This window comes from Solanum lycopersicum, chromosome 11, assembly GCF_036512215.1.
Source record: "Solanum lycopersicum chromosome 11, SLM_r2.1".
Taxonomy (NCBI): domain Eukaryota; kingdom Viridiplantae; phylum Streptophyta; class Magnoliopsida; order Solanales; family Solanaceae; genus Solanum; species Solanum lycopersicum.
In genome coordinates, this window is record NC_090810.1 from 29,457,134 (window position 1) to 29,529,222 (window position 72,089).

The window sequence follows — 72,089 nt, forward strand, 5'->3', positions numbered from 1 at the left end:
GAATTTGAACAAATTATGGAGAGACCCTTCGTAGCTATGGAGAAATTAAGGCCTCATGTGGTTAGATAGTGTGAATCTATGAGTTTTCCTTAAGTAATAGACTTAGATGAATAATGGTGCTAGAGTGGTATTATTTTTTATTATGGGTGAGTAAGATCTTTTTATAAGAGTAGGAGTGAAATCCTCAATGGTGTAGAATCATAGTGTGAGAGGAGCACGGAGGTTTAGTATTTGATTTCTTTGGCATTGGAGTTTTAGGGAATGTTGTGAGGATTATTTTATTAGGCTTACCCAAAGTAAGGGATAATGTGCCTAGATGGTAAGGTTATGAATGCCCTTAATGTTTCTATGTGGAGTTTCCTTGAAATTCTATGTTGAGAATCACTTTGAGGGATGGATATGAAGTGGAGTAAATTAGATAATCATTTGTGATATCATTGAATCCTCACCTAATGAAGCGTGAGTGAAAATTTAGAAAGGAAATGGTTCCTTCTTTAAGAAGGAATGAGGTGATGTTAAGAAGGGTCTGCTTAAGCTTAGATCCTAACAGGGGGATTATGTGCTTGGTTATTATGTTTATTAATATAAATTTCTCTTAGTTGAGATATATTGCTCTTAAATGGGTTTAACCTAAGTGGGGGATGATGAATGAATAGTAATGATGTTGATATCCCTATCTTTTCCTTCCATTCTTACTTAAGCTTGAAACCAAAGAGTTCCTACTAGCTTGTTCATGTAAGTATTCTTGCATATGAGTAAATTTGCATGTTCTCCATATGTTATGAATGTCTTACATGACACTATGCCATGCATGTTTTGAAAGGATTCCTATTGCATGAATATAGATTTTTTATCAAATTTATTTTTCGCATGTTGTTTGCATCTTGGTATGTTAAATGTGCATTTGACTTCATGAGATGGATTAATGAACATGCTTGATGTCACTTTTAATATGTGTGTGTTTTGGCCCCACAATGATAAGTTGAGTTTTCCTTAAACATGAAATTATGAATCCCTTTAAAAATGTGTGACTTTTGTGATTTTGGAAGTGTTAATGTAGGCTCACTCTTTAGAAGTGATAATATGTCTAGACAATGTCATTAGTGTGTGCCTATGAATTGTAATAATTTACCTAAATGATGCATGTTTATGAAATCTAGTGTCATGCTAGAAATTTTACATTTGAGAAATGCTTGTATATGAACTTTATGATAAAATGTGAGTATGTTAAGGAGAATGACATTCCTCCTTAAACATAACAAAACATGATGATATTATGAATGGCCTTGATGGTATTATGTCAAAATGATAAAGGTTTTTTTGATCTACATTACTCATAATCTATGTGCATTCACTTATTTGTCTCTCGAGTGATAATGATGATGATGCCTATGTGTGATTTAAAGGTTAATGCATATTTATATTTTTGATGAAATTAAAAGTGAAGGTCGTGTAATAATTAGGAGAAGGATTTTCTACTTGTGAACATGAGAATGACCTATGTGTTTGATGCATTACGAGTGAGTGAATGAAGTTTCAAATTACTTGTGTTGCTTTGAGTGCATAATGGTATGAAGCTGGTGTTCCTTGTTAGTTTGGTGCATTGACTTTTGTGTTATACTATGTTGAATGTTGAGAGGTGCTATATGGGTCATTAAGTCTTGGAAAGTGTTAAAAATGTTCCATATGTGATTCAAGGACGAATGTTCCCAACTAAGGGATATTGTAAGGACCCTAAAAAAGAACTAAGATTTTCTAGAGCCTCAAATCTTCCTTATGATTTTATAACTTGTTTATGATGTGTGTCATAGCTTGTAATGTTTGATTTGATAAGATTTGAGGTTGAACTTCAAGGGAAGACCATGATGTCCGGAGACTAGTCTAATGAGTCTATGTGTTTGATAATGTGTTGATTGGTCCTAGCCTTGTTTGAATGATCTTTATGAGTCAACGTCAAGGAACGTGTTAGACTCAAGTCTATAGGACCCTTGTTAATTTGGTTGAAGGATCTTGACATGAGCAAAGCCAAAAAGGGAAAATCCTTCGCCAAAAAGCCAAGGATATACAAAGTTGGAAACTCAGTTCCTCAACTTTCATGGACCACTTCATGGCCAGTGATCTTGACAATGGTTCGTGAATGTGGTCGTGGAAAGACCTTAGTGGCATGTGCGGCAAGTAACTTTTGGCAAGCCACTACCCCAATTTTCACGAACTATTTCACGGCGAATGGTCTTGACCATGACTTGTGAAGAAGGTCATGAAAGTCCTTAGCCATGTGGGTCTTGTCAAGGCAAAGTTGGGGACTTTCTAGAGGACCACGGGCTGTCCACTTGGTCGTGGAACACCTTCAGGGACCGTGAAAGTGGACATGGTCCCAGGTGGGGCTTCCTTAAATGAGGAATTTTAAAGAAATTGATTTTGATTGTTTATTAATTGGGGTTTATTTTCAATGTTTTATACATTAAATATTAATAACTTTAGTCCTTTAACATGTCATTGTACCCTTATTTTTCAAAACCCCAAAATCAAAACGCCAAGTTCTTCTCTCTAACTCAAGGAACAAGAAAGAAGCAATTGAAGTTTGAGTTGAATGTTTTTCAAGAGTTTTCTCTGAACTTCCGTGGGCTTCTCCTCAATTAAGGTATGCTAATCCTTGATTCTTAGTTAACCTTTAATCTAAGGAGTTCTATCAACGATTTTCAAAAGTGATTCTAAGATCAAATTTCCCAATTTGTAATCTAAAAATGGATTCATTGTCAAACTATTTTCAAAAACATTCTAATGATGAAATGATAATTATTCACTTATGATGATTTCTTAAGGAATTTTTCAAAGAACTTATGATCCTCATATTTCTCAATTTGGCCTATAATGTTGGCCTTGCGATCTTTATTGCATATTAATTGAATTTTTATTAGATTGTATTGAATTGCTCATTTTTATTGATATCTATATCAATTGAACATGAATTTTGAAGCAATGATACAAGGTTATCATGCCTTTCAAGTATTGATGAGTTGACACAATTCCTAGTCTTTAGTAATAAATATGATGATTCTGTGGTATGCTCCACTTATGGTGGCGGTGTTTACATTCTTTATATATATATATATATATATATATATATATATATATATATATATATGTTGTGATCATGGCCTTCAACACAATTGTGGTGATGATGATCACAAGTATGAAGGTCCTATGTAGTCTTTAATTCTAGTATCATGACTGGGGTGCATGGGTAATTATATGTATGTGTGAATGATGTTGTTGAGGTTAGGTATGGTCTTCATGTTGGGTTGTGATGAGTGCAATTGTAGAAAGACCCCATACCTATGTAACCCTATATGATTGTATGATCTTATTAATATAAGGAGTCTTTTTATCAAATGTTAAATATGCTCTCGTCTCCAATGATCTAATGTGGGTGTTCATGACTTGAGGTATATTGTATATGTGTTGTGATTCTTTGGAAGGTGGTTTCCTCAATAATTAGGTTGTTTATCTTATGTGATCATGATGACCAATATGTGTGTGTACACCCATGTATAACTACTGAGTATAAATTTTCATGTGTATATTGAAAGGATAATTCTCATATGTACCTTTATCTATTATTATGAATGAAAATTATATGAATAATAAAGTATGAACATGTTATATATATGTACACATACACACACCTGAATGTATGAATGAAACATGTAAATGATGATCTAGTAAATGAGAGCTCTTGGATGGATTCCTTAATTTTACTCTATACAAGACTATGTTATGATTAGGTCAAAGGATATTCTTATATGATGTAGGTTTTGATAAAAGGATATTCTTATCATGAACCTGTGAGCTATATATATGTATATAAGGGGTTAATCTCCTAAAGCCTATCTTGTACTTCAAATGTTAATAAAGACTTCCAGGCTTTACAAAAAGGGAAAGTTAGCTTAGCATCGAGAGAACTTGATAATAAGTGGTGTCCCTTCCCAAAAAGGAAGGTAGGTTCACCAATGTTGTCATGAGGTTGAAACTATAATGCTTGGTATCATAAAGAGGGTTTCTAGTAAAGGCCTCCTAGTTTCTTAACTATATGCCCTCATAGGAACATTATATAGTGGATCCATGTAGATGCGATATGAAGATTAATGTCTTACCTAGGCAAGTAAGATGTCCTCCTTTCGGTTTAAGGGGATAGGACCGTATTCTATGTTTATCTTACATGGTCTAATGTCGGATAAGGAAAAGTTACCCTTATGTAAAATATACAATGGAATTAAGATGATAAACCCTAACAAGGACTAGATAGTGGATGTTTCTTAGTGTATGTAAGGGAATGAGACTTTATGTATACATTGCACAAGTAGCTCTTGAAGTGAATTCAAGGAATGAGTTCTATACGCATGTGTATATGTGTATTATGTATTAAATAATGATGTTAACATACTTGTTGTAATGATATGCATGGTATTGGTCTTATTGTTCCCACATGATGAAGGTCTTACTTAGTATTCATGTTGTTAACTATACTTGTTATGTTGATGTCTGAAGTAAGTGGCAATGATTTAATCTCCTTGATTAGTTCAGTTAGTATGTGTGAGGTTATGGGGTTTCACATGTACATTGAGATAGTAGGCTTAGATTGGAATTATTAGTAAGGTCTTGTGGTGATGTCTTGATTAAATGAACTTTATATATGGAATGTTGTCTATTTATTTATTACGATGATATTGGTAGTATTGACTTGCATGTTGTCTAGATATGTATGTCAAGACTAAACAAATTATAACTATAATGTAATATATGTACACAGCACTAGTAGGATTAGGTTGGAATAATGAGTAAGGTCGTGTGGTGATGTCTTGATGAAATGAAATTTATACATGGAATGTTGTCTATTTATTTATTATGATATTGGTAGTATTGACTTGCATGTTTTCTAGAGATGTGAGTCAAGACTAAACAAATTATAACTATGATATAATAAACGGATGGGTTCCTATATGATAGGTTATGAAGTATGTTGGTCTTATGTATAAGGTTGAATGCATGTACTGTGACTTGTTGAACGTGATGTGCCTAAGTCTAGGGTAAATTCATAGGACCATTTGGTAGAGGTAGTATTATGTGATGCTACTTGTACATTGTACTAGTGTGACTTGGGTTTGTCTTAGATGGTGGTTCTTATATTAAGTATGTGTTTCATGATATGTCATGTCTTATAAATGTATATGCTTAAAATGGTGAAGGTTGTATGGATATTCACCTAGGTAACCTTAAGGTGATACTTGAGTATGGATGGTGGAATGGGACACTATTCATGCATCACACCAAGTATTACTTAAGGGCTGCTTTGGCTAAAGGAGTTAAGGTAAATGAAAGGTAAGGCTATGAAGATGATGAATGTGCCTTAAATGTGATACGTAGCTTTATGAGATGATATGACTATTGTGCATGTCTATGTTTATATGAAGTACGTGAATTATATTGTGCTTATTGTACCAATGTTCATGAAGTTTTACCGAAAGACATAATGAATGATTTCTAAAAATGCATGTTTTTGGCATGGTTATCATACTTATTGCATTCTTTTACTAATACCATTCTTTTTCATAGTTTACAGAAAGTGTAGGTGGTGATGGCTAGGGGATGTTTTTTAAAGTGGAGAGCTTGATAGACGTTTCCCAAGCTCAAAAAGGGATCCTTAAGATTCAAGGATTTCCATGTCAAGATGTTATTTAAAGTTTATGTAGTAGTCTAGAATATCATATTATGTTGTTAAGGGTTGTGTCCCTATTATATTTTGTTGATGTTAACTTAATATGGCAATGGAGACTTAATGTATAACTATGTACTTATGATACTTTATATATATGAAGTGATGTTATAGAATTATGTTATGCTATGAAATTTTTTAAATTTTATCATAAATTTCTATGAAAATGTGATGAATGATGTATATGGGCTTGTATAAGACCTCCGAGAGGTAAAGTACGACATGTTACTTCTAAGGGGTGCTCCCCAGTCGTGACATTCTCACTAATGCTTCTTGATTTGGAACCTAATTAATTTATTTAACTTTAGAATACCATGAGGCACTCTTAAGAAAATCTTAGTTCATCATTAGGTTGAACCCTGTGATACACTTTTTTTAGCATGTCTATGTTTATTATTAAAATGAACCCTATGAGATACTACCTTTACCATGTCTATGTCCATTTGTATTCTTGAACACTACGAGGTACTTCATTAATTAATTCTTAGTTCAACTATGCTTTAGAACACTACGAGATTCTTCTGTAGGCATGTCATAGTTCATTGGATATGGGGATATCTACTAGAAATCATGAATCAACTATGTGAATGATTCTATCTCATGAGACCTAACTTTGGGAAAACCCACACTCTCCTACATTAGAGTTGCCCTTTAACTTTGATAGTCCTCAGATTAACTAGGTGTGGTTCTCCTTTATACTTGGAGCGTAGACTATATTTTATTTGACACTGCATCTTGTTGTCAATATCCAATTGGATCCAAGAATATGCTCTAATGATTACTTACTAAGACTTGATTGACAGTCATCTCTAATGAATGGATAACCTTGACAATCAATCTATTTTTAAGTTATTCTATCACTTTCTACTTTCAGGCGTTTATGAGATAGGTTAGGTGGGTAAAGATCTTCCACCATAACTCTAGCTCTCAAGCTTCTATTTTAATCTAGAATTTACTCTCAAAGCCTTAGAATCAAAAGTTAATCACCAATTTCTTGGAAACATTCAAATTTTCCTTCTTTTAGAAGTCAAGGTGTTACAGTTCATGTATATTTATATCCACATATGTAACACCTCGACTTTGAAAAGAAGTAAAAGCTACATATTTCCTATGTTTGGTGCCAGTACTGATAGAACCACTGACTGTCTGTAGGTAGACTACCAACTGTGGTGGGAACCATTATTAAAAATCATAAATGAATTAGAATGTCAAGTCCTAGTACTCTTTCAGGGTTCAGCGAGAGGATCAGTCGTTCAATGTATGAGTTGTAGGTAGGTTTCGTACGCGAGTCCTAAACTTAGTGAAAGTTAGAGGATCAATGTTAGTACATGCAATTGACACTTAATATTTATAGTGGACCAATGAACCCTACATTGGTATAGTCGTTGGGGTTCGAAAAGTTTAGTCTCTTAAGCCTATTAATTTTTTACTAAGATAGTCCGTAGTTGGACCAATGAACCGTAGGTCCAACCTTCAATTGAGTTCGCTAGTTTTTTAAAAGGACTTATGGGTCTTTTCATGATTCTTTTACCCTATATTGTGTTATTTTAGTGTGTATTATAGGTCTTATATAAGCAATTTAACCCCTAAATAAGGCACTTCAATTCAGTATCTTAAATTCCCAAAAGTTCATCAGCTTTATCATCTCAAATATTTCTCTCTTTAAGAAAGAAGTCTAGGGCTTAAAGATCAAGTCTCCATATTCACCATTTTCTTAAGGCTTCAAACACCAAGATATGATAGTCTTTACCTATGGAGGTCATTCCTCCATAGAGTTCCTAAAATTCCCAATTTTGTAAAGATAGATTTCCCAATCAAAATAGGTTTTTTTTTTCAATTTCACGAAGTCCTTCAATGTTGATCCAATTGGTTAATTTATATCTTTTTATGCATGAATCGGTGTAATTTCTCTCTTGTAAGTTGAATGCCCATGAACAATGCATAACACATATTTTCTAGCCTATGATGATAAAAGTGTGGGTTTGATTTATGAAATAAGAAATCATGAAGATATGAATGCTCCTTAAAAAGTTGATGAAAATGATTTAAGTTTCTTTGGGAGTGAATCATCAATGTTGTTTTGTTGTTGTGAAATGATTTCTCATATACTACTCAATAAAAGAATGTGAATGGGTTTTCTCACCTAAAGAAGTCATGGAGTTGAAAGGATTTCTCAACAAAACATTAAACCAAGATTTATGAACTATTCTAATAAAATTTAGCTTGGATTCACTTTTTGATTTACCTACCATGGATGATAATAAGACAAGCAGAGATGACTCATATATTTTAATGATATGACAACTTCAGAAAAATTAATTTTTCCCGGGTTTCATGCTTAGAACCGAGTGTACAAGTTGCGATTACCCATGTCCCATAAACTCTATGCCACTGTAGGTTTATGTTATATAGAGATTACCTAGTAGATCCACTTAAGCTAGAACTTTATGGTTCATACCTTGTCAAGTAAGAACATCTCATTAAGGTGTGGGATAGAAAAAAAATTCCATATTACAGCTCACATGGTTTATATATCGGTAGATTTCTACTTCCCACAATAATGAACTAAGATTACTTCGAGAAGTATCTCGGATGTGTTTTAAAAATGATTTTTACTTGCAATCACCATGATAATTATTATGTTTTATAACCTTTATCTTATGATTGAATGGTGTCGTTGAGTTCCGTGAAAATTTCATTTAGCACGATTTTACAATGCTTGTGCATTGTTATCATATTTGGTATATTCTATATCTAACACATACTTTTGCCTACATTGTTTCAAAAATGTAGGGTCTGATGCTCCTATTTTGCATCCTCGTGGCTAGTTACCACCTTTTTACCTTCAAAAAGTTGTGAGTTCTCATGTTCCGAGTACCAAACCCGTTATTGCTTGTTCTCATTTACTTTTTGAATATAATATGTGATGTATGGATTATTTCTCAATATTCTTTCATGTAATAGATTACTTTTAGACTACGTTACACTTCCTCCACTTTGTACAAACCCTTTAATATAAAAAAATTCTTTTGTACTCTTTGAATTCTATTATCTTGTATAATGTATGCTACACGGCATTTGTATAGACTGTCGAGCTCTCCATGTGACATCTAGCATATACTTTGGGTCATAACATACTTCGTATTCAGATAATAAGGTCTAGAAAGGTCATAGGAAAGTCTCTGAGCCATATTGTGTTGATATTTTTTCATGAGCTTGAAGTGTGTGACATTCATGAATAAGATGTTCTAATATTACTAGGAAGACTAACTTCTTTCATTACACAAAATTCACATGACAGACTATAAATCTACGTTTCCTTCTTCTAATCCTTATATGATGTTTTTCAGGATATGGAGCCTCAAAGAGCATACATTACGAGGAATGTAGATGAGAATGTGGAACGAGAAACTCCTCTTGAAGTTTTGGTCGAGCAAGTGACTAATAAATATTTTATGGATGTTTTTCAAGTATTTTGCCAAGAAATGATGACTCAAGCCAATAGAGAGGTTGTTGTCCCCGTAAATGCAATTGTGGATATGACTAGATATATAGTGGTTTTCAGGGACACTTCATCCAATTTTAAGTTTCAACATCGCTAGTAAGTATAACCTAACTAAATGATTTGGGGTTGACCCAGAGAGAGTAGCTTCCTTTTGAATTTGAATATGAGATTATGATAGTGACCTTTGAAGCTGAATCAAAACCACACTTAGAATTCTATAAGTTATATTGGCGAATGATATTGCCAACCCAGTTAAACAATCTACACGAAACTATAAAATAACGAGATAACACTTGGGGATTTGACTAGTCAACTACTAAATTCAATACAATGGGTGTACATCATCCCCAACAACTTTAATTCATCGTGGGTAGAATGGACTAATAGTAAACCAATTTTTACTCGAACAACGACTTTATTTATGTTGAATTTTATTAAATTTCAACACTCTCCATTAGATTCCCAACCCACTTTATCAATAAATCTACTCTTGAGAGCTAGATAAAAAGACTAAATCGCAGGTTTAACTTCCTAAATTTTAAATCATCATGGCACACTACGAAGGGTTCCAAATTACAACTTTGGTTTTAAACTTTTCTCTCAAGCAAGCACAAAACTCTGAACTATATTACACTATGTATGCAATACTGAAATTAAACCACAATAATAATTTAAATAGATTTCAACATAAAACCAAAATTTAGTAATTAATAACACTCATTAATTCAAATGCAACAATTTGTCACATTGTCAAACCCCCAAGGTCAGGGTTTAGCCAATCATAGTAAAGAGATGGAATTCAATCCACGCCTTTTTTCCATCGCTTGGTAAATGAAATTTAAAAGTCAAAATTTAATAATATCTTCTCAATTACAAGACAAAAATGAAAAGAGGTGAAGGAATTTTTTTCTTGATATCTTAACACATCATATCCCCATTGTTCAAAAGCTAAGTCTTTTTGCATATGAACATTTGCCTTCAATTCAAGCAAAATGTGATATTGGTCTTTCTTCTTTTACACTTCTGAGACTAATGATAACACGGCTACATTTGTCACAACTATTCCTCCTTCTGTGGAATCCATGAGTTAGACTTTTAAGAGTGCAAGTCTATGCACTTATTTTGCTAGTACTTTCTTATCTACCTCAAGATGGGCAGTACTACGATAGACAATCTGCTTAAGGCATAAGGAAAAAAGTTATCCATGCATGGGTGGTAAAGAATGCTCATGTCAAAATCTTTCAGCTATTCTAACCACCTCCTTTGATTGAGATTAAGCTCTCTCTAAGTGAACACATATTATAGGCTCTTGTGATTAGTGAGGACATCCACATGAACACCATAGAAATAGTGACACCATAATTTCAAGGTGAATACTACAAGAACAAATTTTAACCACCTTCGTTGTCTAAGATTAAGCTATTTCTTCGTAAACACATATTGAAGACTATTGTTGTCAGTGAATACATCAACATAAACACCATACAAATTATAACGCCATTTCTTCAGTGTGAATACTATAGTAGCCAACTCTAAGTCATCTGTTGGGTAATTCTTCTCATGAACCTTTAACATTATGGAGGCATAATCTATAAACTTGCCATTCTTCATTAACATGAAGCCAAAACAAACTCTAGATGCATCAAAATACACCACAAATACTGGAGTACCTTTTGGTAAGGTCAAAACATGGGCAGTAGTCAACCTCTTCTTCAACTCCTAAAAGATTTTCTCACAAGCATTAAACCAATCAAACTTAATTGATTTCTGAGTCAACTTGGTCAAAGGATATGAAATAAATTAAAAACACTCAACAAATCTTCTATAGTAGTCAACAAAACCTAAAGCTCGGTATATTAGTTTAAGACATGCGTCTAGGCCAACTCTGAATTGCTTTCATCTTTTGGGAATCAACTCTAATCCAATTATCAGAGACTATGTGGCCCAAGAATGCCACAGACTTAAGCTAAAACTCACATTTTGAGAACTTAACATATAATTCCTTATCTTTCAAAGCCTGAAGGACTATTCTAACGTGACTAGCGTGATCCTCTTCATTTCTTGAATTGATTAGTATGTCATCAATAAAGACGATAACAAATATATCTAAATAAGGTTGAAAGACACTACTAATAAGATCCATGGATGTTGTAGGTGTTTTAGTCAACCCAAAAGACATAACCAAGAACTTATGAGGCCCATATATATTTCTAAAATCTATCTTTCGAATATTACATTCCCTAACTTTCAGCTGGTTGTAGCCTAATCAGATGTCCATCTTGGGAAAAAAAAGAAACACCTTGAAGTTGATCGAAAAAGATCATCTATCCTTCGAAAATGATGCTTATTCTTTATGGTATCGCTTTTCAATTAACGATAATCTATACACAACCTAAGGAAACCATCCTTCTTTTTATAAGAAAGACCGGAGCACCCCAAGGTGAGACACTTAGACTAATAAAACCATTATCTAACAGATCTTTCAACAGTTCTTCAACTTTGCTAGTGTCGTTCTATATGGCGAAATAGAGATATGATGAGCATCTAGAAGAAGATCGATGATGAAGTCTTTCTCTCTCAGGAGGGACTCTAGAAAGATCATCTTGAAAGACTTGTGGGAACTCTCTTACTAGTGGAGCTGATTGAATAGGAGGTATTACAACACTAGAGTCATTAACTCGGACTAAGTGATAGACCTAACCGTTACAAACCAACTTCGTAGCCTTAAGGTACGAAATAAATCGAGCATTAGGTACTTCTGAACTACTTTTCCTCTCTATGCCTAGCTCATTTAGTAACAGAAACTCGACTACTCATGTTCTATAATCAAAAAGGCATAGCAGGCATTAAGCTAGTCCATACCAAGAATGACATCAAAGTCTACCATGTCTAACTCAACTAAATCAGCCATAGTAATCTTGTGACTGTTGGAAATGGGACAATCACGATAGACTCTTTCGGCTAGAAGAGATTTACCAACAGTGCAACAACCCTAAAATGGATATGCTAAGTAATGCTTAATGTGTCTAGAATTCCTACGATTAGATGGGTTCACACGGATTGATGCACGTAGAAACAAACCTCTAAACCCTCGTGACAACCAAGCTTAGTTGAGCTAGGACAGATTGGTTCCATCCATGTAGGGCTCACGAATATGAAGATTTATCCGGATGAGTATTTATTGGACTTAAAAAGGGAAAATCTAAAGTTTAGAGGGTCTATGGGTAAAATGGTCTTTTTTCAGGCTAATGGTAGTATTGTAATAACCCTAATTATATAATTAATTAATTAATAAGGTGGAGGGGCATTTTGGGGAGAGAGTGCCGAAATTTGGCCTTTGAGTGAAGTCTTGCTCCACCCGGGTTCGAACCTATGTGGAAGCAATGATTTAAAGTGGCTTTATTTAAATTGGTAAATTAACTTAATTAATTAATATTTATTAGCTGATTTAATGAAAAGGAAAATCTGATTTTTTTAAAGGGTTGAATTAGTCCTAGTTTTACTAAGACCTTACCTAAGCCTAAAGTATTTTGCACGTTTCACTCTCTCACGTCAATACTTCACTTTGAGGATCATTATCACTTCTTTTTCACGTTTCTCTGCCAAGGAAAAATTGTAAAACAGAAAAATTACTAAAGTTCTTCACACTTGAAGAACCTACACAAAAACATAAGGAAAACAAGCTAATAAAAAATGTTAGGCAAAAGGGAGGATTATTCCATCGATTTGGTGTTGAAGTCGAGGGGATTTGAACATGATTCTGGAGAATGTTTTGGGTAGAAAGTCAAGGTTTGAACTACATAAAAGGTATGGGTTTCTTACTCAGGGTCCCTTTCCCAAGAGACCCTTAGGAATCAAATGAATCTACTCCAAAAACAAGGGTTGTTCCCCTTTACGTGTTCCCTTTCACTAGCTCCCATCGATTTTTATGTTTGCTGGTAGAAATTAGGGATGTATTGTGTTTTCATGTTAATTATGTTTATGTATGTATGTTCAGAGTTATGTGAATGTTAAGCAAGTTGTCCGAAATTATGTGTTTATGTGTGTGTATTGTGCAGCCTTGACATATACATTTGATTTGAAGTTCGAAAATGACATGTTATGTTTGTATTCTTACATGCACAAACTTGTATAAATCGTGATGTTCATAAGATGTATAATGTGGCTGATTTGAATGGAAATTATTAGCTAAATGAATCCATGAAAATGCAACTAAATATGTTCTAAATGATCAATCAATAACCCTAAACTCTAACATGTAAACGTTGTTGAAAATGTGCTGAAAAACGTAAAAAATTTCCATGATCTCGTTGATGAGTTTCGGCCAAGATAAGTGATACATAAATGCTAATTTCAGTGTAAACTCATAAAAGAATGTGATCTTGAGAATGCACCTAAAGAACTCCCTAAGAATTACTTCGAACGTATACACATATAACGTGAAAGAGGTGAGAAAATATGCAGCAAAAATATGATCACAATTCCGGCATTTTGATGTTAGTTTCGGTCAAGTTAAGCAAATTAACATGTTATGAAAATGAAGAAAAAGAAGTGAGGTCACTGGGGATCGAACTCGTTACCTCACCATGTTAAAAGTCATAGAAATAATGTAAGTTAAAAATAATATGTCAAGGGGGATTCGAACCGGTGACTTTGACCGAAAATGAAATATTACAAATATGAAATGGGAGAAGTGGGTTTGGAACCCACCACCTTTCAGTCAGATTGAAGGAGGGATTAAAATAAACATAAAAGTTGAGGCGTGTGGAAATCTAACCCACGACCTCTAGGCAGAATAAATGGAATTTAAGGAGAAAAATTAAAGTGGGGTTGTGGGGGTCTGAACCCACACACTCTCGACCAAGAAGGAGATAAATAAAGAATAGAAAATATAAGGAAACGAGGTTTTGGGGGTTCGATCCCACATACTATTAGTACCAATAGACGAAAAAGGAAGAGAGAAATTAAGGAAAAAGTAAAATGAAGGCGTTGCGGCTCGATCTTGGGTCCCCAAGCCGTGTGGATCAAAAAAAATAAATAAGAATGTAAGTGTTGTCCAAGGGATTCGAAATTAGGTTCTCTTGAACAAACTCTATATTGATACTTAAGTCATACGTGAAAAAATATCAAAATAATGCTGCCCACATAGATCAAAATCGATATTTTGGCATACATACAAGATGCACAAATCTTGAACTACATAATCTTAGGAAGTTATGAATCACTTAAATGAACTATGAATGAAGCCTCATGGATTGAATGTATAGACCCATAAGTCTAGCACACGTTTAAGAGTAAGTGAACTAAGATATATTCAATGAATGATGAAATCATAAAAGGGTTAAGTAAGAGTGTGAAACACACTAAATGGCCAAGTGCATTGGCATATTATTAACTGAACATTTACGTAATATGGAGTCAGTGATTATGAAGAGAAAATGCTAATGTTAATGAATGTGGTAACAATATGATAATAGGCTAATGTAACAGATGAGAGCAATCTCAAATGAGCCGAAGTAAATGTTATCAAAATGTACTCACCTATGAGAGTGTAAAGTTAATGAAGAGAGTAATCTCTATGATCATTCTAATGAAAGTATTGAAGGTAATGCATACTTAATATTAATGATAAGATGAGAAATCATCTAATGATCTATCATATCCTCATGCTAGAAGACAACTTCCATGATGTATGAGTTAAATGTAATGGAACTTTTTTTTGAGCACCAATAGGATATCTATGAGCGGTGATGCCTTCCTTTGGGAAAGGCAGTACAGGGATCATGCAGGGTTCAATACCATATATACGCTATCATGTTTTGGGTCACTTTCGCTGGTAATTCCACAACTTTTATGTGTGGGGCAGACACTGGATTTCACGATGCTCACATGATCTATGTTGGTTAAAGTTAAAGTTCCCAAAGAATGAATGAGGCAATCCTCAACTAATGCACATAAAGAAATGAATGATATCGAAGGTGTTAGGATAGGATAATAAAGAGGTGATATAGACTTAAGTAATGACACTAGGTCATTCTTGATCATTTCACAACAAACCTGATGAAAGTCTTAAACTACATCTTATGTATAACTGGTGTCTACACTAGCTTATGAATGTATGAAGTCAAATACGTATAAATGAATGAAGCAGACTATGTGTTTACTAAAGAAGGATCCCTATTTGAAGTACCATATGTTGAGCCCTAATATTTTGGAAGTCTTGATGTCAATTCCAAGATTTCAAAGTTTCATGGCATATGAACGAATGATATGAAATATGTTATGTGTTATATGGAATATGTTATCTGCAATGTGTAAGACTTTATGTGTTGTGTGCAACATGATACGTATGATGATGCATGTTACTCTAATGGCATGACTTTCGTAATTCAAATTTGGTAGGTCCACTAACTTTCCTAATCCAAATTTCGCAAGTCTACTGACTTGACTTTCCATAAATCATGTTGTTAGGAAAGAGCTATTATTAATCATGGATGTCCTTGGTGTGTGCTTGCATATACCCATACTTAGTACAAGTGTTTACTAATACCATACAATATTTCGGGCTACGAGATGCTACAATATCTTCCCCTTAGGAACATTCATCCTCAAATGAGATTTCTTTCACAAAGTTAAGAATAGTAACATCAAGTTCAACATTTAACAAACAAAAAGCAAATAACAATCATGCTTACTGATAGTTCATAATCTACTAAGAAAAGAATTAGTACCTTGATCTACATTCTCTTCGAATTTAAAGAGATGTGGATATATCTTCTTCACATCCTATTTAGTTTCCCAAGTCGCTTCATCAACATATTGGTTGCTCTAAAGGATCTTAACTGACGTAACTTCCTTAGTTCTCAACATGCAAACTTGGTGATCTAGAATCTAAGCCAAAATCTCTTAATAAGACAAGCTATCATTAATCCCAATATTCTCATTCAATAATATCAATGAAGGATCACCCATGAACTTCTTCAACATAGAAATATGGAATGCCGGATGAACCGGTTCTAACTCTTGGGGTAGCTCCAACTCATTAGCGACACTGCCAACTCTCTTGGGGATTCTGTAAGGACCAATATACCAAGACTAAGCTTCTCCTTCTTACCACATCTCATAAAACCCTTCATGGGTGAAACATTCATATATACACTATCATCCACCTCGAACTCTAATGGTCTTCTGCTAACATCAGAGTAGGATTTCTGACAACTTTGTGTCATTTTCAGTCTCTCTTTGAGCACGTTCACCTTTTCCGTCGCTTGTGAACATGATATGGTCCTATCAACCCTGCTTCACTGACTATGAACCACCCTATAGAAGATCTTCATCTTCTCACCATAAAGATATTTATATAGAGCCATTTAGATGCTCTAATGGTAACTTATATTGTAAGCAAACTCAATGAGAGTTTGGTGTTCATCCCAATTCCCTTTGAAATAAATCACACAATATCTCAACATGTATTCTATATTATAGATAGTACACTCTGCTTGTCCATCCCTTTAAGGATGAAAAGCAAAGCTTAGGTTGACCTATGAACACAAACCATTCTGGAAAGACTCCTAGAACTCAGTAATAAATTGTCCACCACTATTTGGAATGACAGACACCGTAAATCCATGAAGTATTATCACTTACTTAATGTACAACTTAACATAATCCTTCGCCAAATGAGTGATCTTTACCACAAGAAGTGGGCTGCTTTTGTCATTCTATCGACAATCATCCAAATTGAAACATGTTGTTTGAGAGAGTTTGGCAAGACTGTGATGAAATTCATATTAATCATATCCCACTTCCATTCTGGAATGCCAAACATCCAAGCTTTTGGTGTTCTACTTTCTCTTGTTGGTAATTTGGGCATTTGGCAACAAACTCGGTAATGTTCTTCTTTATGTCTTCCCACCAATGAACTTCTATCAACTCACAGTACACCTTTGTGGAACCCATATAAAAGGAATATCTGGAGCTATGAGCTTCCTTCATGATCCTCTTTTGGAGTTCATCCACCCTAGATACACACAATCTTCCTTGGTAATTCAGCACACCATCTCTCCCTTATTCACAATCCAATACGCTTTGCTTATGAACATTCACCTTCAAATCAAGAAAAAATGGGGTCTTGGTCTTTCTTATCCTTTACCTCTTACACTAATCATGATTCAGCCCAATTAGTCACCACTATCCCTTATTTTGTAGAATCCATAAGTCTTACTCCCAAGAGTGCAAGTTTGTGCACATCTTTAGCTAACTACCTCTTTTTTTACTTAACATGGGTGGTACTTCCCATGGACAACCTACTTAAAACATCAACTACATTAGCCTTACCTGGGTGGTAAAGGCTACTCATGTCCTAATCATTGAGTAGTTCTAACTACCTCTTTATCTGAGATTGAGCTCTTTCTGGGTGAACACATATTGTAGGCTATAGTGGTTAGTGAATATATCCACATGAACACCGTACGAATAGTGACGCCATATTTTAAAGGTGCAAACCACCGCAGCCAACTCAAAGTCATGGGTTGGATGATTCTTCTTATGGACCTTCAATTGTCTGGAGGCATAAGTTATACCTTGTAATTCTCCATTAACACAAAGACAAAAACAAACCCTTGAAGCATCAAAGTACACCACAAAACCTTGAGCACCCTCATGTAAGGTCAAAAGTGGAGTCATAGTCAACCTTTTTATCAATTCCTAAAAGCTTTTCTCACAAGCTTCAGACCATTGAAAAATTTTAGTCTGCTGAGTCAAGTTGGTCAAGAGAGACGAGATAGATCAAAATCCCTCAATAAACCTTTCACAGTAGCCAGCAAACACAAGAAGCTCCTAATATCGGTTGGAAATGTGTGTCTAGTCCAACTTTGAACTGCTTCTATTTTTGAGGTATCGACACTAATCCTTTCACCAGAAACTACGTTGCCCAATAATAGCATAGACTTAAGCCAAAACTCACACTTGGAGAACTTGGCATACATATCCTTTTCTTTCAAAGTCTTAAGTACTATTCTGAGATGACTAGAATGATCTTTTTCATTCCTTGAATAGATTAGTATTTTATCCATGAAGAATATGACAAAGATATCTAAATAAGGCTTGAAGACTTTGTTCATCAGATCCATGAATGTTGCTGGCGCATTGGTTAAACCAAAGGACATAACAAAAAAATCATAATGCCCAGATCAAGTTCTGAAAACTCTCTTTTGAATATCTAATTCCCTAACTTTCAACTAATGATAAGATAATCTGAGATCAAATTTTGAGAAGCAGGAAGCACCCTAAAGATGGTCGAAAAGATCATCCATCCTTAGAAGATTATTCTTATTCTTGATGGTAACCTTATTCAATTTGTGGTAGCCTATACACATCCTAAGGGAAACATCCTTCTCTCTCACAAAAAAGATTAGAGTTCCCCAAGGTGAAACTTTTGGTCGAATAGAACATTTATCGAACAGATCTTTCAACTTTTCTTTCAAATTTTTAAATCTGCTGGTGCCATTCTATATGGGAGAATATATATATAAGAAGAGTATTTGGAATAATATTTATTCCAAATTGTATTTGTTTCTCAAGAGGGACTCCAAGTAGATCATTAGGAAAAACTTTTTGCAACTCTTTTACCGTAAGAACTGACAGAAGGGAAGGTACCTCAGCACATGAGTCATTAAGTCGGACTAAGTTATAGATACATCCCTTTAAAACAAACTTCCTTGCCTTAAAGTATGAAAGAAAATGACCCTTAGGCATTGCTGAACTTCTACCCCACTCTATGACTGGCTCATCAGGAATTTGAAACTTGAGAACTAGAGTTCTACATTTTATTGATGCATAAAAGGCATTGAGCCAGTCCAAAAAGGGCAGATACAAAGAAAGGTTCACAAAGTTTCTCAGGAAGAATCTCAAACTGATTTGCAATATAAGGAGTTACAAAGATAATCTTGTTCCTGGGTCTAACAAAGCATAAACATCAAAAGTAAATAATTTTATCATACTCATGACAACATCTGGCGAGTTCTCTTGATCTTGGTGGCTATCGATTGCATAGAGACAGTTTTCCCCTCCACTAGCACCAGAAGTGCCTCCTCTAGGTGTAGCCCTGTCTAGTAGAGCAACTGATGAAGATTGAGCTCTATTTCATGGATTTTAACAACCTTTGTTATTCTTAGGGAACTCTCTCATGAAGTGACCCTCTTGACCACTCTTGAAACAACCTGTCTGTCCATCACGGCATTTACCTGGGTGGGTTCTACGACACTTAGCGAATGCAGAAGCTCAACTACCCCCCTGTGCGACTCTTTCTTCAGAGTGTGTTGGCCTAGCTCTCTAGTTCAGCAAATTATGGCCATTGCACTCATCTTTGTTTCTTGCCGTAGGTGCACTAGCAGATAATGGTGCACGCCCCTTCTGTTTATGGAATTATGGTCGACTTGAACCACCTTTCTGCTGCCCAGAATCATTCCCAGTCTTGGCTTTCGTGTTTTTTTACTCCTCTCTATCCATCAACTTCTCCTCTTCAAGTTTCTGCAAATAAACCATTAGTCAATATATATTCATGTTCTTGATTAACACTGCTGCTCTAGCCTCTTTACTAGATGCACGACCCAAACCAGTGACAAACAAACTCATTCTGCTCCTCATATCTTCACCATATAAGGAGCATAGCGAGACAAATGGTTTTTTTTAAAACCATACTCATGAACACTCAAGGAGTCGTATTATAGAGTAACGAACTCCCATACCTTTACCTCCTTCAGTTCTCAGGGAAAGAACCGCCTCAAAATAACATCTTTGAAACAAGCCCAGCATGGTTGTGGTGCATCCTCATCTCTGCCCTTTTTCCATTGGTTGAACCAAGTTCTAGCCACATTCTTTAGTTGATATTCAGCTAGTTCAACCCTTTAAGTATCAACCACATGCATTACCTCAAAAACCTTCTTCAACTCTTCCACAAAGTTTTTCGGATTCTTTGTAGTACTTGAACCCTAAAAGCTTGGAGGATTCATTCTCAGAAATTCATGTATCCTCGAGGTGTTACCCCTTTCCAAACGAGCTCCTCTCTATTGCCCGATTTGGTTTCACCACTTGGCTTATATCCGGATAGCCTCAAGGAACTCAATGTTTGTAACTTCCCCTTAAGGTTGAACATTCGGGGCATTATGTATCTCAGGCTCTTCAATATTCCTCCTAGTTAGACAACCTCTTGCTTCTCTTCATAGAGGCATGGTTATTTGAAACACACACAAGCACAACTTAGAGAGAGAATTTTTAGAGATAAACTCTAAAGCACGAAATAAACATAAAAGAAGTGAGAAATTCCCAGAGCCTCCTTATCATAGATGTGGCTCGCTTCACACTGATGACTATGACTCTACAAAAATGGCTTCTTAGACTCCCTAGGACTCTTGAACTCTATGATCTAATACAAAGTTTGTCACGAACTGAGCCTAAACCCTGGACGTGGTCGGAACCCAATGACCATTACTAGCCTTAAATGAACCCTTGTCCTGGATTACTTAACACACAAGAAGACTTACTCAATGATAAAGCAAGAACAATCTCATAAATATCCTAAATTAATTTTCTTTGGAAAAATGATACTTTAAGTCTCAAAATAAAATAACTGTAAATAAAAAGACTCAACTGAACTAAAGGACCGACTATCCATCAATGAAGCCTCTAAACATACTCTTATGAATGTCACAACAAACCCCACAATATTCTATAATGAAAATACTAGAAATAAATAACAAGAATCCTCCAAAATGGAAGGAGGCTCGCCACTAATTCTTAGTGCTCAAATAGGATCAATGAGGCGCGAGATGTTGATCCTTGTTACCTACATCTGTATCATAAGGTGATGCAGGCCAAATGACATCAGTAAATTAAATGTTAGAGTATGTGAGTTGGAATGTTAACAACAACTTAAGCTTTATAAGAATTGGATGAACTTACCTTGACGTGCTAAACTGATGAATAATTAACTCAATGCGTATATATATAACGCAATTAAAAAATGTGATACACATATATGAAACTCAATAGTTCTATGGGAGATTCTCATCTTTAATTATATATGAAAGTAATATAGTTCTGTGGGAGATTCACTAACCGATAACCACAATTTTGAGACTAAATGGTAATACAACGTCTTGCCCTGGATCCACAACTAAGTGGATACACTAGCTTAAGTTACTTAATCATCTAAAAAGTATGATTCTTTAAAAACAATGTTGGATACATGGTTTACATGGGTACGAGTTAATGTGAAATCTTTGTCCATATCGATGCTCAATACTACTTTGAAAAAATACATTAACCCATGCTTTTTAAATAACTTCCTTTACTTGGGTTGAGATAATTGATCAACACATAGATTTCTAAGCTCTTTTGGAATATATGTTCCCTTTTAATGTTCATAACACTTTTGGGAAATATTAGTTTCCTCTTAAGTTAAATGCAAAAACATTTATAAACTTTTCCTCTTAAGTTAAATGCAAAAACATTTATAAACTTTCTAGGGGAATAATTAGTTCCCTTATATCCTTTGAGAAATGAACTCAACTTTTACCCTTCACTTAGATTGAAAATTTAGGATTAAATCAGAGTTAAAATGACTAAATAAGACTCGTGAAAACCTATAAGAAATTTACTTTAACTTACTTCTTAACTTTAGACTTTACTTCTTAACTTCCTTGACTTTGATCTTAACTTTCCTTGAATTGAATTATGGATTAAAGGTTCATGATCTCATGTTTATTTATGACTTTATGATTTCTAATGTACTTTAGAGTGTTGGAATCAACTAAGAAGTTAGGGTACATCACTTGGGAGCTAGTTCGAAAAGAGGGGGAAACGGGGTCTCTAAGCGTCTTTGGTACTCTAAGAGGTGTGGAGCGCCAGAGCTTCAAGGAGAGATCTTATCCTGAGGTGTTCTTGCTGGCGCAGCACGCTAGGACCTCTCAGACTGAGCCTGCTCTGAGGGGCTTTGGTGGGCATGACACCCTAGGGTCTGTCAAATGGAAATTTTTTACTTTTCATCTATGTTTTTCATTGTTAACACTCCTAAACTTCCATGGATCTCAGCCAAAACAATTAGGATCACTAATAACCTCAATACACAATAGAGTAGACTCATAAAACACCCCAAAATCATGAAACAAATCAACTTAAGGTATGATACTATTTAACCAATAACAATTCAACAATAGTTCATCAGGAACTTCAATGTTCATAGTTCAATTTACCTGAAATTTTGCTGAATTAAACACATTGGTGTGTGTGAACTAAACCAACACATAGGGATCACCCCCGAAGAATTCCACTCAAATATCTTGGTGTTCTTGATGAATTCTTAGTCTTGTGTCCTTTCTTCTTCTTCCTTTCTCCGTTCTCCCAAGACTTGAGCGTATTCAAATTTTCTAAACTGACTTAAGGCTTATTTTTACCCCTTATAAACCCTTAAAAAAAATTAGGAAATATTAGGGTGAAAAGACTACTTTACACTTACTAAGTTCCAGATTGGGACCTTCCTCAGTTCAACAACTCAACTTATGATTGGCATAACTCTCTAATACGATATCAAAAATGTGCAAACTCAGCCGCATTGGAAAGATCTCTCTGAGGTATTTCCAACCATATATATAAATTACCCTAATTCATCCTAATTAGAAGTTGTGGCCGTCTAAATATTACCAATAACTCTCTTTTTTACGCTTAGGAAATTTTTCAGATTTTTCCTATTCTTTTAAAAAATAACTATTCTTAGTTTTTTTTCTAATCCTAGATATTTTGGGTGTCGAGATATTAAAACTATGTCTCTAACAGACTTAGGAAAACCATAAAGAAATATTTCTTTCCTCCATGGGAGGTTATCACCTGGTTTCTCATATATTCGGATGAGGAAAGAATCATTTTATTCTCTGAAGTGACACAGAGTTTTAAACTTAATTTTGTTAAGAATATTAGAGGACCGTTCTCTTAAATACCTAGACTCCCTATGAAGGTTTTGATTATGGTATTGATCAGAGTATTTGTGGAATCTAGAATGGTATGGTCATCCTTAAGAATTGGGTTTCCTAAAGGGTCAAGACGGGCACTTTGGAAGATATTTTGTTTATCTTCTTCGGTAAGATGCAAGTACCCGGAAGCAAAACCCTGAAAATAAAGAGGAAGAAACAGAAAGAAGGATAGAAAGCAAAAATTATGATAATTAAGTTGTAATGTGAGTAACTAATTGTAAGTACAATTGTAATTAAACTAGGCAGCAGGGCCGACCTTATAAATTAAAAAGTGTAAGCAAATAACAAAAAGTAGGTAGTGTGCCAACCATAAATAATTAAGGAAATAAGATAATACATTAATATTGAACAAGTTCAGATACTAATTTGTATCACCCAGATACCAATTGGATTTTTTAAAGAACGAAGGAATGAAGTTTTCCTAATTCTTATAGCCTTTCGAAGAAAATTAAAAGTGTCCCTATATCGTTTGCAAGACTCTACTAGACTTGTCCTTGTGTGATAAGATCACCAAACCTAACATTCTGATACAAATTTTGTCACGACCAAATCGAGCCGTGAGTGGCGCCCCTACTTAACCTCCTAGGTGGGCGAACCAATGAATTTAACCCGACTTATATTTGTAATTTAGTTTACAAAATTCTAACCATACTGCGGAAGCTTAAATCTCATTAGTGTAAGAAATATAAATTCATTAAAGTCTATTAATGTCATTACCCAAAACCTGAAATTCATCACATCAAGGACATCTAATCTCCAAATACTAAGTCTAAGAATATAAAATACACTAAAATAAAATAATAAAATGGTATGCGTCCGGAAGAATAGGACAGCATGTCATGACCGAGAGACCCCAACACGGGCTTGAATGAATACCTCATGAAACCTGATATGCTAGAGACTGACTAGAGATGAGGGTAAGTCAAAGTTGATACAACACTCATTGCACCTCATAAAAGGAAAACAAAGAAAACACAATTAGGATTCTGTATGAGGCAACATGTAATAAGTAGCTAGGTATCATCGACCAACCCAAAATAAAAAATAATATGCAATGAATTATAGTATAAAATCGACTATGACACTTAAATGGTGGAAATCAACAAACAACATGAACTAGTGACAACAGTATTAGTGTAAGTACGCAATCAATCCCAATATCAAACACACATATGAGGATTCATGCCTCCACACCGCACTCATTTGGAGAAATGAGTTCTTTGAATTGAGTACATTTAGTTAATTCAAGTATATTTTTTATTTAATTTACCGTGTCAAAATATTAAACTCCAATCCATTTATGTCGTGTCTAAACGTGTTACTCCGATTAAATTATATCCTGGCAAAACGTCACACTCCAATCCGATAATATGATAAATTTATCTTTTATTATCATCACTTTTATTCATAAACAATAATTCATCAAGTCTTCTATATTCAAGGCATCACTTCGAGTGAGAGAGTTTTAGATTATAAATCTCACTGTCTCAGGAATTCAGACCAATCACAAACCACACAACAAAGCTACACCACCACACAATCATGTGTATAGGAAACTTCACAATATCACCCAATGAATATCAATCACTATTAAGTGTTTGTCTATCAAATAGAATAAAGTCATAAACTATATCCACCGAAGAACCGAAGTCAGGCAAGTTACTTCTTCAATACTTTTTCTTTCCTCAACGCCTCCGAACATTTTCAAACTACCAAGTATGTAAAATTTGTAAGTTAACGAGTCTCTAGGCACTCATGATACTATATGTTTAGCCTATACCCCAAAAGTCACCCAATGCTATAACCAATTTCCTAAAGTCCAAGTGTGAGGGTAAGTCTACATTCCTCCATTATCATAACTTTAATGGAATTCAAGTAGTACAATACACCTAAATTATTTAATTACCTATCTCCATTTATAAAAACATAAATCAAAATGTTATACAATAAAACCTCTATAAAGTATTACTCGATAAATTAATAAATTCTATAAAATAATATTTTTCCGGGGTCCCACACTGGGCCAATTGAAAAAATCACCAATTTCGATAAGATTATAAGATAATACATTTTAAAAAGACCCCTATACAAATAAATGGTCCCTTAATATCATAAATTAATAATTCTATAAAAGTACAAACTAAGACAAATTTAGTGAAATATGATTCTATTGTGCTCTGGTTTTTCTTGAAATTTAAATTTTTTTGAATCTCATCTATAACTTTTCTTACTACATCCAAGAGCATCGGTGTTGTCTTTTCGAACTGCTCTATAAAATTTTTGCGAGTCCTAGATGTGATAAGTGTTTCCTTACTCATAATTGGTGCCAAATGTGTAGTATCATCTTCAACTTCATCATCGACATTTCTTTTCCGATGGTATCCACAATTTCTTCTATGTTCTGGACCTCTGAACATATATAACTTTCACCCGGATAATCCAACGGGTTATTGATATCAATTTTATTTGGGTAACCGAGATCATTAATCATGAATTCAGGTTCATGAATGATGCTTTCTTAATTATGTTAATTAAAATTTTCTGAGATTGTATCCAAGAAAGAATTTTACAGTGTCGAAAACAATTTTCTATTGTCTCTTGCTGAACATTTGTTATTCAAACAGGGACTGCAAAATTGATAGCACCCAAAATATTTATATTTGTTGGATCATCTTGTCCACTTCATAGCCTTCTAATATGTTACAACAAAATATGTTCGATAATATATCTTGCAATCTCTTATTAACATATCTTGCAAGCTCTTATTATATAGCGTCACAATCAACTACTTACGGGAAGTAGTAAAACATTCCTAAGAGTAGAAACCATTAATTCTAATCCACTAGTTAATATAGTTGCATCAATACCTATCCCTTTTGTAGCTACTGATAGATACACTGTCCAAATTCCTTCTACACCCCAATATTATATAAATATATATAATACTGCATTCTATCTATTTTTATAATAATAATTGCGGTTCTTAATAATAATTTGCAGCTTTTCAATCAAATGTGTATAACAGAAGAAATTACCCATTCTATTATATTAATATACATTAAGCTAAACAAAACCCTATTAGAAGTCATCATTACTATATGAATTTCCACTCAAAATTTGTCCAATTGTCCACGATAAATGTAACACATTACTGCCATTGACCGATCTCCTAACAAGAAAATATAACAACTATTACTACTCTTTATATACTTTTATCGAAGTAGCAAATTCTTTCAACATTAAAGCATCATTAGTTAACAAAGAAGTGTACCAATTAAAAGACTCTTTCAATGGCTCTTTCTAATAGTCCTTCTCCTAGATTTGTTTTTCTTCTACAATCGTGCGCCTCTCTTTTAATTTTCTTTTTTTTTACAAACCAGTAATTAACCTAATTGTTATGCAAGAGCAATTATAAAAAGTAGTAAAAGAGATTCACTATGTATTTTACTGTTATTTTCTTTAACCACCAACTCTATAAATTATTAAAACTACCCCCATCAATTCTATAGTTATCATTATGAGTAGTCCAAACTACTTATTTAAAATCTATCAAAGACGTATTTTATGCAATAAAAAGATCTAGTATTTAAAACAACCAAATAGGTCGTTGCAATTATCCCTTGAACTTATTTATTTAATGGTCTGTACACCCCCTTAAATATTGATGCGACAACCATAAACAAATAGGCATATTTAGGGGTTATTAAAACTACTACTAGTTTAAAACGGAAAATGAGATAAAAAGATCTAGTATTTAAAACGACCAAATGAGTCGTTGCAATTATCCCTTGAACTTATTCATTTAATGGTCTTTACACCCACTTAAATATTGATGCGACAACCATAAACAAATAGGCATATTTAGGGGTTATTAAAACTACTAATAGTTTAAAACGGAAAATGAGATAAAACGCAAATGAAGTCTATAGATATTGTCATGACCCCACTTCTCGCGTGATGATAAAGCCTATTATAATCAACAATTTGGTAAGCCAACCTTTAACTATATAACAAGTAATGGGTAAAATGGTAGAAAAAATTAGCACTAACAATGAGAAAAGGTGACAAAAGTAAAGCAAACCAAAACTATATATACAATAACATCCTCCTGGAACCTTGAAGACACGGGTCCAAAGTTTACTAGTATGAACAAATACAAGTCCATGAAGTAGATTACAATAAGACATCTCAGATGCAAAAGACTAGCGAACATATGTATAAAACAAGACAGGTTGCTGTTTTAGAGACAATTGGTATTATAATTAATAAATCAAAATAACTAGTGACTAAATAGTTTTATCAGTATTATTAAATTTTTTGTGACAAAATAATACTATCAACTATGAAAGATTAGGCATTTTAGGACAAACAAATTCGTCACAAAAGCTATGCATTTTGGGATGATTTTCTTGTTTACTAGTTAATGGAACTTCGAGCGACTAAGCACTAAGTCATCTTTATATACGTTTAAAGACACATTTACTGTCGACCGAAAGACGGAATGTTTTTCGTGAACACAATTTTACTCACTGTGGTGGTAATATTGATATATGGTGTTAGTTCGACACAATTTTATTACTATGAACATTATGAAGAAGCATGATAATGTTAAAAATTGTAGAAAAGATGAATATGATAAGCCGCAACAACTAGATCTTCTAAATAAATGGACTATTCCTAAAATTCAACCCAAGATTATATACCAAATGGGTACTTTCGAGAAAATGAGATTTAAACAAACTGTTAAAACCACAGAAGAAACTATTATTGTGGATTCTGATCATGCTACTTTTAGGTTATTGTCTGAATGTGATTTTTCTCCTTATAGAGAAAATTAAAGATGAATTTTCCTGCTTAACAATCAATATTTATGATAATTTTTATATTATTTGATGCAGGACCGCTTCGATGTAACTATATTTTCGTTTACAGTTTAAGAAATCTAAGGATGGAAGAACTTTTATGGTTCTAATATGCCCCAAAAAACGCCCCATTCATAGTTAATATAGGCCTAATCAGGAACACTAGACTAAGACAAGATCTTCCAATCCCTAAACTACACTACTTTGACCTTAGAGACATCGGAACAATCCTTTGCTCACCATGTCGTAATAGTTCAAGTTTTTATTAGTCCAACACGAAGTATTTAGCCTATCATTTAGGCTTTTAAAATATTTAAAATGTTTAAATTAATATTAAAAGACACAAATAAATAATACCTTAACTATAGAAGGCTATCAACAAAAATTCTTCAAAGTAGAAGAAACAACAATTTTATTTATATGGTAGTGAAAATACAAGAGTAGTATACAAGAGAGGTTAGCCATAGTCTAGCCCTATCTTGTACAAAGAGATCCTTTTATAGAAAGGACCTAATTTATGACGTAAGGTCTTACATCATGTTACATTATTGAATCGACATTGGGGTCCTAAACTTTATAAAAGCTTAAATTTTTTATAACTTTTATAAAAGTTTGTATCTAGTCTTTTCTAGTCTCTTTTCCCTTTAGAGTGTCTGAACAAGTAGATTCTTCTATCTGATTCTTGAACTGTTGAAAAATATTTCAATGTCCATCTCTTCCGTGCTATGAATGCTTTGGGATTTTCCAGCAATACAGTTGTCTTCTAGTTCAATTGAGGTAGCAATAGAGATATTATCCGGAAATTTCATGCCCATATTTTTTATTAGATCTTTTTTTACTTGTTCCATGTATGGTGCAAAAAAGTTTCAATTTTGAGATGGCCCTTTTCTTCATTTGTAGTCTTATGGTTATCTGTTGAAAGGACTGGTATCATATCGGCTTTTTATAATTTTTGATTGATGCTTGTTAATCTCTATAGAATCTTTAATGGAGTTTATAATATCCTGTCCATGGATTTTTCCTTCACCATCCCTCTAGAGTAATTTACTCCAAAATTTTCAATGAATTTTTTTTCTTATGCAAGGAAATTCTTCTTTATTTATTTGGACTTCGACTTTTTATTGCATTATCCATGGAATTCAATGAGAAATTACATCAACGACATTCCTTTAAAGAATATATCATCTTTTTGTAACTTTATTTATTTGGGTGATACATCAACCCATTCAGCATATGATTTTTTATATCCTTCCGAGAACATATTTATAGATGGACCATATAAAATCCACCACTGGCAAAACCAATTTGGTATATGTTGTTAGTAAGCATGTGAGAATATTTTTATAAGCCATTAATGCTTTCTATTAGAACTTTCATATAACAAGGCTTTATTAAAGCTCTCGATATAATCCCACTAATTAACCTTGATTGCAATTTTTTGCTCTAGATGGATATATTCCCTTTCCCTCATCGTGTTTGTTCCCCATTCTTCTGTGGTAAATATTTTTAAAAAATATAAATTTTGAAATGTTATAAAAAAAATTAGTATTAGTTGGGTAAAAGTGTTGAAATTCAGTTGATCCTAGGGTAGAGAGAATTCTTTGATAATGCATTTTATATTTATAAGTTAGGACGGTAAAAGATGTTGTATCTAAATACCTTGTCATAATTTGCCATAGATCGTCTTTCCATTGTAAATCATGGGCTCAAGAAGAAGTATTACTTAATCTTTCTCATTTTTATTATATACTTCAATATTTTCATTTCCTTCGTCAATAAAAGCTGAAGAATAGGATGGTCGGTTATTACCCTGAGCTTGTTTTGATTGTATAAATTCATGAATTCTGTGTACATCGGAGGTTCAGTGTTAATTTTTGATACGCTTGCATATTCTTGTGTAATGTTTGAATCTGTTAACTTCTTGTTTCCTATTTGGGCCAAAATATTATTTCTTCCCTTGGGTGTTTGTCCTCTTCCCCTTTCTCCATTAGAGGAAGAACTTCCAGATGGCCGCATCACTCCTGTTATTAATAGAAAAAGAGTTATTAACTTAAATATTCTCTAGTAAGAAAATCAGGAAGGCTATTATCTGTTCCCTTTTTATAATGTACTTCATAATCGAATGGTTCTAACAATGTTTTCCATCTTGCAAACATTTTCTTTGAAACATCATATTATACAACTTTATTAAAGATGAATTTTTCTGCTTAACAATCAGCTATTATGATAAGTTTTTTACTATATATATCACCTTGGAATTTTAAAAAACTTTTAACGATAGCCGAAATTTCTTTAGCTACAGTAGCAGAATTTTTCTGACTATTAGTTCATTTTCCAAAATATAATTGTATAAGGTATTCTTTTTTTTTTTTATTAGGAAAAATTTGTTTTAGAATTTCCCCGTGGCAATATCAGAGACATTTGTTTCAACTATTTTCTTGCAATTTGGTTTGGCTAAAGTGAGACATGGTAGGTTATTAATCTTTGTCTGTTTTTTACTACTTTATTATGATTATCAGTCCAAGCTTTAGGATTTTTCCGTAGCCTATCATATAATATAGTTGTGTCCTTAGCCAGATCTTTTACAAAAGGAGAAATATATTTTAAACTACCAAAGAATCATTGGAGCTATGTTTTATCAGTAATAACATCAGGAAATTTGATGCAAACTCAATACTTCTTTTCAATATTTTTTCTTTTTCAATATTATGACCTAAGAACCTAACATTGATTTGGAAAATATGCATTTTTGGTGAATAAAAAACTAAACCATTTTGAATAATAATTTTATTAAATAGATCAAAATGTTTAAAATGTATTTCTAAGGTTTTTAAAAATATCAAAATATCATCTATATATACGATGATAAATTTTTTACAGCGGTTAAAAAAATCATTCATAATTTTTTGAAACTCCAAATGAGCATTTATTAATCCAAAAGGCATAACATTTCATTCATATTGTCCTTTTGCGACATTAAATGCTATCTTATGTTTATCTTCTTCAGAAATTTAAAATTTTCAATAACCTGATTTTAAATAAAATTTTGAAAATATGATAGCTTCATTAACTCTGTCTAATAAATCTTTTTTATTGGAATATGATATCTAATCCACTTTAAAACTTTATTTAATGGTTTATAATTTATGAAAAGTCTGGGTACTTCTCGTTCTTGTTTTGCTTGCTTATTAATATAAAAATTAGTACAGGACCATGGAGATTTTTAGGCCTTATAGACCCCTTTGAAGAAGAGAATCATTATACTTTACATAAATTCATACGTATCAAATTCATTTGGCATGGTCTTTCCTTAGTGAGAATATTATCTTCAAAAATTCTTCTTCATAAGGAAGACTCACCACATGTCTTTTCCCTTCCCAAACCACATTTGGGTGATCTCCAAATTTTTGTAGAGAGAACGAATTCTTTAAAATTTCAATCTTTCCTTGGATTTTAGGATTTTGTAAAGACTCTTCATTGTTAAGACTATAAATCTCATTTTAAAGAAAATGAGTTTGTTTATTGTTTAAAGAGATCATATTTTTAACCTCATTAATGAACTTTGAAAATGGTTAAGATGTAAAATATGTTCTTGTTTTTCTTCATTCGAATGTACCAGTTATTCCCGTCTCATCCCGTAAAGTTATAGGATATATATACCAGGAAAAAAAAGGCATTCCTAGAGTGATTTCATCAGAAATATTATTTTATTAAAACAAAGGTTTTAGGCATACATATATTATTTGTACATATATATACTTTAGGAATTTTTTATTCAATATCCATTATGACCACTAGCATTACAAAGACTATATGTACTCTTCTTAAAATATCTTGACAGAATTAATCCTTCTTGAATGCAATTTAAATTATCTCCACTATCAATAAGAGAAATAAAATCCTTCTTTAGGTTATAATCAATGAACAGAGTAATTTTAGCTAAAGGTTTATGAGTTGTAATTGGCTCTATAGTTTCTAAAAATAAATTGTTATCATTAGTAGATTCATTAGCGATGTCAGGAAGATTACTCTCTGGAACACTAGGAGGATCATCTCCAACTATGACATGTTTCTCATGATGATTTTTGTTCTTGCTTTCTATATAAGTAATTCTCTCGTCAAGAATCATATTATGATTTTTGAGAGAAGATATTTCTTTTTTGAGATTATTAATCTCCCAAGCAAAGTCTTGAATTGTATTGGGAATATAATTCCTTTCATACCTATGTTTTAGTTGTGTCATTATTTCTTCCATGGTATAAGCATTACTATTAGTAGCATTTTCAATAAGAATTCTAGTACTACTAGTAGAGGTACTAGTAATATAAATTTTGTCGGTAATTTGAGACCTTAATGTTGGATCATAAATCATCCTAAGCATTTATACCCAATTATCATTACTTATAAAATTAATAATTAGGTCCTTGAACTGAGAATATAACTGATAGAATTCATTCTTATCTTTGTCACAAGGTTGGTCAATCTGGAAAGACGTAAATTCTTCCTCAGATGAGGACATATAGTCTTCTTCATGATGAAATTTTAGGTCTTCACTAGTGGAGAATTCCTCTCCATCACTGTTATTAGGTCTTGAATATTCCGAAGAGCAATTTGTAACAACCTTAAAAATGGATAAGATAAGAAATGCTTAATGTGTCAAGAATGCTGATAATTAGACCAGGGTTCACACGGATTGATGCGCGTAGAACCATACCTCAGAAACCTTGCTACAGACAAGCCAACTAACTTGGGGAGTTAGTAAATCTTTGAAAGGTTGGGTCTAACAATGTAGGGCTCTCGAATACGAAGATTTACTTGAAGGAGTCTTTACCGGACTTAAAAAGGGAAAATCTTAGGTTTGGAGGGTATAGGGGTAAAATGATCTTTTTCAAGGCTAAGGGTAATATTATAATTACCCAAAATATACAATTAATATTCAATGAATAAGGTGTAGGGGTATTTTGGGGAGAGAGAGCCGAAATTGAGCTCTTGAAGTGAAGTCTTCCTTCACCTTGGTTCGAACCTAAGTGGAAGCAATGAATTAATGTGATTTTTATTTAAGCTATTGAATTAATATAATTAATTAATAATATTAATCATTACCTTATTTAAAATAAAATAAAAAATTCAGATTTTTAATAATTAAGTAAACCTAATGTAACTCCTACTCTCTCACGTCTATCTATAAACTCTCACGCTCAATCTCCCTTATTATTTCACATGAAATTTCTATGCCAAAATAATATACAAAAGCAGAAAAATAAACCAAGTTCTTCTCACTTGAAGAACCCACACGAAATCACAAGAAAACAAACGTTAATCGAACACTAGGCTAAGGGAGGTTGTCATTCGAGTGGAGTTGATATTGAGCAGGTTTAGACGTGTTCTTGGGAGGAGTTTGTGGGCATAAAGTCAAGGATTTAACGTCAAAAAGTTATGAGTTCTATTCTCTCTTGGTCCCTTTCCTAAGAGACCCCTTAAGATTCAGAATATTCATTCTGAAAACTAGGATTGTTCCCTATTTCATGTCCCTATCACTAGCTCCCATTGAATGATAGGTTGGTTATTTTTGCTGGAAAAAACTAGGGATGAAACGTGTTTTCGTGATGATTATGTATTTATATGTATGTCTAGAATTAGGTGACGTATGTTGATGTTTCAAAAAATGTAACGACATGTATATGTGTGTGTTGGTGTGACTATTTTTCATGGTTTAGGAATTGAAATGGCATGATAGTTCTTTATATTTCACGTACACATGTTGATGTAAATTTTATGTTCATATGAGTTGAAATGTGTCTTATTTAAGGAATAATCCCTTGTCCAAATGAATCCATGAAAACGCACCTAAAACGTTCTAAATGCACTATGAAATTCCCTTAAGAACTAAGGTGTAACTTGATGAAAGAATGCTGAAAAATTAAAAGAATATTTTCAGCTTCTAGTGGTAAATTTTGGTCAGCAAAGAGGGTTCAAAATGTACTGAAAAAATGAATTGAATTCATGGAGGATTGAACCCGTGACCTCACCATGTTAAAAACCATGAAAATAAAAAAGTAAAAATAAATGTGGTGAAGGTGTTTTGAACCATGGTATTAGCTTAAAAATATGACTTAAAAGGAAAAAAATAACAAATGAGAGGAGTGGGATTCGAACCCACCACCTCCCAATCAGATTAAAGGAGGAGAATAAAAGAAAAATAAAGGGGGAGGCGTGTGGGAATCAAACCCACGAACTCCTAGTACGATTTAAATAGAAAAATTAAACGAAATTAAAGAGGGGTTGTGGGGATTCGAACCCCCACAACCCCTCGACCAAAAGAGAGAAATTTGAAGGCAATGAAAATAAAAAGTAAATGAAATTGTGGGGGTTTGCTCCCACATCCTCTTGGTTCCATTAAGCGAAAAATGAAGAGAAAAGTTAAGGGGAAAATAAAATGAACGCATTGGGGTTCGAACTTGGGTCCCCAAGCCATATGGATCAAACAAAAATGAATAAGAAAATCTAACTGTTGTTCAAAAGATTTGAAAACCAGGTTCCCTTGCCCAAACACAGTATTGATACGTAAGTCATACGTGAATTAAACGTTCAAGAATAATGATGCATATTTGATCAAAATCGAGATATTGGCATACATACAAGATGCATAAGACTTGTACTACATAAACATAGGAAGATATGAGTCACTTAATCGAACTATGAATGAAGCCTCATGGCTTGTATATATAGACCCATAATTCTAGCATACGTTTAAAAGTAAGTGAACCTAAGATGTATGTAATGAAATGATGAAACCCTAGAAGGGTTAAGTACGAGTGTAAAATACACTAAATGGACAAGTGCATTGGAATATGATAAAATGAACAATGAAATGATGAAATGAACAATGAAATGATGAAACCCTAGAAGGGTTAAGTAAGAGTATGAAACACACCAAATGGCCAAGTGCATTGGCATATGATGAAATGAACATTCACGTAAAAAAAGGTGAGTAACTATGATGAGTAAATGTGCTAATAATAATGAATGTGGTGGCAACATGATATGAGGCTAATGTAAAAGATAAGAGCAATCTTAAATGAGCCAAGTATATGTTACCACTACTTACCTCTGAGAGTGTAAAGTTAATGAAGAGACCAGTCTCTTTGAACACTCTAATGAAAGTATTGAGATTAACACATTGAATACTAATGATAAGATGAGAAATAATCTATTGATCTATGATGTCTTCATACTTAGAGCCAATTTCCATGTTGTATGAGTTGAGTGTAATGGAACTTTATACTGAGCACCGATAGACTAGGTATGAGCGGTGATGCCTTCTTTCGAGAAGGGTGGAGGTTCACCTAACTCTCATGAGATGAGACTGTCTGGCAGGCTGGGTACGGTCTCCTTATATCTCATAGTGTTCGTACCTATACTGCAAATATAGGGATCTGGCAGAGTTTAATTCCCATGTACTCTATCATGTTTTGGGTCACTTTGGCTGGTGATTATACCTCTTTTCGGTGTGGGGTTTCATGACACTGGATTTCATGACACTCACATGATCTATGTCGGTTAAAGTTAAAGTTCCCAATGAATTAATGAGGCTAACCTCAAATGATGATCATAATGAACTGAATGATACTAAAGATGTTAGGAAAGAATAATCAAGAGGTGAGTTAGGTTCAAGTAATGACATTAGGTCATTCTTTGTCATTGCATGACGAACCCAATGAAGTCTTAAACTACATCCGAGGTACAACTGGTGTTTACACTTGTCCATGAATGAAATGAAAAGAAGTACGTATGAATAAATGAAGCAGACTCTGTGTTTGCTAAAGCACACTCTCTAGTTGAGGTCTCATATGTTGAGTCCTCATTTTATGAAGTCTTAATGTCAAGTCCATGATTCTAAGGTCTCATGGCATACGAATGAATGATATGAACAATGTTATGTGTTATATGAATTATGATATGTGCTATGTTAAATATGTTATGTGTTGTTTGCAAAATGATAAGTTTGATGATGCATGTTACACTCATGGCATGACTTTCCAAATCCAAATTTGGCATGTCCATTGACTTTTATAATCAAAATTTGGAAAGCTAACTACATTCCTAATCCAAATTTGGAAAGCTCACTGACTTTTCTAATCCAAATTTGGAAAAGATCACTCACTTTCCTTATCTCAATTGCGCAAGTCCACTAACTTGACCTTCCACAATCATGTTGTTAGGAAAGAGGTGTTCTTACTCATGCATTTGCTTGGTGTGTGCTTGCATATACCCATACTTAGTACAAGTGTGTACTGATTCCATACAAATATTTGCTTTTAGGTGCAGGCACGGGTGGACGTTAGATCGTGCAGTACGACGTTGCAGCTATCAGGACGTGGAGATTTCATCAAGACTTGGTAGGACCTCATGCTATCAAGGTTGTCTACTATTATTATCCAGCTTAGATGTAGGCTTTAGCTAGTGGAGCATGTTCCGCTAGTGTTTAATTTCCCATTTCATTTCAGACTTTGTATTGGTGTTGTTTTGGCAAGTACACATTTAATGCAGCTACGAACTATTTCTTTCATTTGACCATCTCTATATTAGATGGTTGATTTGTGAACGAGTATAATGTTAAGTTCAAAAATGTTTAGCATGAAGTAAGAAGACAAAAATTCCAAATTTTCCACTAAAATTAATCTAGATGAAGTAAGAATGACATTTGTAGGATTGTCTGCGACCTCTGAGAGGTCAACAATGTCGGTCTCGTCTGGAGTCTAGACTCCGGCCGTGACAAAATTGGGCCTTAATATTATCCTATATATTAATACTTTTAATCTAATCTTTTACCCTGAAATCTCTTGCATAATGGACTACTCTTCCACATTTGTAGCATACATTTGATTTATTATTCTTATAAAATTCCTTTTTATCTTTATAATACATTTTCTACTCTATTTTTGACATATGTCTAAGCATTTTTTTATTGCCTTTGAGGTTTTTCTTTATAATCTATTTTCCTTTTATGTCTATTAGACTTCTTATAGGATATATGTAACATCTCATTACATGAAATAACTAAGAATAGCGCTAAGAAACCAAGAATAATCCGTTTTGAAAAATAAATAAGGACATCAGGAAAATTTCATAAATTTAAAACTAAGTTTTGTCATTTTCAAAAGTCCATAACTTCTAGCTCATGAGGATTTAGGGTGATTTATTTATATGTATGGAAAACAATTTGGAAGATCATTCCAATGGCGCCGAGTTTGTGAAATTTCAAAGTGGTATAAGGGAGATATGCCTTTTGAAAGTTGGACTGTTGGATTGAGGAAAGTCCAATCTAGATTTTTAAAGGATGTTTTCGTCTTTTCCTTACCCATTTAATTTATTTAGTTTTTGGTAATATTCTTAGGGTCTAAACTTATAGGATTCAGTTTATACTTTTACCAAAAGAGTTAGGACTTTGAGATAAAAGAGTACAATCGGAGAAAAGAGAAGAGGAAGAAAGAACGCTCGAGATCATCGAAGTTTGGCTTGTGTAATTTGTTGGAGGGTGATCCCCATCAAGGTTGTGGGATATTTCTTGTTGGTCTAATTCACACACACACACCAATTTCATTCAATTCACCGACTTTATGGATTGATTTCATGTTAGAAGTTAAGTTCTTGAAGGAAAGTTTTGATTTATTGTTGATTGGATTGTAGGCTGCAATTGTTAATTATGTTCTTGTTTTCTCAAAGTTATCTCTAGTTGGATTTAGTTTTATTGATATTACCAATAGTCCCAATCATTTGGTTAGAGAACTAGGACAATTTGGAGAGTTTTGAGATGAAAAATGAGTTGAAAAATTTGTTTGACGTACCTGGGTAGGGAAGGCACGGTGAGCCTGCAGTTCCCCAAAAATTGGCTTGAATCAACAAAGGCCTAGCACAGGCTGGCGCGGTGCACTACCAATGCGCTAGGATCAACATTTTTTGCCCACATTTCATAGTTTAGCCTTCGTCGGTCCTTCTAAGGTACAGGCTACGGAGGTGCGAAAGACTGCTTTTCGAACGAGGTATGGGCATTACGAATTTGTAGTGATGTCTTTTGGTCTTACGAATGCCCCTGCTGCGTTCATGAGCTTGATGAATGGGATTTTTAAGCCATATCTGGATCTATTTGTGATCGTATTTATTGATGATATACTGATATACTCTAAAAGTAAGGAGGAACATGAAGAACATTTGAGAATGGTATTGGAAATGTTGAGGGAGAAAAAGCTTTATGCCAAATTCTCCAAGTGTGAGTTTTGGCTAGATGCAGTGTCCTTCTTGGGGCACGTGGTTTCGAAGGATGGGGTGATGGTAGATCCTTCTAAGATTGAGACAGTGAAGAATTGGGTAAGACCTACTAATGTGTCAGAAATAAGGAGCTTTGTTGGGTTAGCTAGCTACTACCGCCGATTTCTCATGGGATTCTCTTCTATTGCTTCCCAACTGACGAACTTGATTAAGCAAAATGTCCCATTTGTATGGTCGGATGAGTGTGAGGAAAGCTTTCAGAAGCTCAAGACTGTATTGACTACTGCACCAATTCTCACCTTGCCAGTGGAAGGTAAGAATTTCATTGTCTATTGTGATGCATCCTATTCGGGTTTGGGTGCAGTGCTAATGCAAGAGAAGAATGTGATTGCTTATGCTTCAAGATAATTAAAAGTATTATGAACGTAACAATCCAAATCATGATTTGGAATTGGCCGCGGTAGTGTTTGCATTAAAGCAATGGAGACACTATTTATATGGGGTTAAGTGTGAGGTCTATACGGATTATCGTAGCCTACAGTATGTCTTTACTCAGAAAGATTTGAAATTGAGACAGAGGAGATGGATGGAACTACTGAAGGACTACGACATCACTATTTTGTATCATCCAGGGAAGGCGAGTGTTGTAGCGGATGCTTTAAGTAGAAAGGCGGGAAGCATGGGAAGTCTAGCTCACTTGCAAGCTTCTACACGCCCATTGGCTAGAGAAGTTCAGATTCTGGCTAACGACCTTATGAGATTAGAAGTAAATGAGAAGGGAGGATTGTTGGCTTGTGTGGAGGCAATATCTTCCTTCCTTGACAAGATTAAGGGAAAGCAGTTTAATGATGAAAAATTGATCCAGATCCGAGACAAAGTGTTGCAAGGAGAGGCTAAAGAAGCGACAATCGATGAGGAAGGTGTTTTGAGGATTAAGGGAAGGGTATGTGTACCCCGCGTCGATGATTTGATCAACACTATTCTGACAGAGGCTCATAGTTCAAGGTATTCGATACATCCGGGTGCAACCAAGATGTACCGTGACCTAAACCAACACTTTTGGTGGAGTAGAATGAAGCGTGATACTGTGGATTTTATTGCCAAATGTCCAAACTGTCAACAAGTAAAGTATGAACACCAAAGGCCCGGAGGAACACTTCAGAGAATGCCCATTCCTGAATGGAAGTGGGAAAGGATTGCAATGGATTTCGTGGTTGGTCTTCCAAAGACATTGGGAAAATTTGATTCTATTTGGGTAATTGTTGATAGGCTAACTAAGTCTGCTCACTTCATTCCGGTCAAGGTGACTTACAATGCAGAGAAGTTAGCCAAACTTTACATCTCGGAAGTGGTGCGATTGCATGGGGTTCCACTCTCCATTATATCAGATAGAGGTACGCAGTTTACTTCTAAGTTTTGGAAAACACTGCATGCGGAATTAGGTACTAGGTTGGACCTTAGTACTGCGTTCCATCCTCAGACCGACGGTCAGTCTGAGAGAACGATTCAAGTGTTGGAGGATATGCTTCGTGCATGTGTGATAGAATTTGGTGGTCATTGGGATAACTTCTTACCCTTAGCAGAGTTCTCCTACAACAATAGCTATCACTCAAGCATTGATATGGCCCCATTTGAGGCACTATATGGGAGAAGATGTAGGTCTCCCATTGGGTGGTTTGATGCATTTGAGATTAGACCTTGGGGTACTGACCTTCTGAGGGAATCGTTAGATAAAGTGAAATCTATTCAAGAAAAGCTTCTAGCGGCGCAAAGTAGACAGAAGGAGTATGCAGATCGGAAGGTTAGAGACTTAGAGTTTATGGAGGGTGAACAAGTCTTGTTGAAGGTTTCGCCAATGAAAGGGGTGATGCGGTTTGGTAAGCGAGGTAAACTAAGTCCAAGGTACATTGGACCATTTGAAGTACTTAAGCGAGTAGGAGAGGTGGCTTATGAGTTAGCCTTTCCACCAGGGCTGTCCGGAGTGCATCCGGTATTCCATGTGTCGATGTTGAAAAGATACCATGGGGATGGAAACTACATCATCCGTTGGGATTCATTTTTGCTTGATGAGAACTTGTCTTATGAGGAGGAGCCTGTTGCCATTCTAAATAGAGAGATTCGCAAGTTGAGATCAAGGGAGATTGCATCCATCAAAGTTCAATAGAAGAATCAACCCATTGAAGAAGCCACTTGGGAGAAGGAGGCGGATATGCGAGAAAGATACCCACATCTGTTTACAGATTCAGGTACTCCTTTTCGCCTTTGTTTTCCTTCTTATGATCGTTCGGGGACGAACGATGGGTAAATTGGTATCTATTGTAACGACTTGGTTAGTCATTTTGAGCAGCAGATTTTATTTCTGGAAAAACAGGCTGAGGCGACGGACCCCACGACAGACCGTCATGGGCACGACGGACCGTTGTAGGGTCTCGTTTCAAAACACTTAGAAAAACTGAAAATAGGGTACTGAAATCGACCCTCTGAACTTCGTAACGGATAGCAAACGGACCATCACAGATTCTTCAGAGAAATTGAGTCTCTGAACTCTGTGACGGGCAGCAGGACGGACCGTCGCAGGCGCGACGGGCCGTCATAGACTGCGAAATCCCAGTCTGGGTCAGATTTGTTGATACGTTTTAAGGGACGTTTCTGACTATTCTTGCCTTAATTATAAAGTTAGTGGGTTAATGTTAATAAGTGTAATTACTTGGGGGTTAAAAGAGGTAACCTTAAGTTAATTAGTGGGGCATTATTGCCATCTTTTATTCTTAATTATATACTAATTAGGGTAAAAGAAAGAGGGTTGGAATAAGAAAAAGAAAAGAACAGAAAGAGAGAGAAGGGAATCGATAGAGAGAGAGACGATCTAGAAGGGGAAACACAAAGCTTTGGAGAAAATTTGCTTGCTTGATCACTAATCTTCGGTGGAGGTAGGTTATGGTTTTCATGCTTTCATAGTAAACTCTTAATAGAGAATGATATGTACTGGTAGCATTGTAAAACCCTGCTATGTGCTTAATTGTATGCATGCATGAACGTGATTATATGAATGTGATTATATTTAAGCATGATGAAGTTATTGAATCCCAAATCTTGATAAAAACCTAATCTCTTTTTAATGATGATGCCTTGGTAAGGGAGAAGGCTTGATGAGTTGATAGAATGAGATTAGGGGATCGGGTGTCACGAATCGACACGTAGAATCCGGGGATCTGGTGTCAGGAACCGACACGTAGATTTAGGCGATCGGGTGTCACGAACTGACACGTAGATTTAGGGGATCGGGTGTCACGAACCGACACCTAGATTAAGGGGATCGGGTGTCACGAACCGACATGTAGATTTAGGGGATCGGGTGTCATGAACCGACACGTAGATTTAGGGGATCGGGTGTCATGAACCGACACGTAGATTTAGGGGATCGGAGTGTCACGTACCGACATAAGAGGATTAATGGATATGAGGGAGCGGAGTGTCACGTACCAACACAAGAGAAATAAAGATAATGAATCTTGAAAGATGTTAATATACTCAATCTAATGAACATGATTCCCAAATGAGTATGGTATTGAGGCTTGAGTCCTCATGTGTGAACTTGACGGTAATTGTTGATGATATAGTGCTTGTTGTTGCTACATGTTAAGTATCATAGTTGATTTTATGATATTACTTGGTATATATTGTTTTCTATTTTGAGTTGGCCGATGATATCTACTCAGTACCCGTGTTTTGTACTGACCCCTACTTTTATGTTTTCTTCTTGTTTATTTGTGGAGTGCAGCAAACGTGCCGTCGTCTCCAACTCAACCGCAAATCTAGCCAGTCTTCGTCACATCGGATCTTCAGGGTGAGCTAATGCTTCTAGCTTGGACTGGATCTTCCTCTTCATGTCTTGATGCCTTGAAGTTCCGGCATGGACTAGCTTTTATGTATTTTTAGCTTCTTAGAAACTCTTAGATTTAGTAACTTGAAGTAGATGTTTTTGTGATGATGACTTCCAGATTTTGGGAAATAATAGTTATTGAATTGGTTTTTATTAATGAGTTTAAGTCTTCCGCATTACTTTATGTTGATATTACATTGAAATGTTAAGCTTTAGATTGGTTGGTTCGCTCACATAGGAGGGTAAGTGTGGGTGCCAGTCGCGACCCGATTTGGGGTCGTGACAGGGTCACTCAACAATATTCTTGATTTACATAGTTATGTGTATGATATACTTTTATTGACTTGAATCTGCTTTGATACCTTTGCACACTTAACAATATTCTTGATCTACATAGTAATGCCTATTAATATACTTTCAGTTCTTTGAACACAAAATCAAAGAGGCAAAAATAAAAATAATGTCAGTTTGTCTACTCCAATGTTGATCCAATATTTTGAAATAGAAACACATACATAGGCATAATAAAAAGACAGAACTAGTTATCAAACATTATTAGTACACAAAATATCGTACTATAGATCATTTTTTAAGAAAAATCTTTTATAGTGACTCAAAATTTAACGAGTGAGAAAAAGAATATAGAGTGTAGCTGAAAGAATAAAAAATAGCACATAAATTTAATCTTGAATAATAATTCTCTTCTGCAAAAGACAACATAAAACTTAAGTGAAGCTACACAATCAAAGTCTCCTTGAGAAAAGCTGAAAATTCTAATGTCTTATTCCCTTTCCATTACAAAAGTTGATCAACATAAAATTATGTACATCATCTCAACATAATATATTTCACATAAAAAAAATAAGTCAACCTTAGAAGCAATATTGATGATAATACGACCTTAGCGCCAAGACAATCTTTGTATGTAAATAAAGTACCATAACCTAACAGGATTATGTTTTTGTTCCATAAATTGAAACTCAACTTACAATGAGGTGCCACCCACAAATACCCTTGATATAAAAAAAATCACATACTATATCAAGCATTCAAATTAATGTGTTTTCAGTGCTAATAGAATTTTAATTCAATCGAATTCTGCTTTACCGTAATCAATCCTTAATTGAGAATATTTGGATATAAAAGGTAAAGTCATTCAAATGACATATAAAACATGCCTCAGAGCTACATGAATTGTTAAAAGTGACAACTCATCCAAAATAAGTAATTATGAATCATTCTCGTAAAGGAGAAAAGAAGCTAATCATATTTTTTAGAATAACCAACACACACTATAATTTATTTATGTATTTTGTTTTCTCAAATGGTGTCCAATATTCACATTCACATCAGTAGGAAGTCCCACATTGGGGGGTAAAGGTCTACCTAACAAAGGCAAGAAAACTTGAACCCGAGATCTCTTGATTAAGCATGAAGGAGTACTTAATCCTCTATAACAATCCTTGTTGGTAACCCATACTATTATTTTTATTATTATTATTAATAACCAATAAATATTTGAAACAATATTTCCATTGTTCTAATCACACTAGACTCCAGTACAACAGATATCATATTTGCTTGTCCATTTATTAAAAGTTTCAAAATATAGTAGAAATTCATTTGTGAAGTATCAACAAAGAGTCATTTTAGTTGTATTTTCAATATGAATGTATGGTTGAGTTATAAGTTTATTCGCCCTTTTCATCTTTATTAGTATTTATTGAAACAAAAGTTAAATTCAATATTCTCAAGAAATATCATTGAAAAGACATTAGATAAATCAATTAAATGTGAACCTTTTGAGCAGTTTCTTTGAACATTATTCCATCATTTTCGTGTATCCTTAATTTTTTTTGACATTGAAAGTGCTCATTTGACATTCAAAAGACAGAGGAATGAGAAATAACACAATAGAGAATTATGACTTACTATAAAAAAAATAGAAGCGGATATTACCATTCAAAATCACTTCAAGAGATGGAACATTAATATGTTGCTTGAGATCTGTACAAGAAATTGACAAAATTAATAAATATTGAACAATAAAATGTAAATCCAAAGACCTTTAATAAACACAAGTAACAAATGGAGAGAATTTCAACATTATTAGACTATCTTGGTGAAGTGTCATTTTCCTTTTCTTCTTTTTAGTTCCATGTTTATGTGCTATATATTTTGTCATGTATATAGTCTAGAAACAAAACTCCCAAATACAATCTTACTATTAGCATTACGGCAACTCCTAATTCAATTACAATTTTCAGCAATGATTAAAATTCGCTTGAAATAACACATTGAGACTTAATTAAGTTATCAAATGTTTTCAACTAAAATTCCGAACAAATGCTTACACATTCAATAAAGCAATACACATATTCAAATGAATACTTGAAATGAAGCTTCTTAAAACTAATGAAATCACCTTGATGTTGAGGCAAATACCCAAAGAATCTATTACATTTCATTTCATAAAGTTACTATCCGTTAGAGTTTTTTTAGTTTTATGGTCCACGTGTGTCAGTTTTTTTGGCTCACATCAATATTGTTTGGTTAATATGTAATTACTAACTAAATTCTAATTCTAATTGGATAAATGAAGAAGTTACTTATATGTGTGGATAAGTAGAAAAGTAGGGAAGTGAATTTGAATGGTATGTATTCTTGACTGAATTATCATAGTAATAGATATATGTCAATATCATATAGTTTTATGATCATAAATAATTGATAGGATTTATGAATGCATAAATTGTTTATGTTTTCACAATTATTAAAATCCTTATATGTGGTATCAGAGTCGGGTTTAAAAACTAGTGATTTTTCATAAATCAATATTTTTCTTATTTAACAACGATAATAGGTAGTACAAGTGAAATAATTATTCACTATCATGATGTATTTTATTTTGAATTTATGTATATGAGATTGGTTAATCACCAATGTGGTCTAATCTTTGAAAAATTAATTCAAAATAATAATGACTAAACATACATTCATATATCCATTATTTTGAGGATTATATTTGATATAACACTTATGGACATATTGAAGTTTTTAGTTGTAAGATATTTACCGATTACCCAAAGGTTGATTATTTAAGTTTATATCCATTGAAGATTAAGCAGATAAATTAGATGTGTCATTATTTTTATTTATTTATCAAAAGATAATAATATTGTTGATTGACACATTAAAAATTATTGAATTCCGTTAAATTCACATCTAAGCATCACTATGTCTAAAGTTGTATTTTGATGTTTCTCCAAAAGGAGGACATCAATATACATTTAACAATTTATAAACCATTTCTGAATTTGATACTACATTTAAAATTCATAACTCAAAGTATTAACAAATGAGCATATTATATTTGCAGCATTTGTTGTTCATTCGCACTCTGACTCTATTACGACCTTTAACGATCTTAACTTCTCAGATTGGTGCGAACAGATCAAATTTCATCTCGGAGTTTTAGATCTTACTGAAACTATCAGTACTGAAGAATGTTCTTATAATAAGCATTGGGATCAATCTAACATATTAGGCATAATATTTATCCGAATGAATATTGCGAGCAATATTAAGACTACTTCCTAAAACTGAAAATGCAAAAGATTTTTTGAAATTTGTGGAAGAATCCTCTCAAACTGCTGATAAGTCTCTTGCTGGGACACTAATGAGTACTTTGACCACCAGGAAGTTTGATGGTTCACGTACCATGCATGAGCATGTCATTGAAATAACAAACGTATCAACAAGACTTAAGTCTTTGGAATGGAACTAGAACAAAATTTCATTGTGCAATTCATCATCATCTCATTATCGTCTGAGTATGACCCTTTCCAAATGAACTACAACACCATGAAAGACAAATGGAATATGCATGAATTGCACGGAATGTTGGTTCAGGAGAAAGTAAGGCTCAAGAATCAAGGAACCCACTCCATCAACTTTGTAAGTCATCAAGGAGTTGGAATGAAAGGAAAGAAACATGATTAGGGAAAACAGAGGCACCATAATGCTAATGAGTCCTTCTCTCAAGTACATAAGAAGGAACACAAGAATGATAAGTATCGTTTTTATGGAAAATCTGAACACTTTAAGAAAGATTGCCTAAAATTTAAGGCATGGCTAGAGAAGAAAGGTTAGCATAGTGCTTTTACAAGTCTCAAATCAAATCTAAATGAAGTTCCTTATAATACTTGGTGGATTGACTCTGGTTTTATTGTTCATGTTCTAATATGATGCACGGATTTCTTACAACAAAAACCATAAACCAGAATGAAAGATACGAGTCAATGGGGAATAGAGTGAACGCTCCTGTTAAACTTATAAGAACTTACTGTTTGATCCTTGATATTGAGCGTCACTTAGATTTACTGTAAACTTGTTATGTACTTTTTTTTCGAGAAATTTATTTTCTTTGTCTAAGTTGGATAAGACAGGATACTTTTTTAATTTTATTAATAGATTTTTTAGTTTGTTTAAACATAATTATCTCATTGATACTAGTACTCTTTGTGATTACTTATACAAACTGAATCTTGATAATCTATTTTCCAAAACACTCTTAACTCTGCATCATTATATTGGAACGATACGAAGTTTGGTAAATGAAGAATCTACTTTCTTGTGGCACAAACGTTTAGCTCACATATCAAAAAAAAAAGATTCAAAATATTAGTTAAGAATGAATTTTTTTCAAATTTGAATTTTACATACCTTAACATTTGTGTGAATTATATTAAAGTAAAACTAACAAGACACACAAAGAAAGGAGCCACCTGAAACACACAACTTCTTGAATTGCACATACTGATATATGTGGTCTTTTTGATATAGCATCGTTCAGTAAAGAAAAATATTTTATCACTTCTATTGACAATTTTTCACATTATGGGTATGTCTATTTGTTGCATGAAAAATCTCAAGCGATAGATGCCTTAGAGGTCGTTATTACTGAGGTTGAAAAACAACTAGACATAAAGGTGAAAATAATCAAGTCAGATAGAGGTGGTGGATATTATGGAAGATATGATGAAAATGGACAACACCCAGATCTATTTACTAATTTCTTCGAAAAGCATATAATATGTGCTCAATACACAATGCCCGAAACACCACAACAAAATGGTGTAGAGAAAGGCGTAATCGTACATTATTGGACATGGTTAAAAGTATGTTAAGTAATTCATCTGTTCCTCTTTCATTGTGGATGTATGCTTTAGGGACTCTCGTTTACTTACTTAATTGGGTTCCTGGTAAAGCAGTCTCAAAGACTCCTTTTGAACTAGGGACTGGTAGAAAACCTAGTTTAAGGCACCTGCCTGTTTTGGATTTTCCGACAGAAGTTAGAGTTTATAACCCACAAGAAAAGAAACTGGATTCAAGAACAATCAACGATTTCTACATTGGTTATCTAGAAAAATCAAAAGGCTATAGATTTTACCGTCCTAATCGCAGTACAAGAATAATTGAAATTGAAAATGCTAGGTTCTTTGAGAATGGTGAAGTTAGTGGACCACGTAAAGTGAAAATTAAAGAAGTTAGGGTGAGTGTTTCACTATATTTTAATACTTTTATATATGTTGTTCCTAAAGTTGTACCACCTAGCAATCAACAAGAACAACAAATTGATGCTCATGTTAATCTCAATTAAGTGATAACTGATGAACCTATAATAGATGTACCACAAGAAGTAGCATAAAGAAAATCTCAAAGACAAAAGAGATATGTTATTTCTAATGACTATTTAATATTTTTACAAGAGTAAAAAATTGACTTAGGAATTGATAATGATTCAGTTTCATTTTCACAAGCTATTGAAAGTAATAATTCTGATAGATGGATAAGTGCTATGAAAGATGAGTTGAAATCTATGGAACAAAATGAAGTATGGACCTTGTTGAATTACCAAAAGTTTGGAAAAGAGTTGGGTGTAAATGGGTCTTTAAGACCAAATGTTACTCAACTGCCAACATCGAATGTTACAATGCCAGACTTGTTGCAAAATGTTTCACTCAAAAATATGGCATCGACTATAAATATACATTTTCACCTGTCTCAAGAAAAGATTCACTCAGAATTATAATGGCTTTAATAGCTCATTATGACTTATATCTACATCAAATGGATGTGAGAAAAACCTTTTTAAATGGAAATTTGGAGGAAGAATTTTATATGAATCAACCTGAAGGGTTTTCTTGTAAAGGAAAGGAACACATGGTGTATAAACTTAAGAAGTTACTCTACAAATTTAAACAAGCTTTCCGAAAATGGTATCTTAATTTTCATGAAACTATTGTAACTTTTGAATTTAAGGAAAACACTATTGATCGGTGTATATATCTGAAGGTTAGTGGAGTAAGTTTATTATGCTAATCATGTAAGTTGATGATATTTTGCTTGCTCCTAATGTTCTTGGTTTGTTGCATGGTACCAAGAGATATCTATCTAACAATTTTAAAATGAAACATATAGGAGAGGCATCCAATGTGATTGACATAGAAATATTTTGAAATAGATCACAAGGATTATTAGGTTTTTCTCAGAAATCCTATATTAATAGTGTTAGAGAGATTTAGAATGGAAAAATGGTTATCAAGTCCCGTTCCAATTCAGATAGGATATAAATTTAGTCTCAATCAATGTCCAAAGAATAAATTGAAACGTAAGCAAATGAATGATAGTCCTTATTCATCAATAGTTGGGAGTTTAATGTATGCCCAAACATGTACAAGACCAGAAATAAGTTTCGCTATTGGAATGTTGGGTCACTTTTTTAGGAAAATTGCGAAATAAGTTTTGCGATAATTGCAAGGAACTAAAAAGATCATATGCTCACTTATAGAAGATCTGACCATCTTGATGTAATTGGCTATTCAAATTCAAATTATGCTAGTTGTGTGGATACAAGAAAATCCACATTTGGTTATTTGTTCCTAATAGCTAGAGGAGCAATATCATGAAAGAGTACGAAGCAGTTTGTTATAGTTGCATCCACTATGGAATCTGAGTTTGTGGCATGCTTTGAGGTCATAGTTCAGGCTAATTGGTTGCGGAACTTTATTTCTGGACTTGCACTAGTAGAGAGTTCTTCTGAACCGCTGAAAATTTATTGTGATAATTTTGCAACAATCTTCTTCTCTAAAAATGATAAGTATTCTAAGGGTGTCAAGCATATCGAATTGAAATACTTTTCAATTAAGGAAGAAGTCCAGAAACATTAAGTGACAATTGAACATATTAGCACCAAACTTGTGATTGTTAATCCTTTGACGAAAGGATTATCGTCCAAAACATTTGTTGAACATGTTGAAAGAATGAGTCTTATTAATAACTACGAATGACTTTATATAAAAACTATATCATATTTATGCAATTGAAACTTTGAGCTCAACTATAGATATGTTTATGTTATTATTTGTTTTCTCTTATATACATTATGTTGAGAATGACGATAAATGATTTCGTTTTAGATAAAGATATTTAAAGCATTGATATTGGATCATTATGTATTTAAAGGTTGTGTTGGGCAATATGCTAATATTGTAGTGCATAAAAGGAATTATGTCGAGAAGTGATGTATGACCGCCATGACTCCTATTAGTTGATTTGTTCAAACAATAAATAATGTTGGATTTACTATATGTGCACATTGTAATTAAAATGATTATTAAACCATTTAGTAAATGATATTATGTATGCCAAGTGGGAGAATGTTAGTCTTATGGCCTACGTGTGTTAGTTTTTATGGCTCACGTTCAATAATATTTTTGTTTAATATTTAATTACTAACTAAATTCTGATTTTAATTGGGTAAGTGGTGAAGTTACAAATATGTGTGGAGAAGTGGAAAACTTATTTAGTAACTTCCAACTACCATTAAGTCTTCCACTTTATCGATTACCTCTTCCAACTATCCATTAAGTGGGGAGTTACTTGATTGTTTATGAATTACCCATTATCTCCATTACTCACCATGATGAAAAGGTGGAAATGATTTTAAACATACTCTTATTTAAAACGTCTTCTCTCTGCCATAAAGTTATAGTTTTATCCATCAAAGTTATTCATAAAGTATAATCCAAGAGAGAAAAATAACTTTTGAAGAATGAAAAGAAAGTAAAGACGTCCACTCAATTCAAGTCATCCTTGAAAATTACTATAAATTATTGAGGTATATATTCTTGGCAAAATTATCATAGTAATAGATTATGTGAAAATCATATAGTTGTACGATTATATATAATTGATATGATTTATGAATGCATGAATTGTTTAGATTCTTACAGTTTTATCAGCTCATTTCTCGATAAGTTAAGCCATCAAAATTAGAACAAATTGTTTGGTAATCAAAATAATTGACACACCCCATTACTAACCTTAGAAAATTTTATTCACATAGCATGTTTGTATTCTCATTAATACCTCTGACATAAAGTAGTAAATGAGTACAAAATCAGTTTTGAAAAGGCCAGCAGAGAGGAGGATCAAAGAGAAAACAATTAAACCCATTTCAATCAAGGGGCAATATCCCCAAATTATCCATCGAATCAAAATCTAAAGATATTGAAAGCGAGAAACAAAAAGAAGAATTAAAGTCCACACCAAATGGTAGAAAATAAAACAAATTACCTAAGGAAGAGGATGGGAATGTAGATGTTGGATTACAACTATTTACAGCAGTACACGTGGCTTGCTTACCAATGAATACAATAATACACATGTTGGCAGAAGTTATGATGAAATATACGGAAACTTCTAAACAATATAAAATTAATAAAGCATGTAGTACAATAGTTATTGCATGCGTTAATTATGATATTCATTACCGTGACAATGTTGTTGGCAACTGAAAATATTTGTAGAGAAATGAACATCCAACAAAAGGAAACTTTATTTGGAAGTTGAACTTCTTCATCGAGATCTTAATATTGGTGTGAAACAGAGAGATTTTATCCAAAAAATGAGGGACACATAATGCCTCTTGTCTTCTTGTAGATTGTAAGGCCTTTTACCATCCAAATAAAAATTTTGATATCGCACTTGCAAGTATTGTTGAATTGTATCTGCAGAAGGCAGCTTCACAATGACCCTGCAACTAAAAATTATAGAGTTATTCATATAGAATGATTATTGTTAGATCAGTTAATATCACATCAAGAGCCAAATGAAAGAACTCAACATAAAATAAACAAAAGACGACCCATATCTCCCATCCTTGGGAAAAAAAACTTACTACATCCAAATTGTTAATTTAAGCATGGATGAAAGAGCTCATTAGCAAAGGCAAGTACATGATTTATAAAAATATATACAAAAGCTTCTTCACTTATTACTGTTTCAACGATAATAGACATAAAATTTATTTCACATTTTATCACTTTATGTATAATTACACAAATTTGACAGTTTAAAAACCATATGATGCACCTTTTAAACTACCTAGTTTATCCTTCATAAAAAGTCGAGTTGGTTTGTCCCCATGTTAATCAGAAAGATAAATGGCCACTCTACTTTATAAATTTTCCTTGAACACTTCCCAAAGTTTATACTTGTAAATAAGCTACCTAAAATATTTGACAAAAGTAATATTTAACCCACACCAATAGCCCCTTATGTAGGAAATAAAACATATGAACAAATATAAAAAAACTTATTGCAAGATGACGATAAAAAACAGAGGATTCCAAAAACTCATAGCTTATGACCAATGTTGCATACATTGGCATATAATCGTGTTCAGATTGATGCAAGTTTTTCGGCATTATAAGAATCACCATAAAAAATAGAGTATTCCTTAACTGCAATTTCATCACCAAGTAAAATACATAATAGATTGAAGAGTCAATTGTTAAGCAGGAAGAGTACGTGGGCCTGTGCAATTTCACTGATCGTTCAGATACCTAATAGATATTAATTGGTTTATCTATGTTTTAATTACACAACCCCGATTGTCCACTACAGATTGGTTGAAACTGAAACCATTTAAGTTGAAAGTCATAGTTCTCTATCATTTTCTACAATGACAACAGAGAAAGCCACACCAAGTTTCATAATTTTTAACAGCAAATGCTACTGGGAAAGTTGAATACGAATAGTTGTAAAAATATTTACTAAGGTCAACTAATATCATGTAGTTAAAAGCTAAAAGTAGGTATTAACTTGCTAGCAAATGTAGGAATGCCAAAGAGCTTGAATAAACAACATACTATCGTTGATAGTTCATTCTTCCTAGTTCCTATTGATCGATATCATTATCGAGCCAGACTGCAACATTCACTTGAGAACCTTCTCCAAAAGATGTTTTTTTTTAGTAAACTAATATCTCCAAAAAGGAAGATATTTCCTGCAATCGGACAACATAAAAACAGTTAAAATTGTGAGGAAAGAAGAAACTTTAAGTCATATTATGTTTCAACCATATCAACTCAAAAGTTCAAGGGTAAGAACCAAATAACGATTGAAGGGCCTTTTGTTCATCACAGTTGTTTCCAAGTTCCAACCAAGTGTGCTGAGGACTCAATTTGTATGATGGACGCAAGAAGACGTTTTATCAATCAACCAAGCATGTTGAAACTAAGAGAAGTGCGAGAGAATTTGTGGTGGAGCAAAAACCTTGATCTTCATGCTGCTGGGAGCCAAGGCAGTGATTTCAATGCTCATACGATCAACAATACCAGGGAACTTGGTTGAGACACCACTGAGCAAGATGTTACCGTAGAGGTCCTTCATCATATGAACATCACACTTCAAGTTTTAGGTAGTCTCATGGATACCTGCAGCTTCCATACAAATCATGTCTGGTTCGAAGATGACATCTGGCAACGAAACTTCACTAATTTTTATGTGGTTATCATCTTCTTTAACATGTTCTTCATATGTTAAATTCCTCAATAACATGCTTTGAGAAATTGAATGAGAGAGTTTCCTAACCAAAACAATAACTGTGGATGACATATGGATAAGGTAACCAAGCCACACCATGCTCGTAGCCTCGACGAAAGAAAGAAAATGCAGCGGCTACTCTTGTTGTACATTTGAAAGTTGAACAATTAGATACCAAAATCTAGAAAGTGTTGGAGTAACCTTGAGTCACATTCATGGGAAAATTACAGTGGGTACTTTCATGGGTGAAAATGTGGAACATTATAGACATACCTCCATTTTTAATTTCAGCATAAAGTTGTCCTCTACAAGTATAGCATAATATATTTGCAGTACACTGCCAGTCAATCGTCATACCTAGGCCCATTAGTTCACCGCCTGAGTTAGCAATAGTAGAAAAAAAGTATCGAAGAAGTGAGGAACTTACCCAAAAGAAAAGATAACACATGTGCACGAAGACTGAAGTATGAAGTGGACAGTGTTAGATAGAAGAAGAGGTCTACCAAATGAAATCAGAAATTCAACATAATTATAGAATTGAAGTAGGTTTTCAATAATTAATCCAACTTGAAAACTCACACTTGTTGATAGGTTTCAATGCTCCATTTTCACTCATAATAGGTGCTTTATCAACACATTCTATTATCAGTACTCTGTTCATTAACCACTACGGTGGGTCAAAAATACATGATTCAAAAACGGCTTGCCTAAACATAAAAATGTCACCCTAAAAGGCTATATATAGAGGTCATTTAAATGTACTAACATTTCATAATGCGAAAGAAAGTGACAGATTGCTTTACCAATAAATGAACGACACTATTCAACATTGACCAGGTTCTCTGCTTTAATCATAATACTAAAGCATACTGAATGGACCTTGAATTAAGAAGTTGGCAGTTAGTAAAATCAAATTACAGGAAAAGTAGAATAAGGTAGTTTCGAAATTCTCAAAAATCTATTGTTACCACGCATAAGCCATTAAATATACAACCTTAGCTTTACCTTCAAAATTGATTTGGTACCATTATTTGACACATTAGGCGAGCATCGTGAGATATACAATTCTTACAAAAACAACTTATATTATCCTAATTTTGTTTAGAAACTGGTCCTCATATTCCACACACCCAAAACAGCAAAATCCTGCCAATGACCTCTTTCCCTTACAAGTGAAAAAGACATCTCTAAAATAATCTATCTTCAGATTTTACATACCGAGTCACGTCGCGGCAACAGGGTCGAAATACAATAAATCATATATCGATAAGAATGAAATTAAGATATACCCATTATACATAATAAATATAAATATTAGAAGACAAGAATAAACAGCAAATATAATAGCAAAACCAAAACAAGAAAATAGTTAAATTTGAACAGGGAGAAATAGGAGAAAATTAAGGAAAAGGTGTCAAATAAGTTCGTTTTTGTTTTTGGTGACAGATTCATGAACTGGTCAAATCGTCTTTAAAATGTAATTTAGTAAATATGGAACCAAATTAATATTTTTAAAACTTTTTAATCTTTTATAAAATACAAAGAAAACACATTTATAATTCAAACAAAATCATTTAAAAAGAAAAAAAAATTCATCTTCCTTCCTCTCTTCTTTTCTTCCTCCCTTGGGGAATTGTTCTTCTTCTTCCTCAGAAATTCGAAAATCCGTCGTTACTCTTTCTCTCCATTCGCTACTCTTCCTCTCCAGTCCTCCATTACTCACTCATCTTTCTGAACTGTAATCATGTTCCACAAGAAATGGGTAAGTTATTTTTTTGAAATATTTTATAATTCTTTAAGTTTTTTTGTTGGATTAATGAACAATAGAAGGTTTTGTAGATGTAAAACTTAAATAATCGACTTAATGGTGAGTTTTAGTTAATATTTTTGAATGAAAATGAGTCAACTAAAAAAATCCTTATTTTGATGAAATGTATATGCATTGTTATCCTTTAGTGAAAAGTCGTTTTTTGTTGCTGTTGTTGTTCTATATGTGGCCATTTTGTTGATATGATTTTAGAAATATAGTGTTGTTCAGGCGTCCAAAATATATTTCATTTGTTGAAATATTAAGCGTATGTTGTAACATTTTAGTGATATGTTGGTGCATATTCAAACAGTTATCATAAGTTGTAACATCTCACTTTATGTCAACAAAATGGTTAGTTGTTGCCACATAAGATTCAAATGTTGCAATAATTTGTACATTTGTGTCAACATATGATTCATCTGTTACTACATAAGATCTATATGATGAGACAGAAATTTTATGTGTTGCAACAGCAAGTACATATGTGGCAACATAATGTTAATATATGGCAACAAACTATCCATCTGTTGCAACACACTGCTATATTATTTTATAATGAATTGTAAAATCTCAATATTTCTTTTATTTACCTTGTAGATGAAATGATACAAGCAGTTTCATCCATGAAAACAACTCAATCTACTTGTACCCCAACAGAAAGAAGATATGTGACAACATATGTCATAGAAAGAAGATATATGGCAACATATGTCACAGAAAGGAGATATGTGTCAATATTTTATTGTTACCAATGTGGTGTCTGTGACAACATATATATATCATTTGTTGTAAAAAATCAATAAAATTATATCCATTTACCCCAACAAAAAGGATATATGTGGCAACAGATGTCACACTATGAGTTATCAAAAAGAATTAAAAAATAAAATAAAAAGGTATAAAAAGATTATTTTGTTTCATATTTCAAATTTAATTTATTTTTTACTAATTTTCTTTTTCTTTTCTCTCTCTCCTTTATCTCATTCCATTATTTCTTTATAATTCAAATTGATGTTATTATTTTCCACAACACCAGTGATAATATGTTGCGATTTTTTTCTACAACAAAGTGTTGTTTTCTCATCATTTCTAGTTTATCGTTGATATCTTCTAATATAAAATAGAATAGTTATTGATATTAAATCAAGACTTTTAGAGATTTTTTTCACTTATTTGTTTGTAGGATGGTTAGGTTGTTATTCCTTTTGAAATATTATCTCAAAAAAATACATTTTAAGATGTACATGTTGCCATATATGACATGTCTGTTGCAATTTATCCAACAAAACGGGCATATGTTGTCACATATGTCACTTCAAGGTTGACCTAATCGATAATTGAACGATTTAGGCATACAAAAATGTAAAATTCAATCAAATTTTAATACTCTGGACCATAATTAATCAATAAAAATATGTTATAACACTTGAAACAACGATTTACAACGATGTTAATAACTATCATATGAAGTAAGTTGATCATTGTATGATGAACTAGTGATATGATAACCTTTGTAAAAATAATTGATAGAATTGAGAAAGGTTGTTACATTATACTATAATTTTGTACTTCAACATGTTGTAGGACTATATATTAGTGTTACATGTTGAATTAGGTGACAATCTAATTGAATTAACACTGCAAAGACCATTTTATGATATACATATGTTGCTACATTGACATTTTTGTTGCAATTTTTTCAATAGAACATGCATATGTTGCCACATATGTCACTTTAAGAATGGGTTAAATGATTAATAGAACAATTTATGAATGGAAAAATATCAAATTGGACTAAATTTTAGTACTTTGGGACATAATTAAGCATTAAAAATATGTTATAACACTCGAAATAACAATTTATAAGGGTGTTATATAACTATCATATGTAGTTACTTGATCATTGTATGATGAACTAGTTGTAAATGATAGTCTTTGTACAAAAATGATATAATTGATTAAGGTTGTTGTATTAGATCATAAATATTATACTTAGACATCTTATAGGAAGATATATTAGTGTTACATGTTGAATTATGTGACAATTTAATTGACTTAACCCAAAAGATCATCTTATAATACACATATGTTGCCACATATGACATTTATGTTGCAATATTCACAATAGAACGTGCATATGTTGCCACATATGTCACTTCAAGGATGACTTAATCGATAAATTGAGAGATTTATGAATGAAAAAATATCAACTTGAACAAAATTTTAGTACTTTAAACTATAATTAAGCAATAAAAATATAATATTACACTTGAAATAATGATTTACAAGGATATTATATAACTATCATATGTAGTTACTTGGTCATTGTATGATGATGGTAAATGATAGTATTTGTAAAAATAATTGATAGAATTGATGAAGGTTGTTGTATTAGACCATAATTTTGTACATAGACATGTTATACGACTATATATTAGTGTTACATGTTGACTCATGTGACAATTTATTTGAATTAACCCCCAAAGGATCATTTTATAATATACATATGTTGCCACATATGACGTTTTTGTTGCAATTTTCTCACTCGAACGTGCATATGTTGCTACATATGACAATTTTGTTGCAATTTTCCCAACAGAACATGCATCTGTTGCCACATATGTCACTTCAATGATGACTTAATCGATAAATTGAGCAATTTAGGGATGAAAAAATGTCAAATTGGATAAAATTTTAGTACTTTAAACCATAATTAAGCAATAAAAATATGATATAACACTTAAAACAATGATTTACAATAGTATTGTATAACTATCATGTCGATTGAGACATGCAAGTCATATGTTACTACATGTCTACCTTATATGTTGCAGCTTGTGTAAGTTATATGTTGCAACATCTGTCAATTCTGTTGCTATTGAAATAACCAATTTGTTGCTACATATGGCTATAATTTGTTTCAATAGTCAATTGTTGCAACATATAACAATCTGTTGGAAACACAAATGAAAATTATTGAAAAAATTGCAGGTGCCCAAATGATGATGAATAATTTCAAAGAACTATTAATTTTACATATTAAAACAATAGTTTGTGACCCTAATCATTTATGAAGTAATTTCAATTGAGAGCAACCAAAATCTAATCCATTGATTAAATTAGTTAAATCTGATTCAAGAAGAAGAAAAGATGAAAAAATAAGAAAAGAAGAAAGCTCAAGCACTAACAAGCAAGACAAATAATGCACGAAAAGAAAAAGAAAAAGATAAAGAGAACGAGAAGAAAGCCAAGCAAGCAAGCAAGAACGACGAAGAAGAAGAGAAAGAAAAAAATATGACGAGAGGTGGGGGGAAATATTTTATTTCCCCTTTTAATACAACTTGCTGGTGGCTTCCCCCAATTTTAATTTCCACCAAAATTGGTTAAATTAGATTTTAGTCAATTTACCTTTTTATCCTTCATTTAATTCAATGAACCAAACTATCAACTTATAAACTTGAGGACAAATCCACAATCCTTAATTATTAATCATATAATTGTCACCTACATCCAATATTCATGACTTATGTCACCACACATTTATTTTGAAACCATATTGTCACTTTATTTTAAAAGTCCCATAGGAGAAATAGAGCAGTGATGTTCAGTTCTTCTTGAGTATTAGGTTTTAAATGTGGAGATACAACCAAGTGTACTATGTAGAGAAAAAAGTTACACGTGGCTTAATATATTACAATACATATGTTGTATGTGAAAGAATAAAGTAGTACAATTTAACTTCCTTTTGGTACAATTGTTTTATATTGCGTTCGTCCCTTTCCTTGTTCACATATATAAATACTAAATAAGGATGGCTCGAGCTCACCACGGGCCCAACATTATAAATCTGCTCACTGTAGATGATAAATTTTAGAGCATTTTATTGCTGAAAAATATATAAACTACAAATTATAAGGAAATAATATTCAAATTATGTGTGTTAATCTAATAAGGAAGGAACAAAATATGCTCGTTGACTGTATTAATTGTACAAAATAACAAATCATTGATAAAGTAGAAGACATGAAATATTGACACAACTCCGAAAAAATGGAAAAGAGAATGAATGTTGTCGGAAACATTCTTTTTTAATGTGTCATTCAAATTCTAGTGCTTTTATTTTTTCCTCTTTTGTTGTTGTAATTTGTTGTATGAAATGAGGGAATGAATATTTAATTCCTATACCCTTTTTCTGAACGTAGTTAATTGTCTTAATGTTATTATTAGTAATAATTCAACCTTTATCTTCTTCCTGCATATGTTGTCTCTCTCAGAGATCACTGGACTTTTTTTTAGTACTCTCTTGTTGGATTGAAAGCTCAATTTACATTGTTCATACAGTTGGCTCATTTCTCGCGAAAAATAAAAAAAAATCAACATATCATCAATTATCATAGGTGCACAGTAGAAGAAAGTGTTTTCAATTATGATCTATACTTTAACTTCTTGGGAAATTATCATCACTGATCAAACAAATCACAAGCAGCAGAATAAACACTAACTAATCTGATTATGAAAATATGAGAGAAAAAAATTCAGTTGCGCAACCAAGTTTGGTAATCACTTGCTGTAAGCATTTGAACAAATTGAAGACCCATAAAAAAATTTATTTTTTCACAACTTTCTTATAAGAAATTAAATTCAAGCACCACTTGTTTACTTGAAAGTGTTCATCTCAAAGTGTTATGCACAAAGCAAAAAAGATCTCTTAAATTGGGGGAAGAAGCAAAGTCAAGAAAATCTTGTTCGAGGGAATCTAATTATGAATGCCGACATTACATGCTCTGCATTAGTCCTTCTACAGTTAGGATGTTGTGATGCTAAAATAACAAAGTATCAGATTTATTTTCTAGATTTTCATCTTAACACTTTCAGAACTCCCTGAAGATGGGCATTCAATATTTAGCTACAAATAATGCAATTCTCTACAATAATATTTCATTGGCAATTTAACACCATGGTGTTGCTATTCAAACTTGTAATACACGAACTCAAGTCTAGCTTTCTTAAACTTGTAATACACTAACACAAAATTTTATGGATCTGGTGCATCAATGAGCATTATCTTGAACTCAAGTCTAGCTTTCTCACATTTTTTAATAAGCCAAATGATTTTCTAATTGTATTAATAAGACGAGGATTGAAATATCAATTATATATATCAATCTAAATACCAATAAGTCACATGTGATTGATTGTTCTTCTTTCCATGGTAAGCACTCCCTCAATTTCACTAAGTACATTTATTTTTCTTTCCGTTCAGAAAGATACACTTACAATGGAAGGCAACATGAGAGTGTTTTAGGCAAAATCCATATATAATCAATACCTTCACAAAATTATCAACAACATCTAAGACCATAGACAATTAGTGATGATTTTCACATCCACAATAGAATCATAAAAGAAAAGAAAAGATACGTAAGGCAAAAAAAAGGGATACCATGTACGTGATCCCTACTAATTCGAACAAAAAAATAAAATGAAAAAGAGCTTACTGACCATTGTGTTTTAAATTGATGTCTGGCTTGGTGAAATTAAAAATTCATCAAAAATAAGAAGGGAGGCTTCAACATACATGATATTTATACAAAGTCCATGAGTATTCAGTGCATCTGACACATCAGCTATTGAAATCACGAAGGTAACTGTGCAGCAAGAAGAAGACATAGAAGGTGAAAAAATCTCTATATAAAAGAGTAAAAAGGAGGCATTAATATTCTTATAAGCAGTTGGAGAAAAGATACCTTGAATCAAGAATTCACAATCATGTTTATATGACATCTTCCTTTTAAGTTTTACGAAATAGTAAAACAGTAACAAAAAACACTCTATTCAAATCTCATGAGTAAGATTTTTCAAATGTATATCTAAGTTAGTTGTTGTTGAATTATGTCATCACCTGATCAAAAGTCTTACAAATGAAAACACGGGGAAACAATCCTAATGACAAGTTTTAATCATCAAATTTCATTGTTCCCATAGGGGAATACTATTGTGACAAAAAGATGAAACCGAAAATCTAACAATAAAGAGCACCATGTTTAACGTGGAAAAACCCTTTAAATCGAAGGTAACCACCACGGGATCAACAAGATCTTAATTGATTCACTATACCAATAAGAGGTTACAAATATTCCTATAACGGCTACACAACAAGTGCCAAAAGAGAACAAAAAATATCTACACAAACAAAAGATAAATAGAAAGAAACACCACCCAAACTCAACTTCTGTTCGAAACCTAAAATAGAATCTTTTTGACCTGTAAATCCGATCTTCACCGTTCAAATCAACAACTAAGATGAGAGGAACACTCAGTCCAAATTTCAGCCTGATCAAACGGTTAGTTAATAGAGAAACATTATCTGAACATTACTGGTCGGAGAAAAAGACTGCAGCAAAAGAACCCTTTTCTTTCTCTCTTTTATCTTGTTGAAAGCTCTCTCAAAAAGCCTCTCTTATGTTATAATATATTTCAAAGGCAATACCAATGAGCAATTAATTATTCTCTCAACACCATCCTATATTTAGAGAGTTGTGCTTTTCCTTATAAAGCCCAAACCAACTACAAATATGATTACGATTTCAATTATTTTCCTAATAGAATTGGAAATAAAATAAAGAGAATAATTTCAATCCTTTTTCAAATAGGATTAATCCATAGGCCTTTGGCTAGAACATGGGCAATATCCCAACAGACTCCCCCTCCAGCCAAGGGGCCAAATACACTTCAAGTGGAGGATCTCTTGGCAGGCTTCATGCCTACCTGCCGCACTTCTACAAAACTCATGCTTATCTACGATCACCAATTTTGTAAGCATATCTGAAGGATTGTCATCAGTGTGTATCTTCTCAACCTCAAATAATTTGTTTTTTAGGGCCATTCTAATCCAATGATATTTTCTACTAATATGCTTGGACTTAGAATGAAAGGTAGAGTGCTTGGTGAGATAAATAGCACTTTGATTATTACAAAATACGAACAATCTTAATTGTTCAAAATCTATATCTTTGATAATCTCCTACATCCAAAGTAATTCCTTGGCACCTTCAGTAATGGCAATATACTCGGCTTCTGTGGTAGATAGAGCTATTGATATATCGTGGTTTCACGGTATTTTTAATGCTTTTTCCTTAAGTTTAGTGTGTGTCCAAAAGCCTTTTTGTATTAATTTTTATGTAAGTTTCTCTTTATTTGCAGCAAATCTGTCTAAAGATGAACGCAGAAGTTTTTTAGCAAGAAATGCAAAAAAGTTACTACCTACGGAGCTTGTGACGGTCCGTCGTGTCTGTGACGGTCCGTAGGTGGCATCATAGTGAAGCTGCTGAAGGAAGATGGGGAAGTCAGACCAAGTGTGGGATTATGAAGTGCATGACAGACCGTCGTAGCGATGACGGTCCGTCCTGCTGGTTCATCGTGATGATCAGAGAATTAGTCCAGTACCCAAATTCCAAGGTTTAAGTATTATGGAACGGAGACCTTCGACGGACCGTTGTGCCTGTGACGATCCATCATACCTGCCGTCGAGGGTAATGAAGAGAGCAATAGAAGAATTCGCAAAGTATGGTACGACGGAGTCCATCACGGCCCGTCGTGACCACAATGACCCGTCGTGAGGTACGTCGACCTAACCGTGTTTGACAGATTTTTAACCAATTGAGTCCATCTTTTATTAGGTTTTTGTTTTTATAAATAGTTCGAAAAACCTCATTTTTGGGGTTAGACTCTCAGATAGCTAGACTCTCTTATAGTGAGACTCTCATATAGTTAGACTTTTGGTTATTAGACACTTTTATGTTAGATTCTTTGTTAAGAGATTATTTTGATTATTACACTTTGGATTGTTACACTATTCTCTGGAGTTGATGGTTGGTGATTTTGTCGATTAATCAAGTAAATTTCTGGATTTTATTCTTTCTCATTGAAGTAAGTGCATGAATTCTTATATTATATATATGAATACTGTGATTATGACTATGGGTAACTAAACTCCATAACTAGGGTTGTGGGAACAATGGTTGAATAATAAGGTAAAATCTAACTAAAATAACAATTCTAGATAGTGTCTTGCATGTATTGATATGTCTTTCACTTAGAAGTATTTTTAACGGATGGCCAACGTTAGAACTCTCCTTATTGCTACTTGCCAGACCAAGGAGGTAGATAATAGAAAAAGAATTATCAACATAGATTTAGTGTATACTATATGATAGGCTAGTATTGATTAGTACGAGGTAATTAGTCAAATATCGAATACGATGCTTAATATGAGGTAAAAGTAGGAGTATAGCAACACACATAGCCGGACCAAGGTGCGGAGTGAAATTTTCTAGATGCCGAACCAAGAATATAGAAATACATAACTTATAACTTTGAATGCAAGATACTAGGAAAAAATTGTTATGGTTAGAATTATCAAATTAGAAACTTGTGGGGAACACGTAAACCCTAGTTACTTTTATTAATTGATTAAACTCCAACAGTTGTATCTGTTAGTTGTCTACTTTAATTTAGTTACTTATATTTAGTAATTTAGAAATAACCCCCCCCCCCTTATTGTCTTTGTTTTCTAAGGAAATAATTGACTAAATAATAGTAATAGTTGATTGAAGTTAAGTCTAAACTATTTCCTCGTGGGAACGACCCTAACCTCATTTAGTTTGGGTTCTTTACTTGATACGACCGCTTTACTTCCTATTTGTGAAGTAAGTTTGAGCATATCAAATTTTGGTGCCGCTGCCGGGGAAAGTAGCTTTTAGATTAACTTAAACTTATTACTATAATTTAGTTGATTTTTTCTTAATTTTACTTTGTTTCTTGTTTTTTTATTTTTGCAGAACTATCTTCCTTGTATGGCAAATACACCGAGAAAAAGAGAACCCTTGTTTCCATACGATCACGAATTAGAGCGTACACTATGCAACATGAATCGAAACTTGGGTATTAATGATGATGATCCAAACCAGAACATCCCAGCTCTGGATGATGTTCATGGTCAGTTGTTACCCGATGCTCCGGGTGAAAACCAACAGAGGGGACAAAATCCTGCTCCACGGCCCCAAGAATACTACAAAGGCTATGACAATATAGCAGACTCCAATGGGCCACTTGTCTTGCCCCCTCAACCACCAGACCACACCTTTGTGGTAACTAGTAGCCTGATGCAAATGCTCACTGCCAGAGGTTTGTTTTCAGGGCTACCTTCTGAGGATCCACATGCCCATATAGCTAAGGTAAGGGCAGTGTGTAAAAGCAATGTAGGAAGGCCTGACTTGTACTTGGATGTAATAGGGCTAAGAGTGTCTATCTCTCACTGACGGGAGAGGCTGCTATTTGGTTCACTGAGTTTCCTTATAACTCAATTTTCCCTTGGAACCAACTAAGGGACGTTTTCTTAGCATACTACAACCGGTCTCCAAGAAACTAAACCACAAAAACAGAGTGAACAACTTTGTGGCACTACCAGGAGAGTCAGTTAGTAGCTCTTGGGATAGATTCACCTTGTTTTTTATAAGCGTGCCCCATCACCGTATAGAAGATGAGTCACTGAAGGAATACTGCTATCAGGGACAGGATGATAACTATTAAGCGGTGTTGGATACTATAGCATGTGGTTATTTTGGGGGATGTCCTTATGCTGAGATAGCCGAAAATTTAGAGAAAATCTCCTAGAACAATAAATCTTGGAGTACTAAGAAGTCAGATACTGGGAGAAATACCTTAATGGTACAATCCACTCACAACCCAGCCACAGATGAGATTCGTGAAGAGATGACTCAGATGAGAACTGAGCTTGGGTTGGTATTAAAACATATCACTGGGGTGCAGAAAAGATAAATGCAGTTAACTACTTTTCTAAACAACCACCACCAAATGATGAATGCTATTATGAGGAGAACTCCTATGCGATAAATGAACTGCCGGGGGGTTTTCGACCGAGTGACCAAGGTGCAAATCAGGAGAATTGGCGTCAAGGTCAAGGAAACCAAGGTTGGATCTATGGTAACTATAACCATTGTGGTCATTATGTCCGAGATGGAAACTACAACCGTGACAACTACTTTAACAGGGGAAACTATGGTAACAGAAATGATAGAAATGGGTCGTATGTCCCTCCTCAAAATCGTGAAGCTACTCCTTGGGATGGTGGTGATAGTATGATGCGAGTTGAGGATATGTTGCACCAAATAATGAGGAGGTTTGATGCTAATAATGAGCACATTAAAGAGTTAAGGAGTGATTTAGTGGGTATTGGGAAGAAAGTCAATACACATGCAATATCGATTTAGCAGATTGAGTTGCAAATGGGCCAATTATCTGCGACTGTGAACACACGGCAACGGGCACTCTTCCTAGAAACACTGTCCAAAATACAAAAAATGATGGACACTGTATGGCAATCACTACTCGGGGTGGTAAGCAGACCATTGACCCACCTATGCCGTCTAAGGAGGAAAAGGTGATAAAAGATAATGATAAGGTAGTAGAAGGTAGTGGTGAAGTAGAAGATAACAGTGGAAAAGACGTTGAAGGGCCTGTAAAGGTAATTCCCATGCCTAGACCCCCCCTTTCCTCAGAGATTAGTGAAAAAGACCGAGGATAGTAAATATCGGCATTTTATAATAATGTTGAAGCAGCTATCTATCGATGTCTTTTTGGTATAAGCTCTAGAAAAAATGCCAGGTTATGACAAGTTTATGAAAGATCTGGTTACAAAGAAGAGATCGGTCACTTTTGAGGATGATCATAGAACGCAACATTGTAGTGCTATTGCTACAAGATCTCTCATACAAAAGAAAGAAGGTTCGGGTGCGTTCACTATTCCTTGTAAAGTCGGGTCATTACATTTTGCAAAAGCATTATGTGCTCTGGGGGCAAGCATAAATCTCATGCTCCTCTCGATTTACAAGAATTTGGGTTTGGGTGACCCAAAGCCCACTGCCATGCGGCTACTGATGGCCGATCGAACAGTGAAAAGGTCTATCGGGATACTCCACGATGTGCTGGTAAAAGTGGAGTTGTTCATATTTCCGGCAGATTTTGTTATTCTTGATTGTGAAGTCGATTTTGAAGTGCCTATTATTCTTGGGAGGCTATTCCTTACTACGGGTAGAACCTTAGTTGATATGGAAAAGGGGCAGATGAAATTTCGGTTGAACAATGAAGAAGCGACCTTCAAAATTTTTAGGTCCATGAGGCAGAGTGGTGAGCTCCAATCGGTATCTGCTATATCCTACAAAGAAAAGATGAAGAAGGAATATGACCTAAAAGGTGAAAAACGAGAGATTATGGTTGGGGATTTTGTGCTTTTAGACAATTCTAGGTTGCGTTGGCTTTCGGGCAAGCTCATGTCCAAATGGACTGGCCCTTCCTTGATTACCCAATTATTCCCTCATGGAGCAGTTGAGTTAGACACCAAGGAGGGAGTGCGGTTTTAGGTGAATGGAGACGAATAAAACTCTATTTTGGGCATACTAAATCTGAAAATGAAGTGGTCGAGGCATACCATCTTGATGAAGACAGAGTAATCAATTGTCCTCAGTCGTGCCGGACGTTAAATCAGGAGCTTGTTTGGAGGCAACCATACTTATAGTTTTTCTTTCTAGTAATGGTAGAATTTTCTTCTAATGGGTGTTAAATTTGTAGGCACATCACCAAGAAATTCTGCATAAAATCACTGCAGCAGTTATTGACGGACCCATCAACGTCTAGGGCACACGCGACGGAACCGATGACGGACCTTCACAATTGCGACGGACAATGGGGACTCATCGTGTCATTAATGAGCGTACCCGTCCCGACCCTGCTGGATTTTTTAAAAAATTTCAACCTATAAAACCCCCCACCCCTTCATTTGAATGGTTTCTTTCCCTCTTTCTCCTATTCCCTCCCTTTTAAACATCCCATTTCCTACCTCTCTTTCAATTGATCATTTCTCCTCATTCCCCAATTCCTAAAATCCACTCTTTAATAGTCGGAGTTTGCTGTTGTGGTTCTGTTCTTGCTAACCAAGTGCCTCACTTGCTTGTCTTTCTCCTGTTCTCAGGTTTGTGTCTCTAATTTCTACCCATTTACATTGCATTTTTGTTTTTCAATTAGTATTAGCATAGTTCTTATTGATGGGTCTTCATCCTTTGATCCAATTTTGTCTAACCTAGGTTGAGAATCCTTAAATTGCCTTGTTAAAACTCTAGAAATAGGTGCTTTAGCATTGCTAGTTTACTAGGTGTTTGGGTAGAAATATATAGGTTAACACTAAGTATTCCACATGAGTCACAGAGGATGTATGTGGCATCCTCAGTTCTGTCATTGAATGACAGAACGAGACCCCGATGACGGACCGTCATACCCACAATGGACCGTCATAGAATCCATTCCAAAACCCCCAACACCCCACTGTCCAATTTTCTCCAAGTGTCCACCAACGGACACAAGCGACAGACGACGGTCCGTCACACCCTCGACGGTACGTCCTGCACAACCGTCGTTATGGTCAGAGACCCTTCTCCTAAGGGTCTCCATACTTTTTTTAAGTGTCTTCTGACAGATATCTATAACGGACCATCGTTACCAAGACGGTCCGTCGTTCACAACCGTCATGGTTGTCAGCAACCCTTGTCCTAAGGGTCTCCAACTTTTTCCAAGTGTCCTCTGATGGACATCTACAACGGACTGTCACATCCTCGATGGTCCGTCCTGCATAACCGTCGTGATGGTCAGAGACCCCTCTCCTAAGGGTCTCCATACTTTTTCTAAGTTTTCACTGACGGACATCTACGACGAACCGTCACATTCTTGATGATCCGTCATGCACAACAGTCATGACGGTCAGAGACCTCTCTCTTTACGGTCTTCACGACGGACATCGACGACGGACCGTCGTTGTCACGACGGTCCATCTTGCTTATCCGTCATACTTGTCAGAAACTTATCTTCAGGGGTCTCCACATTAACATAGTTTAAGCAAGACATGATGGACCCTATGACGGTCCGTTGTACTCATGACGAACCCTATGACGGTCCATCGTACTCACGACGAACCGTCACCTGGTCCGTAGTATTTCACTGTTACTACAGAAAAGTCATTACAACTTAGCTCTTATATATATTTTGTTTCATTTTTTGCTCGTATTGTTTGCTACTTCTCGTACTACTATTGATTCTTTACAGGTCCTATCTATTATGCCACCAAAACAAGATCGAGTTTACACACGTGGGCGATCAAAGTTTGTCTCCCCGTCTGGTCATTGGCTTTGATAATGAGCGTGACCCCGAGTACGTGCCCCCAGGTACTGCCACTCCATCCCGAGTCACACGTACTGCCACAACTACGCCCAAAAAGGTGGTGTCCGGCGTAGTCACTTCCTCCCAACCTAATAAGGAGCGCACACTGACTAGCACCTCTTCTGGGTCAGCTACTCATGAAGAAGGAGCGTTTGGCTCCTTAAGATTTTCGTGGTCGGAGGAAGCCTCTGGGTCTGCTGAAGTCCCTACACCCGCCATCGCTGCACTGTCAGCCTCGTCTGATGAGGATGACAGTTTTGAATCTACTTCCGGCTCAAGGACTCGTGTTCTCACCTCGGTTTCTGATCAGCCCAATCGGTCGTGTGTCGACAGGCAGTATCAAGCTTATTCAGACGCAAAGTTTATGAATGAGAAAGGAGTCATTACACGGACCCTTACATTGGAGAGACGGGTCCTTAAGGGAAGTTTCACTACCATGCGAGATATCCACAACCTCTTCACCAGACACCGACTTGAGTGGACAGCGCGTTCTTTGGGCCGTTATAGTAAAGAGTTGGTCCGAGAGTTCTAGCCTCTTATGTGGCTACTCTCACATCACAGATTTATAGACGAGCTTCCCCCGCCAAACAGGCTTGAGCATGTTCGAGTACGTGGCATTCTGGTTGATATCTCCCTGCCTCCAATTCACTGTTCTCTATACGGCAATGATGTTGATGCCAACCGGACATCTCTCACCGCCGAGTTTTACTACCAGTGGAAAATTGTCAAAGACGGCAAATTTTTGCGTGAGACATCACTGAGAGAGACCACTAAGAAGTGGACGACCCTGCACTTGTCTGCTAATAGAGAGGGTGCCGAGCCGACTGGGTAACTGAACCGAAGAAAGCCATCAACAAGGCTAACCTGACCATCATGGCTAATTTCTTATGGTTGATTGTCCGCCACTGCTTTCCCCCCACAGCCGCTAATAATATATTCACATGGGATCGTGCAGTTCTGATGGCGGGGATAATAGCTGGGTTTGAGGTGGACTTTACTTGGCTTCTACAGGTGGTCATGCACGAGAGGGATTTTAAGGTCACAACTACATACCCTTGTCCGTGCATGATATTTTATGTATGCAGGTCCGCAGGTGTATCCGTCTGGCACAACGATCAGCTCATGACTCCACTGGCCACAGTTGATATCGGCCTCATCGGGGATGAGGCCAATGAGTTGTCTCCACGAAGAGGGCCCCGTTCAGAGTTTCCTCCACTCGGTGACAATCTGGCTGATACAGTAGCACAGGCTCTCACGTCTACACAGGCTGCTTCTGAAACCACTGACACTACCCCGGTCGAGTCTATCCCGGGTAGTAGCACTGCCCCGAGTTCCTCTCGCTCAGCCCCTTTCCCCGCTCTAGTCTTGCTTGCTAGGGTCCAAAAACTAGAGGCACAGATGGATACACTTCTACATCACATCCATCCTTGAATTCAGAGGTCTATTGCTGAGGCAGAAAAGCGCTTGGATCGGAGAATGGTCCGGCACAAAGAGTGGAAGATCGCTGAGGTTCATCAGTGCTTGGACGCTTTTGAGTTGTTGGTGCTAGACTGGACAACCCCTCAGGCGGATGTGTTGACCCTTCAGGCTACGTTCGAGAGTCTTCGAGATGACATTGACATGATCCTAGAGCGCTAGGGTGCGTGAGTCTGAGTCCCCTTCTACAGAACCTACTGAGGACACGATGATGGCAGCCTTATTCACCACTTTTGAGATTCAACCACCTCCCCATCGAGAGCATGCCAAGAGGCATAAGGTTCGAGAGGAGGATGAGGCTAGAGCACGGATGAAGGAGCGCCGTGAGATGGAGGCTGCGGGGAGAGCCTCGCTTGCTGATGAGGCGGTGCATCGGATAAGGGCTGTAGAGTCAGCTGTTGGGGCATCTAGCTCCAAAGATGTGGCGATAGAGAGAAGCACTGCTGATAGTTTTGTTGCTGATGAGGACACCACTGAGGATGTTCAGATTACAGATGTAGAGGGTTCTGGGGAACCGGACCCACCAGCTTGCCGATTGTCGGCGCTTTGCGCCTTAGGTTTGCTTTACCTACCACTCTCGTGTTTCAATTTTGTATGCTTTGGGGACAATTGCATGTCTCTTTGTTGCGGGTGGGGTAAATGGAAAGTGAGTGCTACGGATAAGTCTTAGTAACCCAATTCACTATCCTCTTTTGGGGTTTTCTTTCCTGTGTTCTCTTTCCCTGAGAAACTGATTATTTTTACTGTTGAACCGACATGTCTATATCTTGTGTACATAGTTTAACTCTGAAGCATGATGGCTAAAATGATATCCCTATGAAATGAAAATGATACATAACTAGGCATACTAATTGATAAATGTGTGGCTCTAAGCATGACATAGAGATACACCACTGCATGACCCTAAGTCTAAAATTCGAACTAGGTGTCTGATAATCTGGTAGAGTAATGAGATGTCAAGTGAGTGTGATTAAGATTTGAATAGTCCACTATTTGTACTAAGCTAGAACTTTCCTGATTAGTCCTGCTAAAAGTAAGCTGTAATAGACAAGTAGGAAAGATTATAGGCCCTTTTTCAATATAGCCCATTTAAGCTGTAATGCACAAGTAGGAAAGATTATAGGCCCTTTTTCAATATAGCCCATTTTATCCTAAATAAAAAAAACAATTGAAATTAATCCTTATTTGATCCAAATGATTTGAGCTTAAACTAGACCTTTCTTTTTCACCCTAACTGATCTTTTCTGGGATTAATGTGCTGGCCCTAGTCCCTCCTTGAACATTTGCACCTCAGCTTATGCCAAAAGCATAAGTTGAGGGTGGCTAATGCAGTAAACAACCTTTTTATGGCCTTGACCCAACTTTGGGTATTGTGTACTTTGACTCGTGGTAAAGCCATGAGTTGAGGGTGGCTATTATGAGGAATGTTCTGGAAAGTGGGGTTGAAAGAACAAAGAGAGAGAAAGAAAAAAAGTAAAGTGACTCAAGAACCAGTTGAAACAAAAGTGCACTAAAAAATAAACAAAACAAAATAAATACAAGCAAGAAAAAAGAGTCACTTACACAAATGAAGAAAGAGGGGAAAATAGCAAGATGAAAGAGTATGAGAATTGGGCGAAATAAAATGATGAAAAGCGGTATGTTTAGCCGATATGTCAAGGAGGGAAAAAAGTCACTAAAGTATAACTAAATATACCTTACCTAACCTTGAGCCTATGTTACAAGCTAAGAAATTCCTATTGTGATCCTAAAAGCTGTATAGCGAACTTAAAGCAGTGAAAATGAGGGCGAGCTTATGGCAATATGTATGAATGAATTGTTAATTTGTTCCGAGAGTGAGTGTTGAAAAGTAATCCTTATACTCAAATTGAAATTATTGTGTGAAAAATGAGGATGTTATTTTGATGTGAGGACACTAGTTGCAATATTGGAAATATTAGCACCTCGATGAGAAATTGAAGAAGATAGGTGTTAGTGCGTGGTGAGTCTGTGTGATGGTCTGATTCCACATAATTCAAGCCTAATAGTGATAACATGCATAAATATGATGAGACTCATCGGGATTCATAGCCAAATGACTACGAAAGATAAAACATAAATACTATCGTACAAAGATTTTGTAGTGAGTCATAGTGCGTCGCTTGAGGACAAACAACGAATGTAAAATGAGGGTGTTGATATACCGTTGTTTCACGGTATTTTTAATGCTTTTTCCTTAAGTTTAATGTCTGTCCAAAAGCCTTTTTGTATTAATTTTTATGTAAGTTTCTCTTTATTTGCAGAAAATTTATCTAAAGATGAACG